Below are 72,089 nucleotides of genomic sequence, written 5' to 3'. Positions count from 1 at the left end.
CTTCAGTAAAGTTTTGAAGTGGGGGAGAGCAATTATCTGTCTGATCATATCTATTCTATTTATTTTACTTTGTTAATATGTTTTGTTTTGTTCTCTGTCTCCCCCTTCTAGACTGTGAGCACACTGTTGGGTAGGGACCGTCTCTGTATGTTGCCAACTTGTACTTCCCAAGCGCTTAGTACAGTGCTCTGCACACAGTAAGCGCTCAATAAATACGATTGATTGATTGATTGATTGATATGAGGAGGGAGGATATTCCAGGCCAGAGATAGGATGTGGGCGAGGGTGTGGCGGTGAGATAGATGAGAACGAGGTTCAGTGAAAAGGTTAGGATTAGAGGAATGAAGTGTGCTGGGTTGTAGAAAAATCCCCATTTTACAGATGCGGTAACTGAGGCACGGAGAAATGAAGTGACAAGGTCACACAGGAGACAGATGGCGGGGCTGGGCTTGGAACCCATGTGGATTAATATCCAGGTTATTCTAACTCCCAGGTCCAAGCTCTGTCCACTAGACCACACTGCTACTCATTTAGGCTCGCAGCCTTCTGGCCATGGCTTCTAATCCTGGCTCTGCCAACTGTCAGCTGTGTGACTTTGGGCAGGTCACTTAACTTTTCTGTGCCTCAGTTCCCTCATCTGGAAAATGGGGTTTAAGACTGTGAGTCCCATGTGGGACAACCTGATTACGTTGTATTCCCCCAGTACTTAGAACAGTGCTTGGCACATAGTAAGTGCTTAACAAATGCCATTATTATTAGTATCATTATTATTTACATTTGTTAGCCTGGTATACCATACTGCCTGGTTATTGCCTGTGTGCAATAATGGCTGCCAAGTCTACCCAGTCAGTGGGAGCCTCCGCCACCCTCATTTTAGGCTCGCAGCTTTCTGATGACGATCCCCATGTGGTTGCGACCCTCTTGCTGGAGTCGCAGACCCAACTCCTATCACTGTCCTGATTAACAAAGTAGAGATGTTACTTTCAGGCGTGCCCCACTGCATCATGACCAGGAGCCCTACGCTGATCCCAGGATATTTAAATGCTCTGGCAGATATTGCCACCAGAGATCAATCAATCAATCGTATTTATTGAGTGCTTACTGTACTAAGCGTTTGGGAAGTACAAGTTGGCAACATATAGAGACGGTCCCTATCCAACAGTGGGCTCACAGTCTAGAAGATGAGAAGCAGGGTGGTTTAGTGGCTAGAGCACTCGGGTGGGAGTCAGAAGAACCTGGGTTCTAATCCCAGCTTTGCCACTTGACTGCTGTGTGACCTTGTGAGAGTCAGTTTCTCTGGGTCTCATCTTTTTTACAATGGGGCTAAAGACTGTGAGCCCTATGCAGCAACTGTGTCCAATTTGATTAACTCGTAACTACCCCAGCACTTAAAACAGTGTTTGGCTCATAATAAGTGCTTAACGAGTACCATAATTATTATTATTAGTAGTAGATGCAGCCCTTTCCTCTGCTTCTGTCACTGGAGTTTTTTGTTTTTCTTTCTGCCATTCATGAACTCTGTATTGGGACTATGGATGACTTGATTTATTTGCAGGATGCTGCCCTTGCCACAGAGCAGTGTGCCTGAACAGCAGCAGGCAATGCGCACTCCCGTTTAATAATAATGATGGCACTTATTAAGTGCTTACTATGTGCAAAGCACTGTTCTAAGCCCTGGAGCTTATGGGGTGTCCCTGATGGCCGCCCACAGCCTCATTCATTGTACTCCCATACCTTGCTCATCAGGCCCATGGATTGAGCCACACAGGCATAAGGGGGGATGATTCCGTCTGTGACAAAGCTTTGGTTTGCTATGCTCATTGAGTGAGTTCTAGAACCATCGGAAAATGCACTTGAGGTCGTGTAAGGACTCATGAAAATTACTAGCCCTTGAAAAACCCCACAAAATTATTGGGACATTGATTCTCAGAAGGGACTTTTAACTTTGGGAATAGTCCTTTCCCAAAGGATTAGGGTCATTGAGTAAAATTGGTACACTTATTCCGCTCCTCTTCCTGTTCTTCTTTCCCCTCTCCTCACTTCTCTGACTCTCTCAGGCCCTCCTATTCTCCCCTCAATCCTTTCCTTGCCCACTTCATTCTTCACACAACAGAAGGGTTTCCAGTTTGAAGTGAGTGCAGACAGAAGTAGGGGGATTAGGAGAGAAAAAGGAAGGAAAGAAACTATATTTCTTTTCTTTCACTCTCTCCATTTCCCTCTCCCGCCCCTCAGCCAGCCCCCATGTTAGGCTAATTCCCCTCTTCCTCCTTGTGCTTTGGTTCGCTTCAACCCGGCTCTGCTCACAGTCTCTTGTTTGTCCTCCGATGTAATCCTTGCTCTCCCAGACCCCCGCTGTGTCCTGCATACAGGCTGTTTTTCGGTTCTGCATCCCCAAAGTTCGGCCAAAGGAAAACTTTATTCTTACTTTGTGGAGTTCAGTGACCCCCTCCTTCAACTCCTCCCAGCAGGGGAGCCCAGCGCTAATGGAGGTGTGAAAGCAAGGCAGTTTTGTAGTCAGGATATTTTAGTGACCCACTTGTCAGTTTTGGAAGTTGTGAAAAAGCAGGATCGACTCGCCCAGATTAATCAAGTAAGAAATTGATCTTTGAATACCTTCCCTGATGAAATGAAACAAAAGGGGCGGTTGTGATCTTGAGGAAATGGCAAGCCTAGATCGAAGTCTAGGTTGCTGCCACTTGGCAAGGGTGGCCCCAGAGGCTCCGCTGCGGTATTTTCAAGGATTTCCAGTCTGAACGAGCAACATGTAAATACTATTAAAGGCTTTCTGCTCTCAATTGCCGCTAAGCTGAATCAGTTCTGATATTTAGCAAACTAAGGATCTACTTTGTGAATGGCTACATAGCATCACAGTAGTCTTCAGGCCGCTGCTAAATCCTATGAGAATTAGACGTGGGTGGGGTGGGATTTTTGAGGAGGTTGAATTACTAAAGCACTCCACACAATGTTACTAAACAGAGCGGCTTGTTCTTTCCACATTGGCCTTCAGTAACCAAATGTGTTCAATCACCTACAGGCACCACTCATTAGCTGCCCCTAAAAACAATAATTAGGTACCACATTTTAATGTGAAGTGATCCATGTTGCCATTGTTTCCTCTGCATAGTGACTCGCCCACTGCTGGTATTGTGACAGCAAAATAAAAAGGGCAGTAATATGTGGGTTTCTGTTTTGTTGTTTTTTTTTTACCTTGAAGAAACAAAGACTATTCTGACGTAATGAGATACTAGAAATCTCAAAAGAGCCAAAGAGAACAATACAAATTCTTTTTTAATTTTCATTATGAAGCCACCAAGAAAGAATTGTTCAGCAATAAAATACGGTAGTCTGGGTATTGTTAGAGCCATTGGCCCAGTGCGTGAACTAAAATTGAGTGCTTCTAGCAGTCCAAAGAACCCCTGTGCCGAATAGACTTTGAAAGGGGAATTGATTAGTTGATGTCTTTATATCCAAGTTTATGCATAAGTTCCAGATGCTCAGAAAAAAAAAAAACCCTCCAACATCAAGAATGAGATATCTTTGTATCAAAGTCCAAGACCAGGAGAATAAATTGCAAAATTTTCTTCAGGAGTTTATAGCAGATGAAAATGATTCAGCACTTCTAATTTCCCTAGGACTGACCTAATTTAGGGATGAAATAGAATCTTGGCCCCAAAGAAACCTTGCTGATTTTATAAATGTCCCAGGTGATGGGCTGGATCTACCCCCACGACCCTGTCTTCTTAAATGTACTGTATTGTTCTGGCAGTACTCTCCCCGCCCTCCTGGAATTCATTATGAGGTCTCAACTGTATATGTTTCCATACATGCTCCCATAGCAAACCACACACACACCCAACCACAAGAACATCATTACCATAATGCGGCCACCACGGTGGAAGAAGCAAAGAGCCACTGAATAGGGCTTAATACTGCAACCCAGGGTTGGAAAATCAAAGAGAAATCTGTAGTCAATTGAAATTTGAAGTTGAAAGACAAATCACTGGAGTGTGAAGTAATTTATTCTGGAATAAAACCCTCTTCAGGAGTAAGGTGCCCATCCATACATGGGGAATGACTGCCCCAGGGCACCAAGAGAGCAGTTAGTAAATGCTCTGTTTTTCTGGCTAATAAAAGGTCCCACAGTACCCTGGGGGAGTTAATTCCTTTACATGGGTGGGCTTATTATTCATGTGGAGAAATTTATACACCTATCTCGCTTGGATCAGATATAGCAATACTTGATAATATTAAGTTGATAAATTGAAAATGGCAAAGACCACTTACGAGCACAATTATTGGTCTATACATTCAAGCGCATGTGTATATGTCTATGTTTAAAATTAATCAATCAATCAATCAATCGTATTTATTGAGCGCTTACTATGTGCAGAGCACTGTACTAAGCGCTTGGGAAGTACAAATTGGCAACACATAGAGACAGTCCCTACCCAACAGTGGGCTCACAGTCTAAAAGGGGGAGACAGAGAACAGAACCAAACATACCAACAAAATAAAATAAATAGGATAGAAATGTACAAGTAAAATGAATAAATAAATAAATAAATAAACAGAGTAATAAATATGTACAATCATATATACATATATACAGGTGCTGTGGGGAAGGGAAGGAGGTAAGATGGGGGGATGGAGAGGGGGACGAGGGGGAGAGGAGGGAAGGGGCTCAGTCTGGGAAGGCCTCCTGGAGGAGGTGAGCTCTCAGCAGGGCCTTGAAGGGAGGAAGAGAGCTAGCTTGGCGGATGGGCAGAGGGAGGGCATTCCAGGCCCGGGGGATGACGTGGGCCGGGGGTCGATGGCGGGACAGGCGAGAGCGAGGTACAGTGAGGAGATTAGTGGTGGAGGAGCAGAGGGTGCGGGCTGGGCAGTAGAAGGAGAGAAGGGAGGTGAGGTAGGAGGGGGCGAGGTGATGGAGAGCCTTGAAGCCCAGGGTGAGGAGTTTCTGCCTGATGCGCAGATTGATCGGTAGCCATTGGAGGTTTTTGAGGAGGGGAGTAATATGTCCAGAGCGTTTCTGGACAAAGATAATCCGGGCAGCAGCATGAAGTATGGATTGAAGTGGAAGTATGGATTGAAGTGGAAGTATGGATTGAAGTGGAAGTATGGATTGAAGTGGAAAATTAAGACAGACATATCACAATGATGGTGTTTGTTAAAAACTTTATTATAAGCCAAGCACTATACTTAGTATTGGGAGAGATACAGGTTAGCTGGATAGGGCATAGTCCTGATCCCACATAGCTATTTAATCCCATTTTATTGATGAGGAAATTGAGGCACAGAGATGTTAAATGACTTGCACAAGCTCACACATCAGGCAGGTGACAGAGTTTGGATTAGAACCCAGGTCCATGTTCTTTCACTAGGCCACATATTGCTTTTGGAGAACAAGGCCAAAAAAGGGAAGTGTTCACTGTCTGCCACTAATACTTTCTCCTTTTGCCATTTTGATGTTTAGGCCAAATATACTTAGCCAAGAGTGACGTTATCACTGGTAACTTTCTAAGGAATTTGGATATTGTGACTAGCCAATAATAGTAACAAATGTTGTGGTATTTGGTAAGCACTTACTATGAACAAAGCACTAGGGTAGACACAGTATAGGTGGTTCAAACATTGTCCCTGTCCCAAAGGGGACTCACAATCTAAGAGGGAGGGAAAAGAGGCATTTAGTTCCTATTTTACATATGAGAGAAATGGAGGCAAAGAGCAGCTAAGTGATTTGCCCACAGTCACCCAGCAAGGTTATAGCAATGCAGAACTAGAACCCAAGTCCTCCAACTCCCAAGCCTATGCTCTTTTCACTAGGCCTTGCTGCTTCTCAAGAACCTAGTTGCACATGTGAGCAATTGAACTCAGGCCTCCCGTGTGGCAGATGAAAATTCTACCCCTGAACCACCAATGCCTAAATACAAGCCGCCTTTACCATCTAAATAATCACGACTGATTACCCACACAGCTAAATTGCATTGGACTGCTAATCCTCTAACTTTTTTTGATAGGTGGAACAGCTGTTTCAAGTCTCCACCCCTTACCAGCATCACGGGAACTTCCCTTTCTCCAGTCTTGTGTTCCATCACTCTGTCCATTCCCTCTGCTCTTTTCCTACTCAGGAAGTGGTGGGAGGGGAGTTACTCAGACAGCAAAGGTAAGTCCTTTTTTGCATGCCTGCTTGTATGCCCAATTTTGAATGGATGCCCAGTTTTGCATGCCCAATTTTGAAAGGAAATTTGAAATGAAGGAATTTCAAAGGAATTTTGAAATGCCCAATTTTGAAAGGAAACAAGTTGCAGGGCTTTGAAAAATAGATCTCCGAATGTTTCCAAGCAACCTCTTTCTTGGGATACTACCAAATTTAAAACCATTAGGTATTCCACTCATAGTTATCTACCCTATCATTTTGGCTTATGCACAGTCTATCAAACCTATTCATAAGCAACAGCAGTAACACTATAGCTTCCAATAGTAATTTCCACTGCAGTGGTCTCTCTTAGAAGCCATGACTACACAAGGAATATGTATTATATTAGCATTATATGGTCAGCATGGTTTTTCTTGCTGTATTTCAACTGCTCAGAAACAAGGTTGTGGTGGCCTAATTGTGCAAAACAAGCCCAAGTGTGTTGCATTTCCCCCTGATTTCTCCTCTACTACCACACTGAGGGAAGTGGGGCAACAGTGATTGAGGTTGAGTTGTTCTGAGTAGGGACTGTTGAAAGGGAGCACCAAACTCAGGAATTATTGCTAGCCCTTCTAATAGAGACTTCGGCTGTCTTCATTTAATAGAGAAGCAACATGACTTAACGGAAAGAACACAGGCCTGTGTGTTAGAAGACCTCCTTGTGGGCAAGGGATGTGTCCATTGTTATATTGTACACTCCCAAGGGTTTAGTACCGTGCTTTGCTTACAGTAGGTACTCAATAAGTGATTGAATTGAACTTGGGTCTTCCGCAACATCCCTGTTGCGTGACCTAATTTATTTCTAAATGTTTACTATATGCCAAGCACTGGGGTGGATATAAGTGAAGCGGGTTGGTCACTGTCTCTGTTCCACGTGGGGCTCGTAGTCTCAATCCCCATTTTACAGATGAGGGGACTGAGGCACAGAAGTGACTTGCCCAAGGTCACACAGTAGACCTGTGGCAGAGTTGGAATTAGAACCCATGATCTTCTGACTTCCAGGCCCATCCTAAACAGTGCGGCTCAGTGGAAAGAGCCCGGGCTTTGGAGTCAGAGGTCACGGGTTCAAATCCCAGCTCCGAGAATTGTCAGCTGTGTGACTTTGGGCAAGTCACTTAACTTCTCTGTGCCTCAGTTACCTCATCTGTAAAATGAGGATTAAGACTGTGAGCCCCCCGTGGGACAACCTGATCACCTTGTATCCCCCCAGTGCTTAGAACAGTGCCTTGCACATAGTAAATGCTTAACAAATACCATCATTATTATTATTATCATTATTACTATGCAGTGCTGCTTCTGTAGTGCAAGTCACAATTTCTTTGTGCCTCAATTTATGCAACTGTAAAAATGGGGATAATAATAACAATAATGATGGCATTTATTAAGCGCTTACTTTGTGCAAAACACTGTTCTAAGCACTGGGGAGGTAACAAGGTGATCAGGTTGTCCCACAGGGGGCTCACAGTCTTAATCCCCCTTTTACAGATGAGGTAACTGTGGCCCAGAGAAGTTAAGTGATTTGCCCAAAGTCACACAGCTGACAATTGGTGGAACTGGGATTTGAACCCATGACCTCTGACTCTAAAGCTCGGGCTCTTTCCAATGAGCCACACTGCTTCTCATAAGATACTTGGCTTTTCTTCCCACTAGATGGTGACTACCTTTCCCACACATCTCACACTGTGTGGGACAGGGACTCTCTGTCTGTTCTGCTTATATTAACTCTATTTCAATGCTTAGCAGTGATAATTGCTCAAATAATTCCATATTGAGAGTCTAATCCTGATACCACCACTTTTTGTTGCTAATAATAATAATGATGGCATTTGTTAAGCGCTTACTATGTGCAAAGCATTGTTCTAAGCGCTGGGGAGGATACAAGGTGATCAGATTGTCCCGTGTGGAGCTCACAGTCTTAATCCCCATTTTACAGATAAAAATAATAAAGATGGCATTTATTAAGCGCTTACTATGTGCAAAGCACTGTTCTAAGTGCTGAGGAGGTAACAAGGTGACCAGGTTGTCCCCCGTGGGGCTCACAGTCTTAATCCCCATTTTACAGATGAGGTAACAGCAGCCCAGAGAAGTTAAGTGATTTGCCCAAAGTCACACAGCTGACAATTGACAGAGCTGGGATTTGTTGCCATTTGTCCGTGGGATTTGTTGAGGACTTACTGTGTATCAGGCGCTGTACTATTTGGGGTAGATCTTGGGCCCAATTTGAGCACTGTGAGAATGGGACTGTGTTTGGACACAGTCTTTATCACTATTTTACAGGTGAGATAACTGAAGCACAGAGAAGTTGAATGGCCTGCCCAAGACCACACAGCAGACAAGTGGCAGAGCATGATTAGAACCCAAGACCTGACTCCTATGCCCATTTTCTATCTGCTAGGCCATGCTGCTTCTCAACATTTGACACATAGTAAATGCATAACAACATTAAAAAAACCTATCATTACACTCTAGGCTATGTTTTTGTCTTGCCTCCAAATAGTGGTGTTTCTGAAACTTTGCTCATTCAAAGTGGTGAACTGAGAGCTGAAAGCCAAGGTATAGCCAGTGCAGAGAAAATTACGAAGACGGAGGCAAGACAGCCTCTAACAGGTTGTTTTGACACTTCACTGGTAGGTAATGAAAACATCTGGAAACTCCTGGGAATGAATGTCATTTTGAAATTAAGCTTAGCTGAGAATGTTCTGCAAAGACACCTGGTTTTACTCTTAAGACACCTAGTCCCACAACTAATAGGTCCAGTTTATTCCTTTCCAAAATAACGTTGCCCTAGCATAAGCAAGGATTGAAATTAAATTGCTTTCTTTTTTAATCTACTTAATTTTATTGAGGTATTGTGATACGCAGGTGGAGAGAAAGTAGACAAGCTACTATGTTTTAAAGCTAAATAACTCCAGGGAGTTGGATGAAATATTGTCCATGACTATATGTAGCTCTTCTTTGTTTCTGAAGATGACATCACTGGTGTTTAACTCCTATCCATCCTATCCAGTCCTTCTGCACTGAGGTTTTTAATTCGAACAGGGCCTATTTTTAAGGCTTCCTCTTGATTAATAATATTCATTCATTCATTCAATCGTATTTATTGAGTGCTTACTGTGTGCAGAGCACTGTACTAAGCTCTTAGGGGGTACAAGTTGGCAACATATAGAGACGGTCCCTACCCAACAGTGGGCTCACAGTCTAGAATATGGTATTTGTCCTAACTCTGTGCCAAGCACTGGTGTAGATACAAGATAATCACATTAAACACAGTCCCAGATTCACATGGAGCTCACAGTCTAGGGGGGAGAATAGATAGAAAATCACCATTTTCTAGATGAGGAAACTGAGGCATAAAACAGTTAAGTGATTGCTAAGGTCACACAGCAGGCAAGTAGTGGAGCTGGGTTTTGAAATTCCAGTTCTCTGATTCCCAGGCCTGTGCTCTTTCCATTAGACCATGCTAAAAATTCTTTGCTCGTGATCAACTTCCCTTTTTCCAACTTCTCGCCACCATTTTGGCACATTGAGGTTGTGCTTTACTCCTTATGTCTTTAGAATTTTTGTTCTGCCCTCCCTACTTCTACGTGCCCCATTCCAGTTCACATTACGGTAGTACCTTGATTATCTTGCTATCGTTCATTCTCCTGGCATGTCTTGCTCAGCACAGTACTCTAATTTATGATTGCACTAGTTTACCACAGTCGTTTAAGCTGTTTCCTATGGCTCTAGTGATTGTGCTTCTTAAATCACTGAAACTAACGGTTCCAGTGATTAAATATACTCTTACATAGCTGGATGTCTGGACTTTTTTAGTTCATATAATTCTGTTCTAGGAACAATTGCACTGAAATCATTTATTGAAACTTAAGACCCAACACAGTAGCTGTTTACCAAGTAGTATTAGACAATATTCAGGTACATCGTTGCTCTTAATTTTACCTTTTGGGCACATGGATTTTGATCAAAGGAACCAATAAGTTAATATTTTGTCATTAATGAGAAAACGATAACAAATCATTTCATTCATTCAATTGTATTTATTGAGCACTGACTGGGTGCAGAGCACGGTACTAAGCACTTGGAAAGTACAATTCAGCGATAAAGAGAGACAATCCCTTTCCACAGCGGGCTCCCTGGACAAGCCAAAAGTCTACCAAAGAGTGCTTAACCCGAGAACCTGTTGGATCGGAACCCTCTTATCTCTGGACATATAATTTGTCAATTGGCAACCATTGAGAAGGAGTGTGGCTTAATGGAAAGAGCCCGGGCTTGAGAGTCAGATCATGGGTTCTAATCCAGTTACCGTCACTTGTCAGCTGTGTGCCTTTGGGCAAGTCACGTAACTTCTCTGTGCCTCAGTTACCTCATCTCTAAAATGGGGATTAAGACTGTGAGCCCCATGTGGGTCAACCCGATTACCTTGTATCTACCCTAGTGTTTAGAACAGTGCTTGGCACATAGTAAGTGCTTAACAAATACCATCATCATTATTATTATTATGTCACCTGTAAAATGGGGATTAAGACTGTGAGCCCCATGTGGGACTTACACTGTGTCCAATCTGATTATCCTGTATCCACCCCAGGGCTTAGTAGAGAATGACTGGCACATAGTGCTTCGGAGAGTAGAATATGGTATCATTGGTAGAAACATTCCCAGCCCACTAGGAGCTCATATCTGGGAGGACCAGACAAGCAACAGATGTGATGGAGAGGTGGCGTGTGGGAGGGACCTGCACCCTGTCCTTGGGAGGACAGATTTGGAGAGAGGGAGAGGAACAGCAGGAGTCAAACCCAGTGCAGCAGTGACCTGCGAGACCACGCTCTTCCCTCTCACACACCAGCAGTAAGTTTCTTATCCTTCCAAGCCATCCCCCTGAAACATCCCAATAGTTTATAACCAAAAAAAATATCTGGATCTGCCCACCCTGATCCCCAAGGGCATATGTTTGTACGCATTTATTACTCTATTTAATTTGTACATATTTATTCTATTTTATTTTGTTAATATGCTTGGTTTTGTTCCCTGTCTCCCCCTTCTAGACTGTGAGATTACTGTTGAGTAGGGACCATCTCTATATGTTGCCAACTTGTACTTTGCAAGTGCTTAGTACAGTGCTCTGCACACAGTAAGCACTCAATAAATACGATTGAATGAATGAATGTGGAGAAGTAGGCCTTCTGCTTGTCCGAGTATCGCTCCTTGGGGGGCACGGTATCTCAGTAGCTCCAGTCCTGCCAGTAGAAGTTGAAGCCCTCAAGCGGGGCATTGCGGGCATCCTGGCTGGGTATGCGGTCCAGGGGCAGCACCCAGGGCAGGCTGGGCACATCCACGTCTGGCAGGAGCACCACTCCCTGGATGGAAAACCAGCCGCCGTACCCATCATTATTATTATTATCAGGGCAAAAAATATAATTAAATGAATGTTCCTGGAATCACAGTATTTTCAGCCTACAGTGCAGGATAGGAAATATGATCTTTGCAAAATGGCAGCTATAAGGAGCAGCATCAAGACCTTGACGTAGTTTTCTTAGATCCTATGAAAGCATTTGAACCCACCAATAAATCTCACTCCTGAAATTGCTTAGTATATTTGAACAACTTTTAAAAGATCATTAGATTCTGAAACCACTTCATGATGGCATAACTAGTTATGTCAAACTTCTCACCTTCATTCATTCAATCATATTTACTCAGTGCTTCCTGTGTGCAGAGCACTGTACTAAGCACTTGGGAGAGGACAATACTGTAATACACAATTACATTCCCTGCCCACAGTAGGCTTACAGTGCAGAGTGGGGGAGACAGACATCAATACAAATAAATGAAATTACAGATTAAAGCACTCAATCACCTTGCCCCTCCTATATCACCTCGCTACTCTCCTACCACAACCCAGACCAACTACTTGGCTCTTCCAATGCCAATCTACTCACTTTACCTCAATCTTCTCTCTCTGCTGACCTCTCACCCACGTCCTGCCTCTGGCCTGGAATGCCCTCACTCTTCATATTTGACGGACAATTACTCTCCTCCTGCTTCAAAGCCTTATTGAAGGCACATCTCCTCCAAGAGGCCCTCCCTGACTAAGCCCTCTTTTTTTCTTCCGCCCGCTTCTATGTCACCCTGACTTATTCCCTTTATTCAACCCTCCTCCCAGCCCCACAGCACTCATGTACATACCTGTAATTTATTTATATTAATAACTCTTTCTCCCTTTAGACTGTAAACTCATTATGGGCAGGGAATGTAATAATTATAATAATAATAATAATAATGGCATTTATTAAGTGCTTACTATGTGCAAAGCACTGTTCTAAGCTCTGGAGAGGTTACAGGGTGATCAGGTTGTCCCACGGGGGACTCACAGTCTTAATCCTCATTTTACAGATGAGGTAACTGAGGCCCAGAGAAGTTAAGTGACTTGCCCAAAGTCACACAGCTGACAATTGTCAGAGCTGGGATTTGAACCCATAATCTCTGACTTCAGAGCTCATGCTCTTTCCACTGTGTCTGTTATACTGTTACATTATGTTCTTCCAAGTGCTTAGTACAGTGCTCTGCACACAGTAAGCACTCAATAAATATGATTATTGATTGATTTGAGGTATCTTGTCCTATCCATTCTCTGTCACCAATGATTGCATAGTGGACCCAGCCCTATTCAATTTATTCCATACTGCCATGCTAGAGGACATGGATACAGGGGCGAGAATGTTTCCACTTTTCTGAGAAGCTCTTTCAACTCAGCAGACTTTGGACATCGTCCAAACCTTGAGAAACAGCATGGCCTGGTGGAAAGAGCTTGGGCATTAGAGGGACATGGGTTCTAATCCTGACTCCATTACTGACCTTAAGCAAGACACTAACTTCTCTGTGCCTCAATTACCTTATCTGAAAAATGGGGATTAGGACTATGAGCCCTATGTGGAACATGAACTGTGTCCAACTTGGTTAGCTTGTGACTACCACAGAGTTTAGTACAGTGCCTGGCATGTAGTAAGTGCTTAACAAATAAAAGAAAGTAATTCAAGGATTTCTCTACTCAGATGAATGTGCACTAATAATAATAATGGTATTTATTAAGTGCTTACTGTGTGCAAAACACTGTTCTAAGCACTGGGGAGGCTACAAAGTGATCAGGTTGTCCCACGGGAGGCTCACGGTCAATCCCCATTTTACAGATGAGGTAACTGAGGCCAAGAGAAGTGAAGTGACTTGCCCAAAGTCACACAGCTGACAACTAGAAGAGCTGGGATTTGAACTCATTGATGGCGGTTGTTCCGGATGGCCACCAAGTCATCGGGCGACTAAAGAATTAATCAGACAGCATGTGACTGCCAAAAGTTTTAATAAAGTTTTATTGGTAAGGCCGAAGACCGAACAGGGGGTAACACACCTGGCGGGCTCATTTCCTTAAGGGAAAAGGCCCCAAAGACCGAATAGGGGGTAACACACCTGGCGGGCTCATTTCCTAAAGGGAAAAGGCCCCGAAGACCGAATAGGGGGTAACGCACCCGGCGGGCTCATTTCCTTAAGGGAAAAGGCCCCAAAGACCGAATAGGGGGTAATGCACCCGGCGGGCTCATTTCCTTAAGGGAAAAGGCCCCGAGTGCCCGATACAACTGGCTTATATACCGCTGTTGCTGATCACAGTGATTGGTAGATTTGAAAACAGTGGGGACTGGATTGGTGCAGATTTGTTCCAGATTTGGTGCAGAGCTGGGTGGAGTCTACCTCCTTATTTGGTTTGGTTCCTGGACCCAGTCAGTGGGCTGCAGGGTCTAAGGCCCATACCAGATATGGCAACAGAACCGCGTACAATCAAATAACATCTGCAACCTTTCCATGGTGCATGAGGGGGCCCCCATCATCATGACCACTGACTACAAAGCCCCTGCTCTTTCCACTGAACCACGCTGCTTCTCTTAGCCACGCTGCTTCTCTAGAGGCACGCACTCTAGAAAACCTTACTATCTTTATTCCTTACCATCTGCTTTAAAACACTCAGTTACTTTGCCCCCTCCTATCTCACCTCATTGTTCTCCTATTACAACCTAGCCTGCGCATTTCGCTCCTCTATTGCCAACCAACTTACTGTACCTCAATCTTGCCTGTCTCACTGCAGACCTTTAGCCCACATCCTTCCTCTTGCCTGAAATGCCCTTCCTTCTCAAATCTGATGAAAAATTACTCTCCCCGCTGCTTCAAAGACTTATTATTGAAGGCACATTTCCTCCAAGAGGCCTTCCCTGACTAAGCCTCATCTTCCTCTTTTCCCACTTCCTTTTGCGTCACCCTGATTTGCTCCCTTTATTCATCCCTCCCTCAGCCCAACAGACCTTATTTAACTTACTTATATTAATGTCTGTTTCCCCGCTCTAGGCTGTGAGCTTGTGTGGACAGAGAATGTGTTTGCCAACTCTGTTGTATTGACCTCTGAAGTACTTAGTACAGTGCTGCACGCAAAGGAGGCACTCAGTAAATGTGATTGACTGAACTTGACTGATGAAACCAGCAAATAATTGTAAACTCTTTTGCCAAATCATCCAGGAGTTGAAGGATGATAGGTCTAAAGAAAACTGATGTAATGTATCAGCTGCCCAGGATCATGACTCCTAAATGCTACTGTATTCTCCCAACTGTTTAGTACAGTTTGCTCAGTCAGACAGCAAGGTTACAACAAAGCAGTGTGCTTTAAAATTCTTTCAAAACAGACATGGTAGGAGAATTTCAGGGAAAGAAACAAGCTCAACAAAACAATAGCCAGTTTAAAGGGGTTAGTTTTACCTATGCTTCCCAGCAGGAAGGACGATGGCTTCTCACAATAGTGGGGGAAGTTTCCCTCAGGGAGAGTTTGGAGAGGAAGTTCGGTTTTATTAGGTCCCTGTGCTGCTGTGTAGTTCTGATCAGTTGCTGGCTGAAACAATGAATCATTTCCAGAAGAAGAGTTCCACAGTGGTAATGCATTTTTTTGCATCTTGAGCCATACCTGTGAAAAATGGAATCCAGAGCTAGCGGATTTTATTTAGAGAAGCAGCGTGGCTCAGTGGAAAGAGCGTGGGCTTTGGAGTCAGAGGTTATGGGTTCGAATCCTGGGTCCACCACATGTCTGCTGTGTGACCTTGGGCAAGTCACTGAACTTCTCTGAGCCTGTTACCTCATCTGTAAAATGGGGATTAAGACTGTGAGTCCCACGTGGGACAACTTGATCACCTTTTATTCCCTCCCCCTAGTGCTTAGAACAGTTCTCTGCACATAGTAAGTGCTTAAAAAATGCCATTATTATTATTATTATTATTTAGAACTAAATCCTTTCCCAGTCACATTTCCTAAGCAAAGTCTTAAGGTGGCCATTCAAGCATGCACATGATGACTAGTTTCTGGGAGTCTATGACAGGGATACTATTTGTATAAGAAGCATTTAGTTGGGTAAGGATTTGTCTGGGTCTCCTATCAATTCTACCAATTCTAAAACAACGGGGTTGAACTATGATTCAACAAGGCACCACTTCCCCCTGCCAGTCATTCATTCATTCATATTTATTGAGTGCTTACTGTGTACAGAGCACTGTACTAAGTGCTTGGGAAGTACAAGTCGGCAACATATAGAGATGATCCCTACCCAACAATGGGATCACAGTCTATTTAAGAAGCAGCATGGCCTAGTGAAAAGAATACAGGCCTGGGAGTCGAAGGACCTGGGTTCTAATCTCAGCTCTGTGAACTACTTTCTACATGATCTTGGCAAGTCACTTCTCTGTACTTCAGTTCCCTCAACTGCAAAATGGGGATTAAATACCCAATCCCCCCTCCTACTTAGGCAGTGAGCCCTAAGTGGGACAGGGACTATGTCCAGCTTGATGAACTTGTATCTGCCCAAGAGCTTGACAAGTAGTAAGTTCTTACTATAGTAATGATAATATCTGATTCCAGCCTGTGCTCGACACCCCCATGTTCCCTGCTCTGGGGGTCGTCCTTGCGTTGGACCCCTGCCAGCCCCAGAGAGTTTTTTTTTCTTTAAATAAAAAGAAAACAAACATGGCAGCTCTCCATGCCCCACTGGTGAAGCTTAGTCTGGCTCCCTCTCCTCCCGCAGCCTGAGTCGAGTAGGAGTAGGGGTGTCTGTGGCAGTAGCAGTGGTTACTGGCTAGACTGTGAGCCCCTTCTAGACTGTGAGCCCACTGTTGGGTAGAGACTATCTCTATATGTTGCCAACTTGTACTTCCCAAGTGCTTAGTACAGTGCTCTGCACACAGTAAGCACTCAATAAATACGAAAGAATGAATGAATGAATGGCAACTCTCCATGTCCATCTGGGAGAGCCCCAGTGGAGATGGCCCAGACTGGGGTCCCCCTTACCCATGATGAGGAGGTTGGCTCCAACCTCAGCCATATACACTTTGTTTCTGGAGGAAAATGTGCAGGTTTCCATCACCAATCTGCTCCTCACACCTCCCTCTTCTTCAGTTCCATCCCCTACTTGGAAGATCGGATGATTGAATAATTCCAAACTATGAGCCCACCAATCAGTAGGCATTGAAATACACCCATTTGTCATATCATCTTGAAGGATTTTGCATGAATAACATTTCATAGAGTAAAATGTGTCAACATGTCATGGAACCATTTCTGGCTATCATGCAGTCGAGCTTGGTATTTCATTCATTCAATCAATAATAATAATGATAGTGTTTGCTAAGAGCTTGCTATGTGCCAAGTACTGTTCTAAGTGCCGAATATTTATTGAGTGTTTACTGTGTGCAAAGGACTGTACTAAGCACAAGGGAGACTTGCAGTGTTTAATCTGAGAAGCTTTAACTATCACCTGTAAACCTCAGTTTTTGCATTTTTCTGTTGATATTTTTCCACTTTGTAGTATTGTTTAATTCTTGTCTTGGTCACTATCCCACTTGGGGATCTTGTTCAGCCATGATTACTGCAGCCCCTTAGAGCTGTCAACTCAGTTTTGGCTGAAGTTTCTAATCCTGTCTTCCTTGGACTGCTCCAAATGCAGAATAGCTAACTTCAGTGCTAGTTTGAGGCTATAGCTCAACAACCTCAATCTTTAGTTCATGAAGCGAGAGCTTGTTAGCCTAACAATCTGCACAGAATAAGAACCCAATAAAAAACCTGTTTATTGAGTGGTTATATCAGGAAGTCATACACAGAACTAAACATTTATTTTGGCAACACGGTTAAATGCTGTGTTACCTTGGCAGGACAGAGATAAATGATACAGTGATAGAAAAGCAAATAGGAAATTTAATTGGGAAGGCCAGGGCATTCTTTGGGAATCTGTCAGGGCAGCAATAGTGTGGTATTAAGTTCAGACTTACGGTCTTCAGAGCTATGGTGCTGTCCAACCTTCTCTGTGGCTGTGAACTCTCTAGATACCTATTGAATAGTCCTTTCAACATCACCTACAGGCTATCATCATCATCAATTTTATTTATTGAGAGCTTACTGTGTGCAGAGCACTGTACTAAGCGCTTGGGAAGTACAGGCTATGATCAACAGCAATTGGCAAAACCAGGATCACAAACAATGAAGTCCTAGCACTAACTTCACCTTCTAGCATTGAAACTTGGCTCATCATCATCATCATCAATCGTATTTATTGAGCGCTTACTGTGTGCAGAGTACTGTACTAAGCGCTTGGGAAGTATTGGGTTGAGTATGAAGGGAGAATAGATGAAAGTTGGATACGAAACAGAAACAGCTCCTGCAAGATGAGCTGACATGGGAAAACCAAAAGCAAGGAGAAGCAGCATGGCCTAGTGGATAGAGCATGGGCCCAGGAGTCAAAAGGATTTGGGTTCTAATCCTGGCTCTGCCACGTGTCTGTTGTGACCTTGGGCAAGTGACTTAGCTTCTCGGTGCCTCAATTACCTCATCTGTAGAATGGGAATTAAGACTGTGAGCTCTATGTGGGACAGGGTTTGTGTCCAACCCGATTACCTTGTATCTACTCCAGCATTTAGTAAAGGGCCTGGCACATAGTAAGCACCTAACAAATACCATTTTTTTAAAGGGGCTAGTGCAATGTTTTAGGGATTCAGTCCCTTTTAGACTGTGAGCCCACTGTTGGGTAGGGACTGTCTCCATGTGTTGCCAATTTGTACTTCCCAAGCGCTTAGTACAGTGCTCTGCACATAGTAAGCGCTCAATAAATACGATTGATTGATCGATTGATTAAAACAAAGCTTCAAACAATGCTGCATTTGATCACAAAACCTAAAGTCACAATTGCTGCAGACAGCGTGGCTCAGTGGAAAGAACATGGGCTGGGGAGCCAGAGGTCATGAGTTCAAATCCCGGCTCTGCCGGTTGTCAGCTGTGACTTTGGGCGAGTCACTTAACTTTTTTGTGTCTGTTACCTCATCTGTAAAATGGAGATTAAGACTGGGAGCCCCCCGTGGGACAACCTGATACCATGTATCCTCCCCAGTGATTGGAACAGTGCTTTGCACATATTAAGCGCTTAACAAATGCCATCATCATTATTATTGCAATTAAGAAAGGGAGTGAGCTCATTGTAAGCAGGGAATGTGTCTGTTCATTGTTTTATTGTACTCTGCAGATACTTCTCAAGAATCACCTGAGCAGGAAATAGTGAAAATAGGTCAGATGTTGCACAACAGGGAGCAGTCTATATGCTTGCACAGGGTGTTTGGGACCGTGAGACCTGCATTGATTTTTTTCACTCACACGCTCATAGATGAATTTCCCCATTTGGGCGTCATCTTTGAGTACGAAGGACAACTACATTTGCGTAGACATTTTTTGCTTGCACAACTTGGGATAATGCTTACCAGCTCCTGTGAAGTATTTCCTCTTGTTTGTTTAGAATCTTCCACCTTTTAGTTTCAATGTTTGTGTCCCCTCTTCCCACCTGCTCTCCCCACCCCGTCTCCCATCCTCGTGGGTTGAGATGCCGTGAACAACAGTTCATTGTATGCCCTTCCCTCACTCATGACTTTTGTAGACTTGTCATACTGCCCCTCAACCCGTGTCTTCCCAGGTTGAATAATCTGTTCGGGGCAGGGAACATATCCACTATTTCTGTTGTATTCTTTTAAGCATTTATTACTGTGTTCTGCATATAGTAAGTGCTCAATAAATATCACTGATTGAATAGTCCAAAAACCCATTCAACAAAGCTAGACTGCTTTTCTCTGTACTTTCTCCAGCTCTACTATGACCTAAAGTGTTTCCTCCAGAAATGCATACAACAGATATCCCTGGTGTTGAGCTAACGTGGTTTTATGTGATGTCAAAACTATGCTTTTTGTTTTCAGTAAAATGAGGAAGGATCATTTTTAAAGTCCCCCGATAAACTGAAACTACATGTGCTCTCCTGACAACCAAATGAGAGGACTATAAGTATTCTTGTGAGGCTATCTTGCCCTCTCCACCTAAAGCAGATTAAAAGAAAATTGTTTTCAAAGTAAAAGCCACAAAATGAGCCCCCACTTCTGGTGCTTTGGGATCTCACATGTTTGCACACGTTTCCTGTTTGACTTCTGTTGTCTTTCTCTGCTTCTCAGGGTAACTGAAGCCTCTGGTTTGGTGGGAATGGGGTGAGAATTTCGCTACTCCCAATTCTGAGGAGCTCGTGCCCTTATTACCTCTTCCTGGGACATATAAGACATCCCCAGTTTGGCTCTGCTGATACTTTCCTGGTTTTGTGTATAGTTGGCATTCCTGTCCTGGGCACCTTGACCACTGGCCTAATGAAAATAGATGAAATTTCTTAAATAACCTCAGAGAGCAGTTGTGAGGGGCTTTCACTTTCCAGGGGTAGAGAAGTGGTGGAGACATTGTACTAGACCGGCCCGGATTTTCAGCCTGAGATTTTTCTGAATGAACACTTTGAGAGCGTTGATTTATTTGCATACAACTCTCCATTATGCATTGTTCCTCCTATCCAGGAAGATGTCTTTCTGCCATTTGAAATCAAATATATCCTCTGGAAAACATTTCCCGATGAACACAACTAATTCTCCTTCAACATCTTTTCTGACAGCTTCACAATTCAGGTTCTCGCATGCAACCTGAAGAGTAAAGATCCTTGGTCTAGAAAACCAAAATCACTGAATCAGGATAAAATTATATCCTATAAAATGGAAGAGAATAGAGTCCAGCTGTGATGTATTTGAAACATGCTGAGAAATAGATTATATGATCAGTAGCAAAAAAAAAAAAAAACCCACCTCACATTTTAATCACCAAGACTACTAGGTGCTGGACAGTAGCATGTCTAAATGAAAAATACTCATGGTAGATCTTTTGTCCATCGCTATTCTCCACTTAGCGTTTCTCTCAAGGAAATTAAAAAGATGAAGTTATTGTGTTATATAACCCCACTCTTCCTTAGTTTCGGAAGTTGCCTTCTCGATCATCACTTTTCTGTCAGTCTTGGGGGTAAAAGGACTCCTCACTTTGTAGCAGGACTCACTTGGAGGATCAAAACTTGGCACGGTGCCTCCTTTATGCCAGTACTTTACAACGAGTCACATTCATTTGATTCATTTGTTCATTCATTCATTCAGTGGCATTTACTGAACGCCTTTTGTATGGAAGCAGTGTGGCCTACTGGAAAGAGACTGGACTTTGGAATCAGAGGAGGTGAGTTCAAAGCCCAACCTCATCACTTGCCTGCTGCCTGATTTGGGGCAAGTCATCAAACTTCTCTGTGCCTCAGTTTTCTCTTCTGTAAAAGGAACTCAATACCTGTTCATAATAATAATTCTGGAATTTGTACAGCATTTACTATGTGCCAGACACTATGTATTAAGCTCTGGGATGGATACAAGCAAATTGGGTTGGACACAATCCCTGTCCCATGCAGAGCTCACCATCTCAATCCCCATTTTACAGATGTGGTAACTGATGCAAAGAGAAGTGAATAATAATAATAATAATAATGGCTTTAAGCGCTTACTTTGTGCAAAGCACTGTTCTAAGTGCTGGGGAAGGTGATCAGGTTGTCCCACAGGGGGGTCACAGTCTTAATCCCCATTCTACAGATGAGGGAACTGAGGCCCAGAGAAGTGAAATGACTTGCCCAAAGTCACACAGATGACAATTGGCGGAGCTGGGATTTGAACCCATGACCTCTGACTCTAAAGCCTGTGCTCATCCCACTGAGCCACGCTGCTTCTCTAGTGATTTGCCAATTTTTCTAGCAGAAAACTGGCAGAGCCAGGATTAGAACCCATGACCTTCTGACTTTCAGGCCTGTGCTCTACCCACTATGCTATGCTGCTGCTCACCTGTTCTCCCTCCTTCTTAGATGGTGAGCCCCATGTCAGGCAGGGACTGTGTCCAACCTGATTAGGCACTTAAAGAATAGCATGACCATTAAAGCAATTAACTAAGTGACGAAGAATATGATAAAGACTAAATAAGACATGACCTTGGGCTCTCGAGAAACACACAATTTATAAATGGAGGCTGGGAGACTGGTAACGAGTGCACGAGGAAAGATTGAAAGACAAAACAAAAATGCTTTCCACAATCAAAGGTCTGCTCTTAGTGGCTGAAGGAGCTGTTTTCAAGATGCTTTTTTAATGGTATTTTTATAATGGCATTTATTAAGCACTTACTATGTGCAAAGCACTGTTCTAAGCACTGGGGAGGTTACAAGGTGATTAGGTTGTCCCACGGGAGGCTCACAGTCTTAATCCCCATTTGACAGATGAGGTAGCTGAGGCACAGAGAAGTTAAGTGACTTGCCCTAAGTCACACAGCTGACAATTGGCGGAGCTGGGATTTTAACCCATGACCTCTAACTCCATTCATTAATTCAATTGTATTTATTGAGTGCTTACTGTGTGCAGAGCACTGTACTAAGTGTTGAGAAGTACAAGTTGGCAACATATAGAGATGGTCCCTACCCAACAGCAGGCTCACAGTCTAGAAAGCCCGGGCTCTTTCCACTGAGCCACGGTGATTCCCTATTCCCTATTTAAGCACTCACTATGTGCCAGACACTGTACTAAGTGCTGAAGTAGAGACAAGCAATCAGGTTGGACCCAGTCCTTGTCCCACATGAGGCTCATAGTTTTAATCCCCATTTTACAGAAGAGGTAACTGAGATCCAGAGAAGTGATGTAACTTGCACATAGCAAATAAGTGGCGGTGCCGACATTAGAACCCAAATCCTTTTGACTTCCACTAGGTCACAGTGCTTCTATACAGGCAAAGTCATGTGGAATCCAATAGTCACAAAAGCCACAGCCAGAGGCTTCCTTACATGTAAGAGATGCCACTGCTGCTGCCGCAGACTTTCCCACTCTATTCACACAAGGCAGCTCGGGAGCAGAGCCCCCGTCTGACATGAGAAACTGACAGGGGTCCCTGGCACTGAGGCCTGGCAATCCAGTGGCATGGGAGGGCCAAAGCTATGTTTTCCCTCCTGGAGTCCATAATAATAGTGATTGCGGTATTTATTAAGCGGTTGCTATGGGCCAAGCATTGCACTAAGCACTGGGGGAGATACAAGTTAGCCTTGTTGATTTGCAGCTCAATTAGGAGTGACAACAAGCATTGAATCCCCACTTCAACAGGAGAGAAAACTGAGGCACAGAGAAGTTGTGACTTGCCCAAAGTCAAACAGTCAAGTGTCAGAGCGGGAATTAGGACCCAAACCCCCTGATTCCCAGGTCTGTGCTCTTTCCAATAGGCCATCCTGCTTCTCCACAGTGTTTGGGCCAGCCCCTGTCTGTTTACCTTTTCACTGCACTCTGTGCCCCAGAGAAGAACATGTCTACCAGGGGGGAGAAAAACAGATGGCCCTGTCCAACCCACTCATATGATAATGAATTCCTTTGCTAAAGTTTTCCCACTTGAATTCTCATGACCGAGGGTCATCCTTTGCTCTCAGTAGGAGATTGCATCATCATCATCATCATCATCATCATTAGAGGGGTGACTGGGCCCAAATTGTTCTTTGTCATATCTGAGGCTTTAGGACATATCCCTTTTGTCAAGGCCATGAGCATCTTCAAGGTATCGGCATCCTCGTTTTGCTGCAATTAGCTCTCTGATTGCAGTATCATCCTTGTCAGATCAATCTTTGTGTTGTCTCCCAACAGTTCCCATAATCTTAATGGCTACCTGGTAAACACAAACAATAAATAATGATTAGTAATATAGTAATATATTACTATATAGTATAGTAATAATGATTATTATATAAAGATGGCATTATATCCCCATCCCCCCCACCCTACCTCCTTCCCCTTCCCACAGCACTTGTATATATTTGTACAGATTTATTACTCAATTTTCCTTGTACATATTTACTATTCTATTTGTTAATGATGCGCATATAGCTATAATTCTATTTGTTCTGATGATTTTGACACCCGACTACATGTTTTGTTGTCTGTCTCCCCCTTCCAGACTGTGAGCCCATTGTTGGGTAGGAACCGTCTCTATATGTTGCCGACTTGTACTTCCCAAGTGCTTAGTACAGTGCTCTGCACACAGTAAGTGCTCAATAAATACGATTGAATGAATGAATAAATAATAATTTTGGTATTTAACTGCTTACTGTGTGCCAAGCACTGTTCATTCATTCATTCAATCAATCATATTTATTGAGTGCTTACTGTGTGCAGAGCACTGTACTAAGTGCTTGGAAAGTACAATTCAGCAACAGATAGAGACAATCCCTATCCAACAATGGGCTGACAGTCTAGAATAATAATAATAATAATAATAATAATAATGATGGTATTTATTAAGTGCTTACTATGTGCCAAGCACTGTTCTAAGCACTGGGGGGGATACAAGGTGATCAGGTTGGCCCACGTGGGGTTCACAATTTTAGTCCCCATTTTACTGATGAGGGAACTGAGGCACAGAGAAGTTAAATGACTTGCCCAGAGTCACACAGCTGACAATTAGTGGAGCCGGGTAGAAGGGGGGAGACAGACAACAAAACAAGTAGACAGGCATCAGCAGCATCAAAATAGATAGAATTATAGATATATGCACGTTATTAATAAAATAAATAGAATAATAAATATGTACAAATATGCACAAGTGCTGTGGAGCGGGGAAGGGGATAGAGCAGAGGGAGGGAGTTGGGGTGATGGGGAGGAGGAGCATAGGAAGAGGGGGGCTCAGTCTGGGAAGGACTCCTGGAGGAGGTGAGTTCTCAGTAGAGCTCTGAAGGGGGGAAGAGAGCTAGTTTGGCAGATGTGAGGAGGGAGGGCATTCCAGGCCAGAGGTAGGACGTGGGCCAGGGGTCGAGGGTGGGACAGACGAGGACGAGGCCCAGTGAGGAGGTTAGTAGCAGAGGAGTGGAATGTGCAGGCTGGGCTGTAGAAGGAGAGAAGGGAGGTGAGGTAGGAGGGGGCAAGGTGATGGAGAGCTTTGAAGCCAATAGTGAGGAGTTTTTGCTTCATGCGAAGGTTGATAGGCAACCACTGGAGATTTTTGAGGAGGGGGGTGACATGCCCAGAGCATTTCGTTTCATCCATTCATTCAATCGTATTTATTGAGCGCTTACTGTGTGCAGAGCACTGTACTAAGCACTTGGAAACTACAATTCGGCAACAGATAGAGACAATCCCTACCCAACTATGGGCTCACAGTCTAGAAGGGGGAGACAGACAACAAAACAGAACAAATTGACAGAACAAAACAAGTAGACAGGGAGTCATCGGTAACAAGTAACCAGGTTGGATACAGTCCCTGTCCCATGCGAGGTTCACAGTCTCAATCCCCATTTTACTGATGAGATAACTGAGGCCCAGAGAAGTGAAGTGACTTGCCCAGGGTCACAGAGCAGATAAGTGGCAGAGCAGGGATTAGAACTCATGACCTTGTGACTCCCGGGTCTATGGTCTAACCATTGTGCAATGCTGCTTCCCAAGTGGTATTTATCAAGCGCTTACTATGAGGCAAACACTGTTCTAAGTGCTGGAGCAGGTATAAGTTCATTAGGTTGGACACAGTCCCTGCCCCGCACCCCAAAACCCCAAGTTTATAGTCTAATGGAGGGGCGGAGGGAGAGATAGACATTGATATAAATAAATTATGGATTTGTACATAAGTGCTGTGGGGCTGATGGAAGGGTGAATAAGGATGCAAATTCAAGGGCAGGAATGGATTGCAGGGTTCTAATAATAATGGCATTTATTAAGTGCTTACTATGTGCAAAGCACTATTCTAAGCACTGGGGAGGTTACAAGGTGATCAGGTTGTTCCACGGGGGGCTCACAGTCTTAATGAGGTGTAGATACAAGGTAATCAGGTTGTCCTACATGTGGTTCACAGTCCTAATCACCATTTTACAGATAGAGTAACTGAGGCACAGAGAAGTTAAGTGATTTGTCCCAGGTCACACAGCAGACAAGTGGCGGAGAGAGATTAACACCCACGACCTCTGATTCCCAAACCCGTGTTCTTGCTACTAGGCCATGTTGCTGCTCTTACTATGTGCCAAACACTGCTAATTGCAGGGGTAGATAAAAAATTAAGAAATCAGGCACATTTCCTGTGAAGTGACCTAAAACACAGATTAAGAGGGAGGGAATGCAGGTATTTAATAATAATAATAATAATGGTACTTGTTAAGGGCTTACTATGTGCAGAGCACTGTTCTAAGCACTGGGGAGGTTACAAGGTGATCAGGTTGTCCCATGGGGGGGTCACGGTTTTAATCCCCATTTTATAGATGCGGTAACTGAGGCATGGAGAAGTTGTGACTTGCCTAAAGTCACACAGCTAACAGTTGATGTAGCCGGGATTTGAACCCATGACCTCTGACTCCAAAGCCCGGGCTCTTTCCACTGAGCCATGCTGCTTCTCTGATTAAATTTAAATTAAATTTAAAATGAAAATGTAATCCCCATTCTACTGATGATAAAACTGAGACACAGGAAAATTAAGTGATTTGCCCAAGGAAAGTGGTTGAGCTAGGACTAGAAACATGTTATCTTCACTACTAAGGGCACTGGACACTTTCTGTTAGGCTACTTGCTCCATGAAGAACCAGATTCAGAAATATACTTGGTCAACAAATTTGAGCCCAAATATGCAGCTCTATGGTAAATAGGCCATGGAACTGAAATACCTTTTTCATTTTGTCAAGATATCTGAAAAGCTGATGTTAGTAAAAAAAAAAAAAAAAACCCACCAAGAAAAGATTTAAAATTCTATTTAATTTCGGAGCATGCAAAAAGTTAACTTTACAATTTTTCAATGGAATTTGATAAGTTCTTACTATGTGCCAGGCACTTTTTTAAGCACTGAGGTAGATACAAGGTCACCGGGTTGAACATAGTCCATGTCCCACATAGGGTTTACATTCTTAATCCCCATTTTACAGATGAGGTAACTGAAGCACTGAAAAGTTGTGACGTCTTCAAGGTCGCACAACAGACGGGTGGTGGAGCTGGAATTAGACCCAGATCCTCCTGACTCCGAGGCCTGTGCTGTATTCACTAGACCATGTTGCTTCTCATCAAGACTTCCTCCTTTAATAATAATAATAATGACATTTATTAAGCGCTTACTATGCACAAAGCACTGTTTTAAGCACTGGGGAGGTTACAAGGTGAACAGGTTGTCCCATGTGGGGCTCACATCTTAATCCCCATTTTACAGATGAGGTAACTGAGGCACAGAGAAGTGAAGTGACTTGTCCAAAGTTACACAGCTGACAATTGGCGGAGCTGGGATTTGAACCCGTGACCTCAGACTCCAAAGCCCTTGTTCTTTCCACTGAGCCACGCTGCTTCCCTAGACAATGTTTTAATATACTTAAAACACTGGAATACATTAATACTCAAAACATTAGAGCATTTCATTTCCAGCTTTGCCTTTTATTAAGCACAGTTTGGGTTCTTTTAGTCAAATGGTTTTATTTCTCACCTGTATATATGTATATATGCTTGTACATATTTATTACTCTATTTTACTTGTACATATCTATTCTATTTATTTTGTTAGTATGTTTGGTTTTGTTCTATGTCTCCCCCTTTCAGACTGTGAGCCCACTGTTGGGTAGGGACTGTCTCTATATGTTGCCAACTTGTACTTCCCAAGTGCTTAGTACAGTGCTCTGCACACAGTATGCACTCAATAAATACAATTGATGATGATGATGATGATTTCTCAATGACAGTAATAGCAAACCAGACTTTTTAAAGAGAGATTTGTGTTTGTAGTTGTGGTTTGGGAAGTCTTTGCTAGCAGGCGGTGATTCCTCTAGTCTGTAAGCTTGTTCATTCATTCATTCAATCATATTTATTGAGTGTTTACTGTGTGCAGAGCACTGTACTAAGCGCTTGGAAATTACAAGTTGTAAGCTTGTTGTGGGCAGGAAATGTGTCTACCAACTCTGTATTGTATTCTCTCAAGTGCTTAGTATGGTGCTCTGCACACAATGAGTGGTCAATAAATACAATTGGTTGTTTCTTCATTTCATCTTCTCCCAGACATCTATAGGAATAGTAATGAATGACCACCTAACATTAATGTGAAGATAATATCCATTTATGCTCACTTATCAAGTCCATTTGTGAATAATACCGGTGATTATAATAAAGCTGTTTATTTGAAAATCTTAAACTACTTCAGGTTTCCATTAATCTAGTGATATTGTCCTTTATATTTGAAGAAACTCTTACTAAAGGTGAATCACTCTTAAAATTAAAAAGGCTGAGAGTGAATGGCTATTTGTCGAGCACTTTGCTAAGTGCTAATCCCACGTGGGGCTCACAGTCAGAGGGAGAATGGAGAAGGAGGAGAGAGAGAATGCAGATGGTTTATTCCCACTTTACAGATGAGCAAATTGAGGCTCAGAAAGGTTAAGTAACTTTTCTGAGTTCTCACGTCAGGGAAGTGGTGGAGCTGGGAGTAGAAACTAGAGCTTCTGAGTGTTCTGCACTCTTTCCACTAATCTATGTGTAAAGGGTAATTTGTAATGAAATTTAGAGGTGACAAGACTAGTTTGGGGATTAAACACCCAGCCCTAGACCAGTGTGCTCTAGGCCTTATTTCCATTTTTACGATCTACATAATAATAGCTATTATGAAGATTGTTAGGATTGTTATTGATTTTTATGAGGCACATTTTTTCCATGGCCCCTAGGCATATTCATTGCATGCATAATTGAATTATTCTCTGGGACCACATGCCAGGATTTCCTTACCTACCTAGATAATCCTGTTTCATTCATCAGGCTACGGCTTGGCTGAACAAACGGACCTCACAAAATGCTGTGAAGGAGTCTTGAAGACGAATTTAAAAACAAAACAAAGCTAAACCTCAACTTCTGCCCACAAGAATAATTTTTACTTGTCTGCGAAGACTTCAGCAGCGGGACCATGCTTAAGTTTACTTGGATGCTGGATCAGTACTTTAAAGAAGAATCAATCAGTGGTGTTAATTGCATCTTTAATGTAAATAGAGTAACAATAATGATAATAATTGTAGTATTCATTAACTTTTCCTATGTGCCAGGCACTGTACTAAGCGCTGGAGTAGATAACAGGTAATTGGGTTGGACAGGGTCCCTGTTCCACATGGGGCTCACAGCCTTAATCCCCCTTTTACAGATGAGCTAAGGCACATAGAAGTTAAGTGACTTGGCCTAGGTCACACAGCAGACAAGTGGCAGAGCTGGAATTCGAACTCAGGTTCTTCTGACTCCGAGGCCATGCTCTTTCCAATAGGCCACATTGCTTCTCCTGCTGTATGCAGTGCTTGGAAGAGTATAATCAATAGAGTTGGTAGACAAGATTCCTGCCCACCAGGAGTTTACAGTCTAGAGGGGGAGGCAGACAAAAAAAAAATCATTACAGACAGGGGAAATGAGAGAACATAAGAACATGTTGATAAGTTCTAGGGGACTGGGGATGGGGTGAATATTGAGTACTTAAGGGGCACAGGTCCAAGTGCATAATCGATGCAGAAGGAAGGTAAATGCGGGTTTAGCTAAGGAAGGCCTCTTGGAGGAGGTGACTAAGGGTGGATTTGAAGATGGAGAGAGTGGAGAGCGGTGCTCTCTTGGATATGGAGGAGGAGGAAGTTCCAGACCAGAAGGAAGACATGGGTAAGGGATTAGTGGGTAGAGAGGGTTCTATGACAGATTGGCACTTTGACATACTAATCAGGCGAACTCCTTCATGATGGTCTGATAAACAAATGGTTTATAGCTGCTCAGGATCTGGCTGTCTTCGTAGTTTAAATTACAAGGTCCCCCGACCAGGGGAAGGAAGAGGGAGACAGGACTTTCCATGAAGCTCCAGACAGAGGATCCCGGGCTGACTGTCGGACACATGACTGCACTGGGCAGCCCCTGGGTAAGTTGAAGGTAGGGTGGGTGGGAGAAAGAATTCAGTTATGCTCTTCTCCCACTTTATTTAGGAATTAAGCACTTAGTACAGTGTTCTGCACACAGTAAGTGCTCAATAAATATGATTGAATGAATGAATCACTAGAAGCCACCCTACTTTGAATTATTCCTTTCATATCCTTGGTCCCTTCCTCCAATTCTGATCGTGGATTGGACAGTGGGGCACTCCATAAGTGGGAGGGGATATGGACCAGGGGACGTTCTTTATTTGGGAGGGGCAACACCCTGGGGAATGGACTGACTGGAGGATGCTCCTTACCTGGGAGAGGTTGTGTGCTTGGGGAGGGGCGGGAACTGGGTTGGGGGCTGGGTGCTCCTTATTCAGGAGGGGCAGTGCACTGGGGAGTGCTCCATATCTGGAAGGAGCTGTGTGGGTGTGGAGTGGACTGGGGAGTGCTCTGTATGTGGGAAGGTTGTGCATTGGGAAGCAGATTGGAAGATGCCCCATTTCTTGGAGGGGCTGTGTTGCTGGGGAGCGGATTGTGGGTGCTCCGTATCTGGAAGGGGCTGTGTTCTAGGGATCTATTTGGGGGTGCTCTATATCTGGGAGGGGTTGTGTACTGGGAAGTGGATTGGGGGAAGCTCCATATCTGGGAGGGGCTGTGCACTGGGGAGCCAAATGGGGGTGCTCTTTATCTGGGGCAGGGGGGTGCTGGGTGGTGGGGAGTGAATTGGGGGTGCTCCTTATCTGGGAGGTGTTGTGTACTGGGAAGCAGACTAGTGGATGCTCTATATAATAATAATTGTGGTATTTAAGTGCTTACTATGTGCCAGGAACTGTACTCAACACTGGAGTGGATACAAGTAAATTGGACTGACACAATCCCTGTCCCACAGGGAGCTCATAGTCTGAATCCCCATTTTACAGATGAGATAACTGAGGCGCGGAGAAATGACTTTCCCAAGGCTGTAAAGCAGACACAAAGCAAAGCTGGGATTAGAACCCATGACCTTCTGAGTCTCAAGCCTGGTCTCTAGTCACTAAGCCACGCTGCTTCCCATCTGGGAGGGGCTGCGCAGTGGGGAGTGGATTGGGGGTGCTCCTTTTCTGGGAGGGGCTGTATGCCAAGGAGCTGTCTCAGGGGTGCTAAGCACCTGGTAGGGGCTGTGCAATGGGGAGTGGACCAGGGGGTGTGGTTTGGTTTTTTTTTTTGGTGTGTGTGTGTGTGTGTACACACTGGGAAGCAGACCAGGGAATGCTCCATATCTGGGAGGGGCTATGATCTTAGGAAGTGGACTGTGGAGGGCTCCTTATGTGGAAGGGGTTGTGTGCTGGGGAACATATAGGGGATTGCTTCAGACACGGGGTAAACAGACTTGTGTGTGTGGGGGGGGCCTCCTTATGTGGAAGGGCTGCACTCTGTGGAGCAGATTGGGGGAAGCTGCATATCCAGGAGGGGCTGTGTGCATGGGAGTAGATTAGGGGAACAGATCGGGGATGCTCTGTTTTCCGGAAAGGCTGCACACCAGGGAATGGATTTGGGGATTATTCTGCATCTGGGAAGGACTGTGGGCTGAGGAGAGGACCAGTAGATGCTCCATCACCAGGACGGGCTGTGTACATGGGGAGCTGACTGAAGACTGCTCCATATGAGGGAGAGGCTGTAATCTGGGGAACGGACCAGTGCACTCTCTGTATCTGGGGAGCAGGCCATTTTCCTGGGATGTATGATTGAGGGTTATCTGTTGGACCAGGGAACTGCGCAAACCAAAGTCACTCTGTTCTGGCTCCTTGATGATGATGATGATGATAATAATGATGGCATTTATTAAGCGCTTACTATGTGCAACACACTGTTCTAAGCGCTGGAGAGGTTACAAGGTGATCAGGTTGTCCCACAGGGTGTTCACAGTCAATCCTCATTTTACAGATGAGGTAACTGAGGCCCAGAGAAGTTAAGTGACTTGCCCAAAGTCACACAGCTGACAATTGGTGGGACTGGGATTTGAACCCATGACTGCTGACTCCAAAGCCCGGGCTCTTTCCACTGAGCCACACTGCTTCTCTATGAAGGATGGTGTCCACTGGAGCCATTTTCCTCTGTATCCTCCAGGGCTGCTGCCCCTCCAGGGGCCAGAGAGGACGTTATGGCAGGGATAGGGGGTGGTGCAGCCGGGGAACAGACTGTCTGCTGGAGATACGTGTGAGGGGCAGGCACCAAAATAGAGTCAAATTGCAGTGTGGCTCAGTGGAAAGAGTCTGGGCTTTGGAGTCAGCGGTCATGGGTTCAAATCCCGGCTCCGCCAATTGTCAGCTATGTGACCTTGGGCAAGTTACTTCACTTCTCTGTGCCTCAGTTACCTCATCTGTAAAATGGGGATTAAGACTGTGAGCCCCCCATGGGACAACGTGATCACCTTGTAACCTCCCCAGTGCTTAGAACAGTGCCTTGCACATAGTAAGCACTTAATAAATGCCACTATTATTATTATTATTATTATTATTTAATATGACTAGCAGATGTCAATCATAGGGGAGTTGGTGCCAAATTGGGTCATCATCATCATCAATCGTATTTATTGAGCGCTTACTATGTGCAGAGCACTGTACTAAGCACTTGGGAAGTACAAATTGGCAACATATAGAGACAGTCCCTACCCAACAGTGGGCTCACAGTCTAAAAGGGGGAGACAGAGAACAAAACCAAACATACTAACAAAATAAAATAAATAGGATAGATATGTACAAGTAAAATAAATAAATAAATAAATAGAGTAATAAATATGTACAAACATATATACATATATACTGGTACTGTGGGGAAGGGAAGGAGGTAAAATGGGGGGGATGGAGAGGGGGACGAGGGGGAGAGGAAGGAAGGGGCTCAGTCTGGGAAGGCCTCCTGGAGGATGTGAGCTCTCAGTAGGGCCTTGAAGGGAGGAAGAGAGCTAGCTTGGCGGATGGGCAGAAGGAGGGCATTCCAGGCCCGGGGGATGACGTGGGCTGGGGGTCGATGGCGGGACAGGCGAGAGTGAGGTATGTTGAGGAGATTAGTGGCGGAGGAGCGGAGGGTGCGGGCTGGGCTGGAGAAGGAGAGAAGGGAGGTGAGGTAGGAGGGGGCGAGGTGATGGACAGCCTTGAAGCCCAGGGTGAGGAGTTTCTGCCTGATGCGCAGATTGATTGGTAGCCACTGGAGATTTTTGAGGAGGAGAGTAATATGCCCAGAGCGTTTCTGGACGAAGATAATCCGGGCAGCAGCATGAAGTATGGATTGAAGTGGAGAGCGACACGAGGATGGGAGATCAGAGAGAAGGCTGGTGCAGTAGTCCAGACGGGATAGGATGAGAGCTTGAATGAGCAGGGTAGCGGTTTGGATGGAGAGGAAAGGGTGGATCTTGGCAATGTTGCGGAGCTGAGACCGGCAGGTTTTGGTGACGGCTTGGATGTGAGGGGTGAATGAGAGAGCGGAGTCGAGGATGACACCAAGGTTGCGGGCTTGTGAGACGGGAAGGATGGTAGTGCCGTCAACAGAGATGGGAAAGTCAGGGAGAGGACAAGGTTTGGGAGGGAAGAAAAGGAGTTCAGTCTTCGACATGTTGAGCTTTAGGTGGCGAGCAGACATCCAGATGGAGATGTCCTGAAGGCAGGAGGAGATGTGAGCCTGGAGAGAGGGGGAGAGAGCAGGGGCAGAGATGTAGATCTGGGTGTCATCAGCGTAGAGATGATAGTTGAAGCCATGGGAGCGAATGAGGTCACCAAGGGAGTGTGTGTAGATTGAGAACAGAAGGGGACCAAGCACTGAACCTTGGGGAACCCCCACAGTAAGAGGATGGGAGGGGGGAGGAGGAGCCTGCAAAAGAGAAGGTCATAGTTCAACCCCTTCTCCTAGGAATTGGTAGTTCACATAGGATGCCCAGACATATTCATAATCCAAACAAATGTGTTTCGTGCAAATTACACCTATGTGGCAGTCCTAGAAAGAACGGTTGAAAAGGTCAATCGGTGCAAGCCCCCAAATCCTAGCCACACTGTGTGTACATAGTTTTTCTTTGTTGCTTGGTTGTTTTAAACAAAATGTTTAGCGTCTAACTTTTAATTCGGCTTTATTTTAGGTCTTGACTCTGTGAGCAATTTGCCTACATGTAAATCTAATGTAAGGCTCATTAAAGCTAATGGAGTGAAATATAGTAGGGCAATAGTTCAGTCTAATGCTTGCACTGTGGAAAGTCTCCAGTACAGGACTGTGTAATGCTTCTCTAATGCTCTGGTTCCCGTGATCTGGTACAAGTCTGAATAAAAATACCACTATTATGATGATTATATTATTACATTCAAGAATGGTTTCAGATTTTTTTTTCATAAAGTTGAAACCATCTACAGGGGTTTCTTCCTATAATGCAATCAACTATTTTTGCCCTGAGATCGGTGTACCAACCTTTCATTTTGAACATGGTGTTGAATTTAGGAGTGGAGCTTTGAGTGGGGCAGGGCACTTGGTGCAGCTTTGAGGAAACAAGAGAGGAAGAAGCTGAGGGAAAGAGAATAATAATAATAATAATAATGGTATTAAGCACTTACTGTGTGCCTAGCACTGTTTTAAGTGCTGGGGGAGATACAAGGTTATCAGTTTGTCCCACATGGGGCTCACAGTCTTAATCCCCATTTTACAGATGAGGTAACTGAGGCACTGAGAAATTAAGTGACTTGCCCGAAGTCAAATAGCTGACACGTGGTGGAGCCGGGATTAGGACCCATGACCTCTGACTCCCAAACCCGTGCTCTTTCCACTAAGCCACAAGGGAGAAGAGGGAGGGAATGAAAAGTAGAGGAAGAGAAGGAAAGACATGCCATAGATAGAATGCCTCCATCTCTGTGGCCCAGTGGAAAAGAGCCTGGGCTTTGGAGTCAGAGGTCATGGGTTCAAATCCTGGCTCTGCCACTTGTCAGCTGTGTGACTTTGGGCAAGTCACTTCACTTCTCTGGGCCTCAGTGATCTCATCTGTAAAATGGGGATTAAGACTGTGAGCTCCCCATGGGACAACCTGATCACCTTGTAACCTCCCCAGCGCTTAGAACAGTGCTTTGCACATAGTAAATACTTAATAAATGCCATTATTATTATTATTACTATTATTATTATTGTTATTATTATTATTATCTCCAGAAATGTCTCATTTCCAGTCCTCCTGAGCACTGGAGTGAAATTCATGTGACTTTCTTGGGTATCACATTGCAATCATTACATGCCCCTCCATTCCCATGGCAACTGTGTTGCTGCCACAGATCAATAGCTCTAACTTCACTCACCCCATCTCCCACTCGTGCTGCAAGGATCCTAGTCTCTGCCCACCCCAGGACCCATTCGCAGCTAAGAGTGTGCAAAAGGAGGCACCACCATCTAGATTCTTCCTCTAATTCTTTTCCAAATCCAAGGGTGGGACAAGATAGCTCTGCTACTCTTCTTCTTGGCAATCTGGGGGGATGAAATGAATGGAGATGTTTCTATAGCTGCAAGGGGGTGAGAATTATGATCATTTTTTCCCTAGAGAGTGCATGTCCCTGAAGCGAATGGTGGCCATTGGCTCAGCAGCATTGGTCTTCTGCCCATCCAAAGTACTGGGAAGTTATTTCACCACCTCCTCTGTCTCTGGAGTATAGATGAGGAGCACCCACTGGGCATTGTGGTTTTATTTCCAAGACTCCTCTTATTAAAATTCATATCGATAAATCCTAAGTAAAGAATGGCATGTTATTTCCAGAAGAACTGTTGCGATTTTACTCACTTTCCAAAGATTACAGGTTGTTCTGAAGCTAAAGGAAACGATTAGGTTGAAGGGGCTGGAATTTTTTTTGTTTTTTGGAGGTTTTTTTATTCTTAATGATTTCTAGGACAATGATTTGAAGTCTCATTAAAAAAAATCAACTTTTGGTTACACCGAATAGTTCTTACAAAATGACATTTTGTTGAATTCATAGAAAATCAATCTGAAACATATGGATTAAATGCTCCTTAAAATAAACATGAGCTTAAAAATTGAGGGCAAATATATTGGCAAAATGTATTTATAGTTTTACCAAGCCCCAGCTTCTTGAAAAATAGTTTGGGGCATTTTGTTCAACTGAGAATATGACTGAGACGAAACATCAACAATTTACTTAGTGAGATTGTATAACAAATCATAATTCTCCTTATCTTTGAATTCAAATCTTCCTTTATTATCTTGACTTTAAAAACTTAACTGTTTCATCAGATATCCTGGGAAAAAATAGAATTCTAGCAAATAAATGAGAAGAGCCAGTCTGAAAAGTTATTCTAGATCTTTCAAAAACTGTTTTATGCGTATGTTTGTGTTCAGAAAATGGACACACTCAAAATCAATGAGTAAATGGAAACGTTTGTCAGGAATTTATATAGCACATACATTAATATGTCATTTTCAAAGCAGCCTCAAAAGGTTGGCTTAATTCTCACAGTCTCAGAAAACACTGGATACTTAAAATTATCATTTATTGGTAGTGTTATTGAATGCAAACAATGTTCTTGGGATCTAGGCATTATATCAATATTAGGAACAAAAACCATGAACATAAATTCAATATTTAAGAGAAAGTAAATGAATCCAGCGTGGCTCAGTGGAAAGAGCCCCGGCTTTGGAGTCAGAGGTCATGGGTTCAAATCCCGGCTCCGCCAACTGTCAGCTGTGTGCCTTTGGGCAAGTCACTTTTCATTCATTCATTCAATCATATTTATTGAGTGCTTACTGTGTGCAGAGCACTGTACTAATTACTTGGGAAGTACAAGTTGGCAACATATAGAGACGGTCCCTACCCAACAGCGGGCTCACAGTCTAGAAGGGGGAGAAAGAGAACAAAACAAAACATATTCAACAGAATAAATAGAATGAATATGTACAAGTAAAATAGAGTAATAAATATGTACAAACATATATACAGGTGCTGTGGAGAGGGGAAGGAGGTAAGGAGGGGGAGGAGGGGGAGAGGAAGGAGGGGGCTCAGTCTGGGAAGGCCTCCTGGAGGAGGTGAGCTCTCAGTAGGACCTTGAAGGGAGGAAGAGAGCTAGCTTGGCGGATGTGCGGAGGGGAGGGCATTCCAGGCCAGGGGGGAGGACGTGGGCCGGGTGGTTGATGGCGGGACAGGCGAGAATGAGGCACAGTGAGGAAGTTAGCGGCAGAGGAGCGGAGGGTGCGGGCTGGGCTGGAGAAGGAAAGAAGGGAGGTGAGGTAGGAGGGGGCGAGGTGTTGGACAGCCTTGAAGCCGAGGGTGAGGAGTTTTTGCCTGATGCGTAGGCTGATTGGTAGCCAGTGGAGATTTTTGAGGAGGGGAGTAACATGCCCAGAGAGTTTCTGCCCAAAGATGATCTGGGCAGTGGTGTGAAGTATAGATAGTGGGGAGAGACGGGAGGATGGGAGATCAGAGAGGAGGCTAATGCAATAAACCAGTCGGGATAGGATGAGAGATTGAACCAGAAGGGTAGCAGTTTGGATGGAGAGGAAAGTGTGGATCTTGGCAATGTTATGGAGGTGAGACCAGCAGGTTTTGGTGACGGATTGGATGTGAGGGGTGAGCGAGAGAGCAGAGTCGAGGATGACACCAAGGTTGCGGGCTTGTCCGACGGGAAGGTTGGCAGTGCCTTCAACAGTGATGGGGAAAGTCAGGGAGAGGGCAGGGTTTGGGAGAGAAGATAAGGAGTTCAGTCTTGGACATATTGAGTTTTAGATGGCGGGCAGACATCCAGATGGAGTTGTCTTGAAGGCAGTAGAAGACACAAGCCTGAAGAGAGGGAGAGAGAGCAGGGGCAGAGATGTAGATTTGGGTGTCATCAGCGTAGAGATGATAGTTGAAGCCGTGGGAGCGAATGAGTTCACCAAGGGAGTGAGTGTAGATCCAGAACAGAAGGGGACCAAGAACTGACCCTTGAGGAACCCCTACAGTAAGGGGATGGGAGGGGGAGGAGGAGCCCGCAAAAGAGATTGAGAATGAACGGCTGGAGAGATGAGGAGAACCAGGAGAGGACAGAATCTGTGAGGCCAAGGTTGGATAGCGTGTTGAGGAGAAGGGAGTGGTCCACAGTGTCGAAGGCAGCTGAGAGGTTGAGGAGGATTAGGATAGAGTAGGAGCCATTGGATTTGGCAAGCAGGAGGTCATTGGTGAACTTTGAGTGGGCAGTTTCCATGGAATGTAAGGGATGGAAGCCAGATTGGAGGGGGTCAAGGAGATAGTTGGTGTTGAGGAATTTGAGGCAGTGTATGTAGACGACGCATTCAAGGAGTTTGGAAAGGAATGGTAGGAGGGAGATAGGGTGATGAAGGGGAGGGAGATAGGGTGATAACTAGAAGGGGAGGTGGGGCCAAGAGAGGGTTTTTCTAGGAAGGGAGAGATGTGGGCATGTTTGACAGCAGAGGGGAAGGAACCAGTGGAGAGTGAGCAGTTGAAGATGGAAGTTAAGGAGGGGAGAAGGGATGGAGCGAGAGATTTCATAAGATGAGAGGGAATGGGGTCAGAAGCACAGGTGGCCGGAGTAGCACTTGAGAGGAGGGAGGAGATCTCATCTGAGGATACTGCTGGGAAGGATGGGAGAGTAGTGAAGAGGGTTGAGAGCCGGGGTGGGGGTTTGGAGAAGGGTGAGGAGTGACTTTGGGAAGCTCAGACCTAATGGATTTAATTTTATTAATGAAGTAGGAGGCCATATCATTGGGGATGAGGGTGCCTCAGTTACCTTATCTGTAAAGTGGGGATTAAAACTGTGAGCGCCCCCCCCCCCCCACAACCCTGGGACAACCTGATCACCTTGTAACCTCCCCAGTGCTTAGAACAGTGCTTTGCACAAAGTAAGCACTTAACAAATATCATTATTATTATTGTTATTACAAAACAATGTTTAAATCAAATAGACGAGGAAACAATAAAATATGAAATAAGCCTTTAAATAAATAGAAATATAATACTTAGTTTTTATATAATACCTTTATTCCCAGGATAAAAAATTAATTTACAAATACATTTTGTCCTATTTTCCATTTTTTTTTGGGGGGGGGTGGGTGGTGGTGAAGAAAGTCATTTTAATTATGCATTATATCTCTAGTGGCTTCCCACAGTTCTTGTGGAAGTTCTGTATTACACACTAGTCAGTCATTCAATTGTGTTCACTGAGTGCTCATTGTGTTCATAGCACTGTACTAAGCACTTGGGAGAGTACAAAACAAATATAAGCAGACCCATTCCTTGCCCACAATGAGCTTACAATTTAGAGGGGGAGAGGCACTCATCAATATAAGCAGCAAAGCTTAGAGGAAAGAGCATGGGCTCGGGAGTGAGAGTTCATGGGTTCCAATCCTGGCTCCAACACTTGTCAGCTGGGTGACTTTGGGCAAGTCACTTAACTTTTTGGTACCTCAGTTACCTGATCTGTAAAATGGTGGAGTTGAGATTAGAACCCACATCCTCTGACTCCTAAACCTGTACTCTTTCCACTAAGCCATGCTGCTGTGAGCCCCATGTTCGGCAACCTGATAACCGTATATCTACCCCAGCACTTAGAACAGTGCTTGGCACATAGTAAGCACTTAATAAATAGCATCACTATTATTACAAATAAATAAATGACAGGTATAAATGTAAATGTTTTGGGGCTGGGATGGAGAAGAGCAAAGGGAGCAAGTCAGGGCAATGCAGAAGGGAGTGGCAGAAGAGGAAAGGAGGAGGCTTAGTCTGGGAAGGCCTCTTGGAGGAGATGTGCCTTCAATAAGGCTTTGAAATGGGGGAAGAGTAATTGCCTGTAGGATTTGAGGAGGGAGGGCATTCCAGGCCTGAGGCAAGATGTGGGCTTGGGGTTGGCAATGAGATAAAAGCACAGTAAGAAGGTTAGCATTAAAGGAGCAAAGTGTGTGGGCTGGATTGTAGAAGGAGAGTAGCGAGATGACGTAGGAGTGGTCAAGGTGATGGAGTGCTTTAAAGCCAATGGAGAGGAGTTTTTGTTTGTGGAGGTGGATGGGCAACCACTGGAGTTTTTTGAGGAGTGTGATGACATGTCCTGAACGTTTTTGTAGAAAAATGATCCAGGCAGCGGAGTGAATATGGATTGGAGTGGGAAGAGACAGGAGGCTTGGAGGTCAGGAAGGAAGGTGATGGAGTATTCCGGGCTGGATACGATGACTGATGTATTAACGTGGTAGCAGTTTGGATGGAGAAGAGTGGATTTTAGCTATGTTGTGAAGGTGGGACCAACAGGATTTAGTGATGGATTGAATATATGGGTTGAATGAGAGGGAGGAGTCAAGGAAAACGCCATGGTTATGGGCTCGTGAGACAGGGAGGATGGTGGTGCCATCCGCAGTGATGGGGAAGTCAGGAGGAGGAAGATAAGGAGTTCTGTTTTGGACATTTTAAGTTTGAGGTGATGGGAGGACATCCCATCACCTCATGCAGCATGGGAAGCAGTGTGGCTCAGTGGAAAGAGCATGGGCTTTGGAGTCAGGGGTCTTGGGTTCGAATCCCATCTCCGCCAATTGTCAGCTGTGTGACTTTGGGCAAGTCACTTCACTTCTCTGTGCCTGTTACCTCATCTGTTCTCGCCTGTTCCGCCGTCGACCCCCGGCCCACGTCATCCCCCGGGCCTGGAATGCCCTCCCTCTGCCCCTCCGCCAAGCTAGCTCTCTTCCTCCCTTCAAGGCCCTGCTGAGAGCTCACCTCCTCCAGGAGGCCTTCCCAGACTGAGCCCCTTCCCTCCTCTCCCCCTCGTCCCCCTCTCCATCCCCCCATCTTACCTCCTTCCCTTCCCCACAGCACCTGTATATATGTATATATGGTTGTACATATTTATTATTCTATTTATTTATTTATTTATTTATTTTACTTGTACATTTCTATCCTATTTTATTTTGTTGGTATGTTTGGTTCTGTTCTCTGTCACCCCTTTTAGACTGTGAGCCCACTGTTGGGTAGGGACTGTCTCTATGTGTTGCCAATTTGTACTTCCCAAGCGCTTAGTACAGTGCTCTGCACATAGTAAGTGCTCAATAAATACGATTGATTGATTGATTGATCTGTAAAATGGAGATTGACTGTGAGCCCCATGTGGGACAACCTGATCACCTTGTATCCCCCCAGCACTTAGAACAGTGTTTTGCACATAATAAGTGCTTAACAAATACCATTATTATTATTATTGTTAATGCACTGCACTAAGCTTTTGGGAAGTAATAATAGTCATTATGGTATTTGTTAAACACTTACTTTGTGCCAGGTGCTGCACTAAACACTGGGGTGGATACAAGCAAACTGGGTTGGACACAGTCCATGCCCTGCATGGGGCTCAGTCTCAATCCCCATTTTGCAGCTGCGGTAACAGAGGAGAGAAGTGACTTGTCCAAGGTCACATAGCAGACAAGTGGCAGAGCTGGGATTAGAACCCATGACCTTTTGATTCCCAAGCCCATCGTTTCTCCACTGTGCCATGCTGCTTCTCAAAGCCCTACTGAGAGCTCACCTCCTCCAGGAGGCCTTCCCAGACTGAACCCCCTTTTTCCTGTCCTCCTCCCCATGCCCTCCTCCCTACCTCCTTCCCCTCCCCACAGCACCTGTTTAGATATATTTGTACAGATTTATTACTCTATTTTACTTGTACATACTTGCTATTCCATTTATTTTGTTAATGTGCATATAGCTTCAATTCTATTTGTTCTGACGATTTTGACACCTGTCTACAGGTTTTGTTTTGTTATGTCTCCCCCTTCTAGACTGTGAGCTCGTTGTTGCTGACTTGTACTTTCCAAGTGCTTAGTACAGTGCTCTGCACACAGTAAGCACTCAATAAATAGTCGAATGGATGAATGAATGAAAACAAAACAAGCAGGCAGCTCAGTCCCTGTCCAAAAAGGGATTTACACTAAAAGCTCATTGTGGGCTGCAAACGAGTCTACTAATTGTTGTAAGCTTGTCGTGGGCAGGGAATGTGTCTACCAACTTTATTACATTGTTATTATACTCTCCCATGGGCTTGGGAGTCAAAAGGACCTGGGTTCTAATCCGACTCTGCCACTTATCTGCTGTGTGACCTTGGTCAAGTCTTTAAATTTCTCTGTGCCTCAGTTACCTCATCTGTAAAATGGGAATTAAGACTGTGAGCCCGATGTGGGACAGACTGTATCCAGCTTAATTAGCTCATATCTATCCCTGCCCCACATGGGGCTTGCAGTCTCAATCGTCATTTTGCAGCTGCGGTAGCAGAGGAGAGAAGTGACTTGTCCAAGGTCACACAGCAGACAAGTGGCAGAGCTGACTATCCCAGCGCTTAGTGCAGTGCCTGGCACATAATAAGCACTTAACAAATGCCACAATTATTACTACCACTGAGCAGTGTACTGACATACTATGCCTGCACTGGAATAGGCATTTGGGAACATAGACTAGATATAAAAGACACAGTCCCACTCTAAAGAGAGATATGGACACAGATTGCCAAACATATGATACCATGAGCATATGTAGCAATCGATCAATGATATTTTATTAAAAGCTTACTGTGTACAGAGCACTATCCTAAGCACTTGGGAGAGTACAATACAATAGAATTGATAGTCCCCGATCACTGACCACAAGGAACTTTACAGTCATTCATTCATTCAATTGTATTTATTGAGAGCTCACTGTGTGCAGAGCACTGTACTAAGCGCCTGGGAAGTACAAGCTGGCAACATATAGAGACGGTCCCACCCAACAACGGGCTTACAGTCTACACCCTGTCTCCCCCACAAAGTAAGCAAATACTTAATCAATCAGTGGTATTTATTGAGTACTCACTCACTCTACCTCCATCTCCATCTCCTTCTCCAAGAGAAGCAGCGTGGCTCAGTGGAAAGAGCACGGACTTGGGAGCCAGAGGTCATGGGTTCTAATCCCAGCTCCGCCACTTGTCAGCTGGGTGACTTTGGGTGAGTCACTTCACTTCTCTGGGCCTCAGTTACATCATCTGCAAAATGGGGATTTAAACTGTGAGCCCCATGTGGGACAACCTGATCACCTTGTATCCCCCCAGCGCTTAGAACAGTGCTTGCACATAGTAAGCGCTTAATAAATGCCATTATTATTATTATTATCTCATCTATCTCGTAGCCAACCTCTCAAACTACTGACCTCTCACCCACATCCTGCCTCTGTCCAGGAACACGCTCCTTCTTCATATCCGGCAAACGATTACTCTCCCCATCTTCAAAGCCTTACTTAAGGCACATCTCCTCCAAGAGGCTTTTCCTACTAAGCCCTCATTTCCTCCTCTCCCACTCCCCTCTGTGTGGCCCTGATGTGCTCCCTTTATTCACCCTTCCCTCAACTCCACAGCACTTATGTCCTTATCCGCAATGCATTTATTTAAATTAATGTCCGTCTCCCCCTCTAGGCTGTGAGCTCATCAGCAGCAGGGAGTGTGTCCACCAACTCTGTTATCTTGTACTCTCCCAAGTGCTTAGTACAGTAATAATAATAAAAATGATGGTATTTGTTGAGCCCTTACTATGTGCCAAGCACTGTTCTAAGCGCTGGGGGAGATACAAGGCAATCAGATTGTCCCACGTGGGGCTCACAGTCTTAACCTCCATTTTACAGATGTGGTAACTGAGGTACAGAGAAGTTGTGACTTGCCCAAAGTCACACAGCAGACAAGTGGAGGAAGTGGGATTTGAACCCATGACTTCTGACTCCCAAGCCCGTGCTTTTACCACTGAGCCACGCTGCTTCTCTGCACACAGTAAGTGCTCAATAAATAATAATACAATAATAACGATGACATTTGTAAAGAGCTTACTATGTATCAAGCACTGGGGTTGATATAAGCTAATCAGGTTGGACACAGTCCCTGTCCCACATGGAGCTCACAGTCTTAGTCTCCATTTTACAGATGAGATAACTGAGGTACAGAGAAGTGAAATGGCATGCCCAAAGACATACAGCAGACAAGTGATGGAGCTAGGATTAGAACCTAGGTCCTTCAACTCCCAGGCCCATGGAAGCAGCATGGCTCAATGGAAAGAGCCCGGGCTTTGAAGTCAGAGGCCATGGGTTCAAATCCCTGCTCCGCCACTTATCAGCTGTGTGACTTTGGGCAAGTCACTTCACTACTCTGGGCCTCAGTTCCCTCATCTGTAAAATGGGGATGAAGACTGTGAGCCCCTCATGAGACAACCTGATTACCTTGTATCTACTCCAGTGCTTAGAACAGTGCTTTGCACATAGTAAGCACTTAACAAATAACAACATTATTATTATTATTATTATTATTATTATTATTATTATTATTAACATCCACTGGGTCATGCTGCTTCCCCATGATTGATTGGAAAACACATAGACCAGCAGACAGTTGCCTTGGTAGTGCTGCGTTCTTTCAGGTGTTTAGTTGACTGGGGTGGAAAATTCAAGAAGGTGGGGAATTTACCAACAGTAAGGCCCTGGGCAAGGGCAGCAGAAGCCTAAGCACAGCACATGCCCCAGGAGCCTTTCCGTCTAATGGGATGGACATGCAGACATAAATTATTTACAAATAGAGGGAGCAGAAGGAAGAATTAAAATGCAATAATCCGTCGAGTGCTTACTGTGTGCAGAGCACCCGTGCTAAGCTTTAAGTAGACAGGTAGCGGTCTGTGTAACAGGATGAAATAGTCCTAATATTCACTCAATAGTATGCACCGAACTTTGATTTTGTTCAGTGAACTGTTCTAATGACTCAGAGAATACAACAGAGTTTGCAGACATGATTCTCGACCTCATGGGACTCATAATCTAGTGGAGGTTTTGTTCAACTTATTATTTAATTTATGAGTTTAAATCATTTTGTGCACATCTCCATGTTCCTCAAATCCTCCAAGAATTGTCCACTTATTGCCACGTAAAACAGAAATCCTTCCCCATCAGCTTTAAGGTGTTCTAGTATCTTCTTCTCAGTCCCTCTTGCCAGCTCCTCTTCTGCCTCCCACCCGCTAACTGTAGGAGTCCCCTCAAGGCTCAGGTCCAGGTTCCCTTCTATTCACCATTCATTCAATCGTATTTATTGAGAGCTTACTGTGTGCAGAGCACTTTACTAAGCGCTTACTACATTCACCCCTAGGAGAATTCATTCACTACCATGGCTTCAAATGCCATCTCTATGCAGATGATTCCCAAATCTATAATTCCAATCTCAACCTTTCTCCTCCGTATTTTTTCCTGCCTTCAGGATATTACTTGGTTGTCCTTACAGGAACCTCAAACTTAAGTCAATCACATTTATTGAGCTCTTACTGTGTGCAGACAGCTGCACTAGGTGCTTAGGAGAGTACAATATGAGACACATTCCCTGCCCATAATAATCTCACAGTCTAGAAGGGAAGAAAGACATCGGAGTAAATGAATTAGGGATATGTACAGAAGTGCTGCGGGGCTGAGAGGGTGATGAAAAGAGGGAGCAAATCAGGGTGACTCCGGAGTGGGAGAAAAGGAAATGGGGTCATAGTCAGGAAAAGACTCTTGGAGGAGACGTGACTTCAGTAAGGCTTTGTTAGGTGGAGAGAGTGATTGTCAGATCAATCGTATTTATTTTGTACGATTCGTCAGATACGAAGAGGGAGGATGTGGACGAGAGGTCTGCGGCAAAATAGATGAAGTCAAGTCACCTAAGTCTTCTTCACCTTCATACCATAATCCTTGTATCTACTCCAGTGCTTAGAGCAGTGCTTGGCACAGAGTAAGTGCTTAACAAATACCATAATTATTATTATCCCCCCATGATTTCCCAAAGCTGTAGAGAACACCACCATCCTCCCTGCCTCACATGCCTACAATTTGGTGTTATTCTCAACCCATCTCTCTCATTCAACCCACATATTGAAGCAGCGTGACTCAGTAGAAGGATCCTGGGCTTGGGAGTCAGAGGTCATGGGTTGTTATCTGTGTGACTTTGGGCAGGTCACTTCACTTCTCTGGGCCTCAGTTCCCTCATCTGTAAAATGGGGATTGAGACTGTGAGTCCCACGTGGGACCACCTGATCACCTTTTATCCCCCCAGTGCTTAGAACAGTGCTTTGCACATAGTAAATGCTAAACAAATAGCATTATTATTATTATTATTCAATGTGTTACCAAAACCTGTTTGTTCTACCTTCATAACATTGCTAAAATCTGCCCTTTCCTCTCCATCCAAACTGCTACCGTGTCAATCCATACGGGTGATCATTGCATTGATGTGATGGAGTGTTGAGCATGTATTGGTAAAGGCTTCTCTTATCTGCAATTTGTTTTGTCTGTTTCCCCAGTTAGATTGTGCAAGTTCCTATAGAGCAGGAAATGTGACTATCAAATACATTGTATTCTCCCTAGTGCTTAGTCAGAGCAGAGCAAACACCCAATAAATACCATTAATTGATAGATTAATAAGTGCTGGATAGGTATTTAAGCACTATGTACATATCCATAATTTATATTAATGTCTATCTCCCGCTCTAGACTGTAAGCCCATTGTGGACAGGGAACATGACTACCAACTCTGTTACATTGTACTTTTCCAAGCACTTAGTGCACTGCTCTGCCCACAAAGCACTTAATAAATATGACCGATTGATTAATCCCCATTTTTCAGAAGAGGTAACTGAGGCACAGAGTGAAGTAACTTGCCCAAGGTCGCATAGCAGACAAGTGGCAGATTAGAACTCAGGTCCTCTTATCCTGAGGCCTGTGCTCTTTCACCAGGCCACATAGCTTCCACCTGCTTTATCTCTTACACTCTTCCATACATAAATCTGCATAAAACATACATACTCAGACACATTCCTTACCCCGCTGTCACTTGGTCACAAGCTCTGGAGAAGGACCAACACCCCCATCAGAATAATTTGAAGCATTTTGGGAGGGGACTGGCCTATTTGCCAATAGCAGGTGAGCTCCTCCTGGTTCATGTCTACATGTTTTATTGTCTGTCTCCCCCTTCTAGACTGTGAGCCCATCGTTGGGTAGGGACCGTCCCTATATGTTGCCAACTTGTACTTCCCAAGCACTTAGTACAGTGCTCTGCACACAGTAAGTGCTCAATAAATACAATGGAATGAATGAATGAAGGACCAAGCTCTCCAGTGCGGGGTCATCGGTATACTGCAAGCTTTGAGAGCAGGAATTGCATCTACTTTATCCAATTCTCCCAAATGCATAATAGAGTGTTTTGCACACAGTAAGCCCTCATTAAACACCATTGATCTGTGTGGCAGTGTGCAGTATATCCTGGAGGTGGAGAGTCAACTAAATAATCATACTTATTGAGTGCCTTCCATGTGCAGAACACTATACTAAGTGCTTGGGCAAATACAATATAACAGAAATGGTAAACATGTTCATTTCATTCCTTCAATCGTATTTGAGTGCTTACTGTGTGTAGAGACAGTCCCTACTCAACAGTGGGCTAACAGTCTAGAAGAGGGGGGGAATAATTTCCCACAAGCCCGTTGTTGAGTAGGGATTGTCTCTATTTGTTGCCGAATTGTACTTTTCAACTGCTTAGTGCAGTGCTCTGCACACAGTAAGCACTCAGTAAATGCATTTGTCCACCTTTCTCTCTGATCTTTCCCTCTGCCTCGGCCCAGTTGACCACTTTGGGTGTGCCTGATGGGTTGATTGACTCCAGGCTTGGTTATTTGATTCAAACAAGTCAAGCAGTTTGATTAACCCAAACTACTTGGTTACTTGATATGGTCAAAGCCAAGACCAGTCATTTGACTCAAATAACTTGGCTATATGATTGACTCAAACTGGTTTCGTGATTGACTTGTTGCCAACTTGTACTTCCCAAGCGCTTAGTACAGTGCTCTGCGTTCAATAAATATGATTGAATGAATGACTCAAATTGAGTAGCCAACCTCAATCTCAGGCAAGCACATGACAACATGGTAAACCCCTTCCTTAAACTAATCAAGTCCCTGGCCCTACTTATCACCTGATCAAAGAAGGCCCAAGACTAAACAGAAAATGCCACAGGCACTCACTGCTTTCTATCCTGAAGTATTTCTCTTATTGTATTGTTCTGATCATTATGAATGCTGTATGATTGGTATATAAAGAAACACTGTATTGCTTGAAGGTGAGCTGGCATTGACTAGCAGAGGAATCTCTGCCACTCTAGGTCTCTTCCTACTAGTGCTGGTTGCAGTGCTAGTAGTAATAAAACTTCTCTGTCATACCCTTTTCTAAACACAAAGTAAGTTTTTCTTCCACAGGTACAAATCCAAGTGCAAGGGTGACACAGAAAGGAGTCAGAGAAGAGAAAATGAGGGGAAGGCCTCTTGGAGGAGACATGCTTTTAGTAAGGAGAGTTTTGATTTTGGGGTCGGATGTGGTAATTAGGGAAGGGGATGTGGTTTGGTAGATTGACAGGGAGAGGAAGTATCATGGTTAAATATGTCTGTCCTAGGGTAACCTCAAAAACCTAATATGGAACATTAGATTTTAGAATATGAAACTGGAGTCCAAAGACAGACCCTATTTTGGATGCGATATTAACTCCGTTGATGCTGATATTTGCTGAGTGATTACTATGTGCCAAGCACTGTTCTAAACTGGGTAGAGAAAAGATAAGGATGGCCACAGTCTCTATCCCACATGGAGCTCACAATCTAAATGGAAGGGAGAAGAGGTATTGGTTTCCCTATTTTACAGATGAGGATATTGAGGCACAGAGAAGTTAAATGACTTACTCAAGGTTACACAACAGGTAAATGGCAGAGTCAGGATTAGAACCCAGATCCTCTTACACCCAAGTGTGTCTTTTTCTGCTAGGTCATGCTTCTTCCCAGGGCTTTTGGTCATTTAGTCTCAATTTGAGTTTTTCCCATTTGGAACCCATCTGAGGATGGAGTAAAAGATATGAGTTGTCATAATTTTATCTCAGAGTTCCCAGTGGTCCTGTTAATATGGCAAGAACTAGCCTCATTGCCTCTGTCCTGGAACTGCCTCCCCCTTCTTATCCAACAGACCCCCACACTCCCTTCCTTCAAAATCTTATTAAAATCACCTCTCCTCCAAGAGGCTTTCCCTGACTAAACCCTCATTTTGTCTACTCCCTCTCCTTTCTGTGCTGCTCTTGCACTTGGATTTGTACCTTTTATTCACCCCACTCTCAGCCCCTCAGCACGTATATGTATGTATCCATAAATCATTTTAATATCTGTCCCTACCCTAGACTGCGAGCTCCTTGTGGGTAGGGAATGTGTCTACTAACTCTGTTATATTGTACTCTTAATCACTTAGTACATACTTTACACACAGTAAGCTCTCAGTAAGTATCACTGATTTATTGAGGAATCTCCTCTCAATCTCAATCGCATCTCCTCCTGCCTTCAGGACATCTCCATCTGGATGTCTGCCCACCACCTAAAACTCAACATGTCCAAGACTGAACTCCTTGTCTTCCCTCCCAAACCCTGCCCTCTCCCTGACTTTCCCATCACTGTTGATGGCACTACCATCCTTCCCGTCTCACAAGCCCGCAACCTTGGTGTCATCCTCGACTCTGCTCTCTCGATCACCCCTCACATCCAAGCCATCACCAAAACATGCCGGTCTCACCTCTGTAATATTGCCAAGATCTGCCCTTTCCTCTCCATCCAAACTGCTACCCTGGTTGTTCAAGCTCTCATCCTATCCTGTCTGGATTACTGTATCAGCCTCCTCTCCGATCTCCCATCCTCCTGTCTCTCCCCACTGCAATCCATACTTCACGCCGCTGCCCGGATTGTCTTTGTCCAGAAATGCTCTGGGCATGTTACTCCCCTCCTCAAAAATCTCCAGTGGCTACCAATCAACCTACGCATCAGGCAGAAACTCCTCACACTTGGCTTCAAGGCTGTCCATCCCCTCGCCCCCTCCTACCTTACCACCCTTCTGTCCTTCTCCAGCCCAGCCCGCACCCTCCACTCCTCTGCCACTAATCTCTTCAACGTGCCCCGTTCTTGCCTGTCAATCAATCAATCAATCAATCGTATTTATTGAGCGCTTACTATGTGCAGAGCACTGTACTAAGCGCTTGGGAAGTACAAATTGGCATCACATAGAGACAGTCCCTACCCAACAGTGGGTTCACAGTCTAAAAGGGGGAGACAGAGAACAGAACCAAACATACCAACAAAATAAAATAAGTAGGATAGAAATGTACAAGTAAAATAAATAAATAAATAAATAAATAGAGTAATAAATATGTACAACCATATATACATATATACAGGTGCTGTGGGGAAGGGAACAGCTGTCCCGCTGTTGACCCCCGGCCCACATCATCCCCCTGGCCTGGAATGCCCTCCCTCCCCACATCCGCCAAGCTAGCTCTCTTCTTCCCTTCAAGGCCCTATTGAGAGCTCACCTCCTCCAGGAGGCCTTCCCAGACTGAGCCCCCTCCTTCCTCTCCCCTTCCTCCCCCTCTCCATCCCCTCCGCCTTGCCTCCTTCCCTTCCCCACAGCACTGTTAATATGTTTTTTGTTCTCTGTCTCCCCCTTCTAGATTGTGAGCCCACTGTTGGGTAGGGACTCTGTCTATATGTTTCCAAATTGTACTTCCCAAGTGCTTAGTACAGTGCTCTGCACACAGTAAGCGCTCACTAAATACGATTGAATGAATGAATTGAGGAACTACGTTTATTTTGAACCTATAGTGGAGCTTCCAAGTACTGAATAGTTTACTCTTCGTATAGTGACTCTGTAGAGAATAAGGAAATTTTTCTGACATATCAGAACTGGTTGTTAGGGAAGCTTCATCATCACTATTATCAAAAAAGCACACGAGTATACTTATGGAATATTCTTTTTGGATATCTTCAGAGTAGGACAGGTATTGGGTACATGAAATGCTGTGATACCACAGAAGAGACGAGATTATTTCTGGAGATTCTTTCTGGTTTGGGATATTCTGACTATTCAGCACAGTGACTTTATTTTCTTTTGACCAAATTGGAGTGGGGGAGGAGTCTGTTTATATTCTGAGAACTTGATGGGAAGGGGCCAAAGCTTTAATGACAGTGGACTCTGAGCATGTTCAGTAATAAAGCTTTGGTGGTCACCTTGTCTATTACTGAGTTCACCTGGATTGCATCCTAAACTGAATCTCCAGGTGGATTTGGAACTACAAAGTTCATTTTTCCCTGTTTCCTTCATTTGAGTTTGGATTTTGATCAAATATATACTGTTAACCTGAGCTAATCTATGTTTGCTTAGGATTTGCTTGCAGAAAACTTTTTTGGCCTTCCTTATCTTGCTGCCTCTAACATCTCTCTGCCCCACTCCAGTTTGTTTTCCCTCCTCACATCTCCCCTGTCCTCAAAGGGCCTTTAATACTTTTAACACTTTCCCATTCTTCTGTTTCATATTCTCTCTTCTGTTCCCTCCACTTCTTGCCTCTTTTTCCACTCTCCAAGGTGAAGTAGCTGCTGGATAGGAGATGGAGAAAGCAGGAAAGAATCCAAGGAAGGGAAAAAAAGGCTGCACAACCAAACCAGCTAAACCAAAGACAGGGACCTTAGGGAGAGGAAAATTACAATCTGATGCTGATGTCAAGGTTTCTAGGATGGTGGACTCTGGGGGTGGGACAGAGGAGATCGAAGTCTTAAATATTTCTCTTGCCTTTAGATTGCCAGCCTCACAGAGGTTTGGTACCAGAGGATTGCTTTATTACTTGCAGATTTAGGCCAAATCCAAATAATTTTGCTGTAAAAATCCATTCAAGAAATAGTAGTAATAATAACGATGGTATTTAAACGCTTGCTATGTATCAAGCACTGTTCTAAGTGCTGGGAGAGATACAAGCTAATCAGGTTGGGCATAGTCCATGTCCTACATGGGGCTCACAGCATTAATCCCCATTTTACAGAAGAGGTAACTGAGGCACAGTGAAGTTAAATATCTTGCCCATGGTGGCATAGCTGACATGTGGCAGAGCTGGGATTAGAACCCAGGTCCTTCTGACTCTCAGGCCCGTATTCTATCCACTAGACCACCCTGCTTTTCTTACTAGTGGTAATGGTCTTTATTAAGCACTTACTTGCTCAGAGCACTGTACTAAACCCCAGGAGGAAATACACAGGTGGGAATTAAACACAACACCTGTCCCTCATGGAGATCACAGTCTAAGTTTGGAGATAATGGAGATAAAGGTTTGGAGACAGACACAGCAGGAGTGATGATATACTGAAGCAAGAAACAGACAAATTAGGGTCCAAACTTCATTGGTGATGGAGGAGTCAGAGCACGAGGGGGGAAGTGGCGAGAGGGACCTTCAGTGGTGTAGGGAGAGGCAGTAGTTTTTTGATGGAGATGGAGGAGTCCGAGATAATGTGGGAGCAGCCTTTATCTCTGGCCCTGTGGGCATGGAGCATTCTGGGGCCATTGATGGCTAGAAAAGCAGCATGGCTCAGTGGAAAGAGCATGGGCTTGGGAGTCAGAGGTCATGAGTTCGAATTCTGGCTCCACCACTTGTCAGCTATGTGGCTTTGGGCAAGCCACTTATCGTCTCTGTGCCTCAGTTACCTCATCTGTAAAATGGGGATTAAGACTGTGAGCCCCACGTGGGACAACCTGATCCCCCCAGTGCTTAGAACAGTGCTCCGCACATAGTAAGCACTTAACAAATACCATTATTATTATTATTATTTCCCTATTCCCTTACATGCATATGTGTAATGATTTTTAATGTCTGTCTCCTTTCCTGGACTATAAGCTCCTTGTGGGAAGGGAACATGTCCACTTACACTGTTATATTGTACTCTCCGAAGCATTTAGTGCAGTCGTCTGTCTGAAGTACAGACTTGATATTCTCCCCACCCCCGAACCCACAGCTATGTACGTATATTTAAATTATATGTTATAAATAATGTAGTTATTCAGGGTAATGTCTGTCTCCCCCTCTCACTGTGGGCAGGGAATGTATCTGCCAATACTGTTGCATTGTGCTCTCCCAAGTACTAAGGGCAATACCCTACACACAGTAAGCGCTTAATAAATATAGAATTTTCAGGTTGCTATGGGAATTCTGAGTCCCAGGTTTCCTTATTTTGGGTCTGGGAAGGCATTTACTTCCCTCATCCCCACTCTTCTCCTATCAGTTTTTAAAACAGGGCTCTGGGACTTTTAGGCTTCCTGGTTCACCTCCTAATTACTCCATGGAAACTGGAAGGGTATTGGAAGGGAAACTGGAACAAGTGACCCAGGGCAAGTCACATGATTTCTCTGTGCCTCAGTTACCTCATCTATGAAATGGGGATTGAGACGATGATCCCCTCATGGGGCAGGGACTATGTCCAACCTGATTTGCTTGGATCCACCCCAGCGCTTAGTACGGTGCCTGGCACATAGTAAGCACTTAACAAATACCATAATTATTATTTTGAGACAGATCAGGCATAAAAAAGAGTGAGATTGTAAAATACATCTGTCAATGGTATTTACTGTGTGCATACTGTGTTCAGAGCCCTCTACTAAGAGCTAATGAGAGTGGCTACAGAAGCAGTGTGGCTTAGTGGAAAGAGCCCGGACTTGAGAGTCAGAAGTCGTGGGTTCTAATCCCGGCTCTGCCACTTGTCAGCTGTGTGACTTTGGGCAAGTCACTTAACTTTTCTGTGCCTCAGTTACCTCATCTGTAAAAGGGGTATTAAGACTGTGAGTCCCATGTGGGACAACCTGATTACCTTCTATCTCCCCCAGCACTTAGAACAGTGCTTGGCACATAGTAAGTGCTTAACAAATACTGTCATTATTATTATTACACTGCAATAGAGTTAGTGGACATGTTCCCTGATCTCATCTTGAACAATGTGTCACAACATAAAATATGCCACCTGGGCATTGAACCTAGCTAATAATAAGAACATAATCAGGTCAGCATAGTCCCTGGTCCCTGTCCCACATGAGTTACCTGCATAAATTGGAGAGAAACTTGTATCGAATCCCCATTTTACAGATGAGAAAACTAAGGCATAGAGAAGTTAAATGACTTACCTAAATTCTCACAACAGGCAAGTTCCCAAAGATCAATCAATCAATTGTATTTATTGAGCACTTGCTATGTGCAGAGCACTGTATTAAGTGTTGGGAGAGTATAATATAACAGTTGGTAGACACTTTTCCCACCCACATTGAGGTTGTTGGGAAGGCAGATATTAACTTAAATCAATGTTGCAAATATATGAAGTGCTGCCGGGCTGATGGAGGGATGAATAAAAGGTGCAAATCCACGTTGACGGTGACACAGAAGGGAGTGGGAAAAGAGGAAATGAGGGCCTAGTTGGGGAAGACCTCTGGGAGATGTGCTTTTAATAAGGTTTTGAAAGTGGGAAGAGTGATCATCTGTTAGGTATAGAGAGGGCAGGCATTACAGGCCAGAGGCAGGACGTGGATGAGAGTCTGTGGCAAGATAGATGAAATTGAGGACAGTGAGTAGGTTGGCATTAGAGCAGCTGAGTAGGAAAGCAACTAGGTAATATAGAAGTCAAAATGATTGAGTGTTTTACAGCCTATGTTAAGGAGTTTATATGATATGGACATGCCTGGGCAGCCAATGGAGGTTGTTGAAGAGTGGGGAAATATGAACTGAACATTTTTATGGAAAAAGAATCCAAGAAACAGAGAGAAGTATGGACTGGAGTGGGAAGAGAGAGAGCAGGGAGATAAGCGAGGACACTGATGCAGTAATTGGGGTGGGCTAGGATAAATGCTTGGATTAGTGTGGTAGCAGTTTCGGTGGAGAGGAAAGGGTGGATTTCAGCGATGCTGTGAAGGTTGAAATGACAGGAATTGGTGACAGATTGAATATGTGGGTTGAATGAGAGAAATGAGTCGAGGATAATGCCCAGATTACAGGCCTGTGAGACAGGGAGGATGGTGGTGCTGTCTACAGTGATGGGAAAATCACAGGGCGGACAAGGTTTGGGTGGAAAGATAAGGAGTTCTGTTTTGTACATGCTAAATTTGAGGTCTTGGTGGGCCATTCAAGTGGAGAATGTCCTGATGGCAGGAAGAAATGTGAGATGCAAAGAAGGAGAGAGATCAGGAATGCAGCTGAAGACTTGGAATTTATCTGCATAGAAGTGTTAGTTGAAGTCATGAGAGCAAACTAGTTCTCTGAGGGTTTCCAGGAGAAAGGGGTGGTCCACAGTATCAAAGGCAGCTGTGAGGTCAAGGAGGATTAGGATGGATTTAGTAGGAAGGAGATTCATTCATTCATTCAATCATATTTATTGAGTGCTTACTGTGTGCAGAACACTGTACTGAGCGCTTGGGAAGTACAAGTTGGCAAAATATAGAGATGGTCCCTACCCAACAACGGGCTCATAGTCTAGAAGGGGGAGACAGACTACAAAACTAAACATGTGGACAGGTGTCAAGTCATCAGAACAAATAGAATTAAAGCTAAATGCACATCATTAACAAAATAAATAGAATATCTTTGAGAGGGCAATTTCTGCAGTGTGAAGGGGGTGGAGGTCAGATTAGAGGGGGTTCAGGAGAGAATTGGAGGAGATGGAGTGGAGACAGCAGGTGCAGACAACACCCCCCAAAATTGAAGAAAGATTAAATTCCAGGTTCTCTGACTACTGGGCTTGTTCTCTTATGACTGGACAGCACTTATTCTCTCTTGTCATATGCTTTTGAATTCCCATTCTTTGGAGTGTCTGGATTCATTAAGTATATAGAATTATAAAGGGTAAAATTGTGGGACACTAGCAGATTTCTTCACTTTACACAATTGTGCAGGACTCACGTGAACTACAAAGTAAGGAAAATTAAGAGAAGCAGCGTGGCTCAGTAGAAAGAGCACGGGTTTTGGAGTTAGAGGTCATGGGTTCAAACCCCGGCTCCGCCAATTGTCAGCTGTGTGACTTTGGGCAAGTCACTTAACTTTTTTGTGCTTCAGTTACCTCATCTGTAAAATGGGGATTAAGACTGTGAGCCCCCGGTGGGACAATCTGATCACCCCGTAACCTCCCTAGTGCTTAGAACAGTGCTTTGCACGTAGTAAGCACTTAATAAATGCTATTATTATTATTATTATTATTATTATTATTATTATTATTAAGATCAATTATATTTAAATTTTGAACATTTAGAAGCAGCATGGGCCTGAGGACCTGAGTTCTGTCACCTGTGCCATTTCTCTGCTCTGTGACACTGCACAAGTCATTTAACTTCTATGTGTCTCCATTCCCTCATCCGTAAATGGGGATTAAATCTTATTCCTCCTACTTAGTTTCTGTCCCACATGGAGTTCGCAGGCTATGTCCAACCTGAATATCTTGTATCTATCCCAGCACTTAGTACAGTGCCTGACACATAGCAAACACTTAAGAAATACTACTATTATTATTATCATTATTTATTAATAAACTGGAATATTTCCCCAGTTTCAACTGGATAACAGCATTCTCCTAAGAGATTACTCAGGAAATTGTTCTCTAGGTTTTCAGAGATGCTCTAGACTGTGAGCCCATTGTTGGGTAGGGACTGTCTCTATATGTTGCTGATTTGTACTTCTCAAGCGCTTAGTACAGTGCTCTGCACACAGTAAGTGCTCAATAAATACAATTGGATGAATGAATGCTACTGAAGGTGAGATCCAATTAGTGAGTGCTGCTGAAAAACCCTAAGAGTGATTAGCAATCCACCCATATCATGGGGAACTGAGGCAGCACTTGGCTCTGCTACTTCATTTGCTACTCGAAGAGCCTGTTGCTGTTTTGGAGTTTACCTTCTGCTTTCCTGATTTTTCCCACCACTTGTGTCTGACAGTGGTCATAATAGTAACTGAGGTATTTAAGTTCTTACTATCTGTCAAACCCTAACGCGAGCCATCACAGTTTAAACAGAAGGAAGAATAGGTCATTTTATTGCAAATGAGGAAACTGAGGCACAGAGAAGTTAAGTAACCTGCCCAGTGTCTCATAGCAGGTAGCTGGCAGAGCTGGGGTTAGAATCCAGGTCTTCTGATGCCCAGGTTGGTGCTCTTTCTGCCAGGCCACACTGCTTCTCATGGCCTATTGTCTTCCAGAGGTTGAGATGGTGCTTTGCAATTTGTTTAAGACATTTACTGACTCTCCTTTCAGGGTTGGATTGAGACATTTCTCCTCCCAGGCCTATCCCACACCTGCCTCTGGCCTGGAATGCCCTCCCTCCTCAAATCTGACAGAAAATTATTCTCCTCCCCATTAAAGCCTTACTGAAGACACATCTCCTCCAAGAGGCCCTTCCTAGACTCAGCCCCACTTTTCCTCATTTTCCACTCCCTTCTGCATCACCCTGACTTGCTCTCTTTTCTCTTCCCCCTTCCCAGCCCTACAGCACTTATGTACATATCTGTAATTTTATTTATTTTTACTGCTGTCTGTCTCCCCCACCTTAGACTGCAAACCCATTGTGGGCAGGGAATGAGACTGTTTATTGTTGTATTATACTTTCCCTAGCACTTAGTACAGTGCTCTGCACATGGTAAGTGCTCAATAAATGTGATTGAATGAATGAAGTAAAAATTTGCAGTCCCCTCCCATTTCATGGAGCATCATCACACTAAGCAGCCCATGAACATAGCATTCTGTAAGATGCTACCACATTACGTGGCATGGTTCCAGTTTTGGGGTGACACAGGATAGTGCTGGGCTCAGCTTAGATTGCCAGAGAAATCTTTCTTTCTGTCTTCCACCCCCCACCTTGCTTTTCTGTCTCTCTCTCGCTTCTCTGTCTCTCTCTCGCTTCTCTGTCTCTCTCTCGCTTCTCTCTCTCGCTTCTCTGTCTCTCTCTCGCTTCTCTGTCTCTCTCTCGCTTCTCTCTCTATCTCGTTTCTCTGTCTCTCGTTTCTCTGTCTCTCTTGTGTCTCTGTCCTGCTTCTGTCTCTCTCTCCCTTCTCTGTCTCTCCCTTCTCTGTCTCTCCCTTCTCTGTCTCTCTCTCCCTTCTCTGTCTCTCTCTCTATATTTACATGCATGATGTGACCACATTATAAAACATTGCTCTAGTTCTATGGAACTAGGGCTATCCCTGGGTGGCACTGAGTAGCACTGGGTTCAGTTTAGGGGGAGGAGTTGTTGAAGAACCTGACAGATAAATATGTGTGTAGGAAGAGAGAGAGTGAGCTGTCCTCCCTATTCAAAGAAGATACCACTAATGGTGAAGTTCACAGATGAGTGTGTATGTGTGTCTGGAAAGGCCAATGTAGGACTCATAGTCCCTGCCACAGTGTACACAAATTATTCACTATGTGCCAAACACCAATCTAGATGCTGAGATATGTACAAGATAATTAAATCCAACACAGTCTCTGTCTCACACCAGGCTCGTGATCTAAAGCTGTTATCTTCTACTCATATTACAGGTGAGGATGTTAAGGCACAGAGAGGTTAAGTAATTTGTCCAAGGTCACAGAGCAGATTGGAGGCAGAGTTGGGATTAGAACCCAGGCCTCTTGACTCTTAGTCCCATGTGCTTCCCATGAAGCCATTGCTGCCTTCTTAACCCTTCTTTGTTTGATCTTCTCCTTAACACCTTCCCGTTAACATCTCCAGTCAATTGTATTTATTGAGCACTTACTTTGTGCGGAGCACCATACTAAGCACTTGGGAGAGTACACAATAACATTAAACGGACACATTTTCTGCCCACAACGAGCTGACAGTCTAGAGGAGAAGACAGACTTTAATATAAATAAATAAATTATGGATATGTACATATGTTCTGTGTGGCTGGGAAGGGGGATGAAAAGAGGGAGCAAGTCAGGGCGACACAGAAGAGAGTGGGAGAAGAGGAAAGGATGACTTGGTCAGAGAGGGCCTCTTGGAGGTGATGTGCCTTCAATAAGGTTTGGAAAGGGGTGAGAGTAATTGTCTGTTGGATATGAGGAGGGTATTCCAAGCCAGAGAAAAGAAGTGGGTAAGAGGTTGAGGATGAGAAAGATGAGATTGAGGTAGAATGATAAAGTTTAGCATGAGAGATGTGAAATGCGTGGGCTGCGTAGGAGAGTAGTGAGATGATCTAGCCAATGAAGATGGGTTCCAGGGGCCACAGACATGCTTTCTCTCTAACTGGTGGCCTGATCTGTACCCATAACTGGCTCTGTGATTAAAGTGGCTAGGCTAGTTGGTTATCTCCCACGCGAACACCAATATAAGGCCTCTTAGTCTTTGAGGTTGCAATAAAGATCTTTTTCTTTTTCATTAATGCAAAATAGTTTTCATACTAATGTGCCTATCTGATTTAGTTTGAAACTTGGAAATTGAAACGATAAACTTTCCCAACCTGTTGCGACCGAGAGAGATTTTATTGCTTCTTTCAGCTTTCGCGTGCCATATGGTCTGCCATTCAAAAACTGTGCCCCGGCGAGAATTACTTTTGCAGGTAATTTTCTAATGATTGTCTTGGGATAAACAAATTTATCATACTTGTTTTGCTAATGTATTCAAGTAGGTTCACAGGGGAAAAGATTAATCATCTAAAAAGCAAGCCGGTGTCTTTCATTATGCGGAAAGATCCAAAGATGATCAGAGCAGAGCTAGTCGTTGCCATGACTGCGGACACCTTTCTCTCCCTTTGTGAGGTAAATGGCAGCTCCCAAGCTGATTGGCTAAAATTAGATTATCCTGCTGACCAACCACAGGGAGTTAATTTCATCAGAAAGAGAAAAATGGTGGGAAATCCTGCCATGATGCTACAAAGGAATTTTCATTAGAATCCCACAGAGTCCAAGTTTGCTTTCATTATCATTAATATGATCCCTCTAATAAAATAATTTAAGGCAAATAGACAATAGTCTAGTTTTTTGAATATCCACACAAATTTAGTCTGTGTTGTACTCGGCATGTACTCAAAATAAAGAAACCCTTATTTTCCCATAATACCACCATAGCCAATGACTGCCAGAGTGTGCTTGAGAAACAGAGGTTTGAAAATTGTGAAAAACACAGAAGAGGCCAGTGCTGTTATAGGTATGTGTTATGAATGGCCGTGTTCTGGGGAAATAGTAAGCCAAAAATTTTAAATGAAAATATTTACATTTGGTTTATGATAGCTACCGTAATTTCAGGTCAATGGTGCATTTTATGAATGAAATCTTCCTTACATATGAATGATACAGGACCGCAGTTTTGTTCCAGGAGTGAATTACCGCTGATCTTGTTTGCTCAATTTATATTTATTCCAGGGAGAATCAAATAAAGCTTGTTGAGCTCACAATTGAGGGCTTTGAGTATTCAAAAGCTAACAGGTGAACGGTTAATGGGTAGTAATCAAAGGACCCCTTCCGCCAAATCTGGATGAATGCCTCTGTTTACCTTGTCATGTCGTTGTGGAAGTCAAAATTGGTCCAGGTAAAATTCAGTTATGGAAACACAGTTACCAGGAAATTAAATTATTATTATGACCATCATTATCTACTTAGGGAGTTGGCACCAGCCTATGCCACTGTAACCTAGCTCCTCTGGCCTCTGTGACTCAGCTCTGCATTCTTGCTCAATTCTTGAAATTCCTGCTGATTTCTCTATGATGAACAGAGGAAAATTTGCTCATCCAGTTAAAACTGTGGTGTGTTGTGGGATGCAACATGGCTTAGTGTGTGTTAAGCACTTATGTTAAGTGCTTGTTATGTTTATGTCCAACCTGATTTGCTTGTATCCACCTCAGTGCTTAGTACAGTGCCCGGCACACAGTAAATGCTTAATACCACAGTTGTTAATATTATTATTATTTGTTAAGCACACACTACACTGTGATAAGCACTGGGCTAGAGATGAGTTACTCAGGCTCATATTTGTTAAGCACTTATGTCAAGCACTGCAAATACCACTACTACTATTACTATTATTATTATTATTATTATTATTAATAGTGTACAGAAGACAGGTACAGTAATTCAGAGCAAGGAAAGAGCAAGGGCTTGGGAGTCAGAGAACATTGGTTCTAATCCCGGCTCCGCCATTTGTCTGCTGTGTGACCTTGGGCAAGCCACTTAACTTCTCTGTGCCTCAGTTATCGCATCTGTAAAATGGGGTTTAAGACTGTGAGCCCCATGTGGGACAACCTACCTTGTATCTACCCCAGTGTTTAGAACAGTCCTTGGTACATAGTAAGCGCTTAACAAATACCATCATCAGGGGCAGTGGCAGATTTCCTGATGGCCCCTATCATTATTATTATTATCATTATTCATATGATTAATCCGTATGACATAGTGGATATAACATGGCCTGAGAGTCAGAAGGTCATTAGTACAGTGCAAGCGCTTAGTGCAGTGTTCTGCTCACAGTAAGCATTCAATAAATACGATTGAATGAATGAATGCATTCTAATCCCAGCTCTGCCACTTGTCTGCTGTATAACCTTGGGCAAGTCACTTCACTTCTCTGGGCCTCAGTTACCCCATCTATCAAATGGGGATTGAGACTGTGAGCTCCATGTGGGACAGGGACTGTGTCCAACCTGATTTGCTTGAATCCACCTCAGTGCTTAGTACAGTGCCCGGCACACAGTAAATGCTTAATACCACAGTTATTAATATTGTTATTATTTGTTAAGCACATACTACACTGTGATAAGCACTGGGCTAGAGATGAGTTAGGCTTGATGCAGTGCCTCTCCCATATGGGGCTTACGGTTTAAGTAGGAGTTAGAATGGGTATTAAATCCCTATTTTACAGATAAGGAAACGGAAGCACAAGTAAGTTAAATGACTTGACTGATGTCACACACTAGGCAACTGACAGAGCCACAAAGTGGCAAATTTGGGAAAGGGGTAGGGTTGGAAATTTTTCAGGGGAAAATAAAAATTAGTTGATCAATCAGTGGGATTCACTGACTGATGAAAGGGTATCCCCCACTAGACTGTAAGCTCATTGTGGGCAGGGAAAGTGTGTGCCAACTCTGTTGTATTCTCCCAAGAGTTAAGTACAGTGCTCTGCACTCTAAGTGCTCAGTAAATACCATTGATTGATATATTGATTGATTCATTGAGCATCAGCTGAGCGCTAGGTATTCTCCTCGGAGCCTGGAAGAGTAAAATGGTAGTAAATCCCACATTTCCTGATCTCAAGAAGTTTATAGACTGAGAAGCAGGGTACTTCTGCCAGCTGTGTGTAACATTGAGCAAGTGACCTCACTACTTGGTGCCTAGGTTTCCTGATTCGTATAATGGGGATTATTATTTTTTTGGATGGTATTTCTTAAGCACTTACGTCAAGCACTGCAAATACCACTATTATTATTATTATTATTATTATTATTATTGTTAATAGTGTACAGAAGACAGGTACACTAATTTAGTGGGGTTTGAGAGGGTTTGTGTGGCATGGACAGTCTGAAGCAGAAGTAGGAGTTATGAATCAATAGCATTTACTGAGCACTTACTAAGAGCAGACCACCGTACTAAGTGCTTGGAAGAATACAACAGAATTGGTGACCCGTAACCTGCTCACAAGGAGTTTACCATCTAGAGGGAGGAGTTTAAGTGGGAAGGTAAGATCATAGTTGGGGAAGGTCTCCTGTAGGGGATGCAATTTCAGAAGTTCATTGAAGGTAGCTAGTAGTTAGGTCTGTCCGATATGAAAGGGGAGGGTGTCTGCAACCATCATCATAGTCAATCGCATTGAGTGCTTACTGTGTGCAGGGCACTGTACTAAGCTCTTGGGAAGTACAAGTTGGCAACATATAGATACAGTCCCTACCCAACAGTGGGCTCATAGTCTAAAAGGGGGAGACAGAGAACAAAACCAAACATACTAACAAAATAAAATAAATGGAATAGATATGTACAAGTAAAATAAATAAATAAATAGAGTAACAAATATGTACAAACATATATACATATATACAGGTGCTGTGGGGAAGGGAAGGAGGTAAGATGGGGGGGGTGGAGAGGGGGACGAGGGGGAGAGGAAGGAAGGGGCTCAGTCTGGGAAGGCCTCCTGGAGGAGGTGAGCTCTCAGTAGGGCCTTGAAGGGAGGAAGAGAGCTAGCTTGGCAGATGGGCAGAGGGAGGGCATTCTAGGCCCGGGGGATGACGTGGGCCAGGGGTCGAATAATAATGATGACATTTATTAAGCGCTTACTATGTGCAAAGCACTGTTCTAAGCGCTGGGGAGGTTACAAGGTGATCAGGTTGTCCCACAGGTGGCTCACAGTCTTCATCCCCATTTTCCAGATGAGGGAACTGAGGCCCAGTGAAGTGACTTGCCCAAAGTCACACAGCTGACAGTTGGCAGTCGGAATTTGAACCTGTGACCTCTGACTCCAAAGCCCGGGCTCTTTCCACTGAGCCACGCTGCTTCTCTAGCTGCTGCAATGCAAGAAAAGAAGGGAAAGGTGAGAACAAGGCACAGTGCATAGGTTAGCGGGAGAGGGATGAAGATTGCAAGTTGAGGTGTAGTGGGAGTAGAGGGTGGATAAGTAGGAGGGGGAATCCTGATTGAGAGCCTTAAAGCTACAGTCAGGAGTTGCTGTTTGTGCAGAAAGAATTGGCAACCATTGGAGGTTATTGAGTTGTGGAGAGATTTGTACAAAATGATGATTTATATAAATGACTGGGTCAGCAGAGTGAGGACCTATGGATTGGAGGCAGGAAAATCAACAAGGAGGCTGGCAGTGCAATAATCAAGCTGGGCTATTATAAATAACTAAACCAGTGTGGTGCCTCTTTAGATGGAGAGGAAGGGATAGATCATGGAAATGTGGTGGAGGAAGAACTGACATGGTTTGAAAGACAGGGAAGATCAAGGATGAGAAGATTATGATCTTGAGACATGGGATAGGAAAATGACATAGCGGAGACAGTTTGGGAAGGAAGGTATGGCGTTCTGCTTTAGGCTTATTGGCCTCAGTGGAAACTCCTGTCCATTAAGGCACACTCAGCTCTTTCTCCACTCTTTATTCTTGCTCCCCTCTCACTACAACTCAGTTCTTTTATTCATTCATTCATTCATTCGTATTTATTTAGTGCTTCCTGTATGCAGAGCACTGTACTAAGTGCTTGGAAAGTACAATTCAGCAATTGAGAGAGGAACCCTGGCTATGCACTTTGCTGTTTGGTAGCCAGCTTATTTATTGTGTTTCACTCTCATCTCTTTCTGTAGACTTTTTGCTCAACTCTTCAGGAGATCTTCTCACATCTTCGAGACTGTGAGCCCGCTGTTGGGTAGGGACCGTCTCTATATGTTGCCAACTTGTACTTCCCAAGCGCTTAGTACAGTGCTCTGCACACAGTAAGTGCTCAATAAATATGACTGAATGAATGTGACACTGAAGAGAAGGAGAGAGATCAAGGCACGTGAGACAGATTTGGGAGACATCCACATAACGTGGTAATTGAAGATTTGGAATGGGATGGGCTTCCCAAAGAAGTGAGTTTAAATTGAGAAGAAAAGGAAACCTAGGACATAGATTTGGGGCACATCCCCAAATCTACAACCCAAACCACATTCCGTTTGTGGTGGGAAGCAGAGGAAGAGCTGGTGAAGGGGTTTGAGAAGGATTGGCCAAGGAGAAAATAGAGGAGACCCAACACAGACCTGTGTCTGAAAAATCAGGGTTAGTTAGTGTTCCATGAGAAAGGAAGTTTTCCACAGTATTAAATGCATCCAAGAGCTTGAAGTGGATTAAGATGGAGTAGAGTCCCTAGATGTGCCCAGAAGGATGTCACTGTTGACCTTAAGAATACTACTACCAATAATAATTGTGGTATTTGTTAAACACTTACTATATGCTAAGCATTGTGGTAGATACTAGATAGACGCCTGTGTCACACAGTCTGAGTCTCCCAAGAGCATAACCAGTGGAGTAATAGGGATGGAAGCTGGGTTCTGGAAAGTCAAGAAATAAGTTATAAATAAATAAGAAATAAGTTGGGTAGGGACCATCTCTATATGTTGCCAACCTGTACTTCCCAAGTGCTTAGTACAGTGCTCTGCACACAGTAAGTGCTCAATAAATACGATTGAATGAATGAAAAGTTAGAGTGAGGAAATGGAGGCAGTGGCTGTGTACAGTGCATTCAAATGGTTTGGATGGAAGTGGGAGCAGGGACATGAAGGGGAAACAGGATGATGCAGTGGAGTCCAAAGAAGAATTTTTTAGGTTAGGGGAGATGTGGCCCTATCTGAAGGAAAAAAAGAAGGAATCTTTTGAGGCAATGTGCAGTTGATGGTGGTCAAAGAGGAGAGAAGAATGAAAGCAGTTGTTTTTAGAAAGAAGTGATGGGTTTGGAAGAGCAAGTGAAGTGGGGGTGGGGGTCAACTTGGAAAGTGAGAAACAGCATGGCCTTAGTGGAAAGAGCACAGGCTGAGGAGTCAGAGGACTGCGGTTCTAATCCTGGCTCTGCCACTTGCCTGCTTGCAAAATGAGTGACTAAGGAAAAAGGTTGAGAAGAGTTCAATATAAAAAAAAAACTATATAAACCCCAACTAGATTGCCACAGAATTATTGTCCCCAATTTCCTACAAAGTTTTCAATTCCTTAGCTGAAAGAAAGGTGAGGCCTGCTGTGCATATTTCAAGAAGGTTCACCATGTAATAACTATATATGTTTTATACATAGATTTATAACTATAGTCCTATAATAACTATGCTTATAACTATGCCTGACCTAATTATATTCTCTCTAATCCCAGGGCTTAGTACAATGTCTGGCACAGAGTAAGCATTTACCAACTACAATTAAGAATGATGATATGCTTATTTTTACTTTTGTAACTAAAAATTCAAAGGGTGGGAATCTGTGGCAAAATGATAACTCCACCCTGGCCAGTGAATCAAGGAGTAAAGGAAGGATGAGTTTTCTGATACACTGTTATTATCTCCCAGTTTTTCAGGATCATCTCCTTGTAAGAAATGAATCTCTAGAAGGGTGTTTGAAGTGATCATTGCTGTGAGAACAACTGGCTTGTTACAAAAATGTGGAGGGAAGAAAAGGCAAGGTATTAATTTAGTGACACCTCACAAGAACCTCAGATTTAGTATTTCTTGTTTTGGGGGTAGATAGGGGTCATTGTCAGTGAAAATGGGCTCTCTTTTAACCCAGTGAAGAGGAGAACATGATTCCTTTCATGCCACCTGCTGTTTAAGACCCTGGAGAAAAGACGGGAATTGCTGAAAGTCATAGGAAAAGATGAAAAAGAAGAACTGTTAAGACACAGCAAAAAAAGAGAACAAGAAAGATGGAGGAGAGAGTTTCAAAGAAGACCTAGTGATGTACTATAGTACATGCTGGCTCCATTTTCATGGGATCGGTTTCTAGACCTCACTGATGACCTAGAACAAGGAATTGGGACCATACTCTAGACAACATTGACTGGAAGCCCAATGTGGGGCAGGGACTATGTTCATCCTGATTAATTTGTATCTATTCCATCACTTAGAACAGTGCTTGACACATAATTGCTTAACAAATTTTAGAATTATGATTCTTGTCTTATGCTGTCGAGTCATTTCTGACCCATAGCAACACATCTCTCCCAGAATGCCCCACCTCCCTCTGCAGTCATTTTGGTAGTGACAGAGCTTTCTTGGTAAAAATATAGAAGCGGTTTACCATTGCCTCCTTTTGCGCAGTAAATTTGAGTCTCCACCCTCGGCTCTTTTCCATGCCACTGCTGCCCAGCACGGGTGAGTTTTGACTTGTAGCAGATTGCCCTCCATTCGCTAGCCACTGCCCAAGCTAGGAATGGAATGAATATTCATTCATTCATTCAATCGTATTTATTGAGCGCTTACTGTGTGCAGAGCACTGTACTAAGCAAATATGCCTCTGCTTGACTCTCCGTCCCGTAGTCAAGACTGGAAGAGCACTGGAACCTCTCCAGATGCGACCTTGAGAGGTGAATCATAATGCTAATACTCAGCATAGGTGTAGGTGATGCTAAATTGGGTGGTTTCATTCCTTGCAATTCAAGAATGAAATTCAAAATAACCTGGAGCACGATCTTATGAAATACATTTAAATTCAATAAGGATTAGGGCTAGATGGATCACCAAGGATAAAACAATAGAATTTGGGACAGAGGAAACCCTTTCTGGACCAAGAGCAGCAGAAAAATGTCAGCCACAAAGCCATGATCATTCCAGTGTAAGACTCACAAGGTTCTAGAGGTAATCCTTCTAATATCCTCTGCACTAGTAAGAACTTTTAACATACTTCGGGGCAGATTTTGTTACCATGTTATAAGAAAGGATGTATACAGATTGTCTCAAGTATCTGCAGACGTAAAGAACCTTGTGCTAAGGTGAGCAGAGCTTCAGAATTCTTTCTTCTACTTCCTCACTTCTTTTTTCACCTGTTCCTTTCTCAATCGTATTTATTGAAGGCTTACTGTGTGCAAAGCACTGTACTAAGCACTTGGGAGAGTATAACAAAATACACATTCCACGTTCACAATCAATCAATCAATCAATCAATCGCATTTATTGAGCGCTTACTATGTGCAGAGCACTGTACTAAGCGCTTGGGAAGTACAAATTGGCAACACATAGAGACAGTCCCTACCCAACAGTGGGCTCACAGTCTAAAAGGGGGAGACAGAGAACAGAACCAAACATACCAACAAAATAAAATAAATAGGATAGAAATGTATAAGTAAGATAAATAAATAAATAGAGTAATAAATATGTACAACCATATATACATATATACAGGTGCTGTGGGGAAGGGAAGGAGGTAAGATGGGGGGGGGGGATGGAGAGGGGGACGAGGGGGGAGAGGAAGGAAGGGGCTCAGTCTGGGAAGGCCTCCTGGAGGAGGTGAGCTCTCAGCAGGGCCTTGAAGGGAGGAAGAGAGCTAGCTTGACGGAGGGGCAGAGGGAGGGCATTCCAGGCCCGGGGGATGACGTGGGCCGGGAGTCGACGGCGGGAGAGGCGAGAACGAGTTACAGTGAGGAGATTAGCGGTGGAGGAGCGGAGGTTGCGGGCTGGGCAGTAGAAGGAGAGAAGGGAGGTGAGGTAGGAGGGGGCGAGGTGATGGACAGCCTTGAAGCCCAGGGTGAGGAGTTTCTGCCTGATGCACAGATTGATTGGTAGCCACTGGAGATTTTTGAGGAGGGGAGTAATATGCCCAGAGCGTTTCTGGACAAAGATAATCCGGGCAGCAGCATGAAGTATGGATTGAAGTGGAGAGAGACACGAGGATGGGAGATCAGAGAGAAGGCTAGTGCAGTAGTCCAGATGGGATAGGATGAGAGCTTGAATGAGCAGGGTTGCAGTTTGGATGGAGAGGAAAGGGCAGATCTTGGCAATGTTGCGGAGCTGAGACCGGCAGGTTTTGGTGATGGCTTGGATGTGAGGGGTGAATGAGAGAGCGGAGTCGAGGATGACACCAAGGTTGCGGGCTTGTGAGACGGGAAGGATGGTAGTGCCGTCAACAGAGATGGGAAAGTCAGGGAGAGGACAAGGTTTGGGAGGGAAGACAAGGAGCTCAGTCTTCGACATGTTGAGCTTTAGGTGGCGGGCGGACATCCAGATGGAGATGTCCTGAAGGCAGGAGGATATGCGAGCCTGGAGGGAGGGGGAGAGAGCAGGGGCAGAGATGTAGATCTGGGTGAAAGCTCACAGTGAGCTTACAGTATTTTTCTCCATCATGCTCCTTCCCAAGGCTCAACGTCAGACCCAAGCTTGTCCCTCAGCATCTGCTTTCCTCACTGAATCATAGAGCAGGGATCCTGAGGTTTAGGTGAGCAAAGAAGGTTCTGTGCAGTTAAGGAAGACCCGGACTGTGTTGGGGAGTGAGTGAGAAGAGGCTTGTCCTGGCCTGATCCCAATACTCTACTCCGCTCACAAGCAGATTTGTGCCGCTGAACCAAGTCAGCCGTGCCTGTGACACGATAGCACCTTGCCACAAGGATGGTTTGAACACACCTCACTGGCCTTTGCTAATTGAAAATAAGACCACCCTATCCTTACCGTTTGAATAAAATGTCTCAAATATGTGAACAGTTTTGCTGGGGAGGAGCTGACTAGTTAGTTTCAATGTGTGCTGAAAATTTAGGTTGAACAGCAAGAAATAATCATGTATTACAGCAGAAAAGATTTTGTTCGGAAATAAGAATTTCTTGAAAACCTGGACAGTGAAATCCTAGGATAGTAAGGGGGTGGTGGGGTCTTTATCCCTGGAGATTGCTAAGAAAATAACAGACATGCATTTTTCTTGGGTTGTGTAGTTATTATCTGTCTGGAAGTAGAGGGGCTAGATAATCTCTTGAAACACCTTCTACCCCAGGGATTTCAGGCTCTTTGATTATAAGTTTTTGTGCTAGTCTAGGGGTAGATTGGAAGAGAATGGACAGGGTGAGAACTATTCATTCAATCACATTTATTGAGTACTTACTGTTTGCAAAGCACTGTGACTGTAGTTTAACAGCATCTGCTATCATCATCAGCTGCTGCATCATCAGCATTACATCAGCATCCATTGAGAGCACTTACTGAATGAAGAACATCTTTTTGGGTGCTTAGGAAGTTAAATGGGGGAAACAGACAAATTGCTATACATAAATGATTAATCAATCACTGGTATTGAGTACTTACTATGTGCAAAGTACTGTTCTAAGCACTTGGGAGAATACAATGCAAGAGAAATCAGCAGACATGTTCCCTACCCATAATGATCTTACAGTCTAGAGGATTCAAACAAAAATAAAGATGACCCCATCCTTAGCCCCATGGTCCCTCTAGACTGTAGGCTCCTGGTAGGCAAGGAACACATCTACCAATTCTGTTGTACTATACTCTCCCAAGCATTTAGAGAAGCAGCGTGGCTCAGTGGAAAGAACCTGGGCTTTGGAGTCAGGGGTCATGGGTTCGAATCCCGGCTCCAGCAATTGTCAGCTGTGTGATTTTGGGCAAGTCACTTAACTTCTCTGTGCCTCAGTTCCCTCATCTGGAAAATGGGGATGAAGACTGTGAGCTCCCCGTGGGACAAGCTGATCACCTTGGAACCTCCCCAGTGCTTAGAACAGTGCTTTGCACATAGTAAGTGCTTAATAAATGCCATTATTATTATTATTATTATTTAACAGTGCTCTGCACACAGATACCATCAATTAAAATAATTAAATAGTTAAAAAAGACATATAAGCATGTACCATAGTGGCTATTGGGAAGACGTGATCCAGAAAATGAGGATTAATCAGGGAGTTCCTCCTGGAGGAGGTGACTTTTTAGGATGTCTTTGCATGTGGGCAGGGACTTGGTTTGTTATTTTATTTTTTTTGTAGTGGGAGGGTGTTCCACATAAGGCACAAGCCAATAGATTGGAGACAGGAGAACTGAGGATGAAGTTATAAGTTTAGGAGGAGTGAGGAATGTGAGTCTAAATAGCCACCAAGTGCTTCTGCTGCATAAATGGAAGTGAACAAGGAAAGTGTGGTGGGGTGGGAGGGTTGCTGGCATAGGGGAAGTAGCAAGAAGTGAAGAAGAGCTTGTGGGAGGAGGGAGGAAAATAAATCTCTAGATGGGAGAAGATGGAGTTTAGAGGGTAGGTCAATAAGTAAGGAGAGATATTTAAAAGCAGTGTGGCTCAGTGGAAAGAGCATGGGCTTTGGAGTCAGAGGTCATGGGTTCAACTCCAGTTTCCTGCAATTGTCAGCTGTGTGCCCTTGGGCAAGTCACTTATCTTCTCTGGGCCTCAGTTACTTCATCTGTAAAATGGGAATTAAGACTGTGAGCCCCCCGTGGGACAACCTGATCACCTAGAAACCTTCCTAGCACTTAGAACAGTACTTTGCACATAGTAAGTGCTTAATAAATGCCATTATTATTATTATTAAACTGATGCTAATAAAGTATTACTAAGGAATTCATGGTACTTTAGGCATGGCCACCATTTATGGTTCCCAAACTTCTAAGATATGGAAGGCCATGATCATTATCTTACGAATGTTAGCATTCCTGAGGATTTGTAAATGAGAGTGAATCAGCGTTTTCTTGCTAGAGAAAAATTAGACAGAAGATAGTCTGATTATATCTACCACAGTGCTTAGAATCAATCAGTTGTATTTACTGAGCACTTAGCATGTGCAGAGCACTGTACTGGGTGCTTGGGAGAGTAAAATATGACCATATAACAGAGTAAATGCTTAACAAATACCGTTTAAGAGACTAATCTGATAAAGAACCATTCTTTTACCTTTATTCAATCAACCGTGTTTATTGAGTGCTTACTACGTGAAGAGCAATGTACTAAGTGGTTGGGCGAGTACAGTACAACAGAATTAGCAGATACATTCGCTGCCCATAATGAGCTTACAGGTTCAACAAATAAATGTCAGGACTTCTATTAGTTCACTTTGAACTATTTAAGGTGAAGCAATGTGTTGAAAAATCACTAAAGGATGGCACCTGGTCCTTGTTCCTTACCTGACTTTCTGTCAGATGATAGGCAGGAATCACTCAACCAACTACAGTTCTTTTGTGTAGGTAATTGGCTAGGGGCCAGAGGCGGGAGAAGTAAGAGAAAGGGACAACCATGAGTGCGTTCTCTTGGGAGGAGTTTTTTTATGGTATTTTTTAAGCTCTTAATATGTGCCTGGAACTGTTCTAAGCTCTGGGGTAGATACAAGGTAATCAGGTTGGGCACTATCCACATCCTACATGGGGCTCACAGTCTTAATCTCCATTTTTCAAATGAGGTAACTGAGTCAAGTTAAATGATTTGCTCAAGGTCACACAGCAGGTAAGTGGTGTTGCCAGTATTAGAACCCAGGTCCTCTAACTCAGGCCACTAGACCATGTTTCCCCAGTGGGTAGTACAGAGCTTTGCACAAAGTAAGCACATAAGTACCATAACTATTAAGTGTATACGGTGGGCAAAGCACTCTACTAAATGAAGGGAAAAATACACAGATGAGATATTAGACATGGTCCCTGGCCCCTAAAGGCCTCAGTCTAAGAATAAGGTAGTTGAGGGAGTCATCAATGTATAAGACAGGGTCATTGATAAATACATTAAGAACAATAAAGGTGCTGTAGCTATAGGAGCAGAGTTTCAGGTTTGTTTTGGCTCAGAGTTCACCAGTTACAACTGATGCAGCTGCTGGCATGAAATACTAAGGGTTGAGAAGGCATATTTCCACAGCCATCTCATACTTCTGTGCCTGAAGCAAAGGCGGATGGGAAACTCCAATCTCATGGGTCTGGGCAGTGTCTCCATTGGGCTGCAGGCTTGGAAAAAGCCATGGTGGCACAGAAACTCCTGCTGCCACAGATATCTCTGTTTATGACCTTGGGCAAGTCACTTCACTTCTCTGTGCCTCAGTTACCTCATCTGTAAAGTGGGGATTAAGATTTTGAGCCTCATGTGGGACTGGGACTTTGTCCAACCCTATTTGCTTGTATCCACCCCAGCGCTTAGAACAGTGCCTGGTACATAATGAGTGCTCAACAAATACCACAATTATCCCTCCAGATGTAAGCTCATTATGTGTAGGGAATGTTTCCGCTAATTTCTCTTGTATTGTGTTCTCCCAAATGCTTGGAACAGTCTCTTCATATAGTAAGCACTCAATAAATGCCATTGATTGATCGATTGATTAAAAACCCATCCTTGATGG

Source organism: Tachyglossus aculeatus, chromosome 1, assembly GCF_015852505.1.
Source record: "Tachyglossus aculeatus isolate mTacAcu1 chromosome 1, mTacAcu1.pri, whole genome shotgun sequence".
NCBI lineage: Eukaryota > Metazoa > Chordata > Mammalia > Monotremata > Tachyglossidae > Tachyglossus > Tachyglossus aculeatus.
The sequence above is the reverse complement of the archived record's forward strand: the minus strand, read 5'-3'. Positions refer to the sequence as shown.